General features: G+C 35.5%; 1 protein-coding gene across 1 annotated transcript; it reads left to right on the top strand.

Moving 5' to 3' along the window:
* Window positions 1-66,132: 66,132 nt before the first annotated feature.
* LOC131153760 (receptor-like protein kinase FERONIA) lies at window positions 66,133-67,707 on the top strand. Its single transcript, XM_058106207.1, has one exon. The coding sequence runs from the start codon at window positions 66,133-66,135 to the stop codon at window positions 67,705-67,707; it is 1,575 nt and encodes a 524-aa protein (XP_057962190.1).
* Window positions 67,708-72,089: the final 4,382 nt, after the last annotated feature.

Raw genomic sequence — 72,089 nt, 5'->3', positions numbered from 1 at the left:
CTTCTCTCCTGATCTGCCCACTTCTTAATCTGCTTAGAAACTTTCTCCAGATAGGCTTGGGCAAACTCTGCATTCAGTCTCCATTCTCTTGTGAAGATGCACACCTTGGGACTCTTTTGTCTGTACGGCTCGCCCACTGTGTGAGGTAACAGCGGCAGCTGGTCTGTAACAAGCTCAATAGGGCTCTTGTTGGTAATTGAGCGCCTTTGGACGGTGCCACAGAATGGAGCCACATCAAGTAGTTGCATGCCATTCTTCTGGTTGTCGTGGACACAATGGCACAAGTACTCATCTAGTAGCTCTCTGAATCTCTTCATTTGTCCGTCTGTCTGTCGGTGATAACTCGAAGAGATGTCAATGTGTGACCTGAATATCCTGAAAAACTCTGTTAAGAAGTTGTTAGTGAACATTAAATCTTGGTCACAAATAATAACTTGGGGAACACCCCAATGTTTCACAATAGTCACGAGGAACAATTGTGTCGTCCCCTCTGTTGAATAGTATTTTGGTGCAGCCATGAAAGTACCATACTTCTTCCACTCCCCCTTGTCTTGTTGGCAAGTGAGACAAATTTTGGCATAATCAACCATATCATCCCGCGTGTGCGGCCAATAATACCTCCCCAGTAGTCTTGTCCTTGGAGTCATTCTCCGCAAATACCCCTCAACGAACTTCCTGTAGTATCTAGTAAGGCCAAGAAAGGAACGCAACTCCTTCACTATTGTGGGGATCTTCCGTTCTTGAATCATCCTTACCTTCTCCATACCCCTCCGGATACGACCTTGTTCAACCACTTGACCAAGGAATTTGTTGCTCCACCGAGCGAAAGAGAAATTCTCCTTCTTCACATTCGAACTGTTTCCCCTCAGCCTGTCGAACACCTTCCGTAGATGCTCTTCATGTTTCCTCTGAAACAACACCGATGCTCCCAACGGCGTTTTGGAAGGGCGAACACATCCCGCTTCCAATTCATCAAGTTGTTTCCCCAACTCTACTATCTCTTGAGGCGCAATCCGACATGGCCCTTTAGCAGGTGGTTTCACTCCTGATAACAACTTGATCTCTTGCTCCACAGTCTGTCGTGAAGGCAAATTGTGAGGCAGCTTATTCGGCAACACCTCCTTATCCTCATCTAACACCGCTTGGATGGTCGTAGGCTTCAGCTCTTGGCCTACTTCTTTGTCTACCACCACCGTGGCTAGACGTGTCTGCTCACCCTGACCCAATTCTTCATTGAGTTGTATGGCTGAAAGAGACTTCCCGTCGTCTCCTTTCGTTGCAACGACTTGCACCATGCACGAGTGATCTCCCATCAGACACAGGGAACCAGCCGAAGGCATCAGCACTGCCCTCGTCCCCATTAGGAACTCCATTCCTAGAATGACTGGATAGTCATCTAATGGCACCGCTGTGAAATTCGCATGACCTTCACACTGTCCAAGCTTTATAGTCACTTGCTTGGCTACTCCCAGAGTAGGTTGGGCTACAGAGTTAACTGCTTTCATGCGTCTTGTATCCTTCTCTAAGGATAAGTTGAGTCTTCCTGCTTCCAACTGTGAAACAAAATTATGAGTAGCTCCCGTATCCACCATAGCGCGAGTACTCTTCCCATTTATCCTCAAGTCCACAAACATTAATCCTTTTGCTCGTGTAACTTTCGGTGTTTTTGTCTGCTTTTCCAATGCGTTCACCAACCGCACTGAACCCACCCTCGGGGCATCATCCTCTTCCCCATCGTCTTCCACTGCCTGTTCTACAATGGAAGCCTGTAAAGCATTGAGTGATGTTTTGTGAGGGCACTCAAAAACTCTATGAGGACTTCGACACAATAAACACTCAAGTTTACCTTTTCCCTTTCCATTGGGTGTGTTGAACCCTTGAGACGACGAAACTTCCTGTGAGGTTGATGATTTAGAGTCGGCTCCCCCACTCTTGGGTTTGCCATTCCTGAAAGACTTTTCACTGTTTCCCTCTCCGTCAAACCGTTTGGACGAAGCGGTCTCATCACCAGCGTAATCTGTCAAGCGTTCTCCAGCCGCTTGTACAGTTGACAAGTCTTGAATCCTTTGTCTATGAAGTTCAGCTCTTGCTCATGGTTTCATCCCCTCAAGAAAATAGAACAACCTGTCCTTCTCCGATATATCCCGAATATCCAACATTAAAGCAGAAAATTGTTTCACATATTCACTAATCGACCCTGTATGCTTGAGATCTCTCAGTTTTCTCCTTGCATTATACTCAACATTTTCAGGAAAGAATTGGGCCTTGAGCTCTCTCCTCAAGTCTGCCCAACTATCAATTACACAGTTTCCATTTTCAATTTCTCTGTACTTGGTACGCCACCACAGTTTGGCATCACCAACCAAGTACATGGTCGCAGTATCCACCTTTGCCTGTTCTGAGGCCATCCTCACAACGCGAAAGTATTGCTCCACATCAAACAAGAAGTTCTCTAACTCCTTGGCATCTCGGGCACCCCCATACGTCCTGGGTTCTGGCACCTTGGTTTTGCTAACTCCCGAAGTGTTGGAGTTCTCCATAGCAAGAACCATCACATTCATCTCTGCATCCAGATCTGCCATCCAACCTTGCAAAGTTTCCACAGTGTGGTGAAAGTCCTCTGACATGTCGCCTATCAAACCTGCTTGACGTTTTTGTGATCCCATCACTTCATCAACAAGTTCTCTCATCTAGGCCACCTCCGCAGCCATAGTGTTGGTTGTTTCCTCAACCTATGCTTCCAGCACGCTGATCCTCTCAGCATTGTTTGGTGCCATTTTTCACTTACCAAAGCTTCCCAAATCCAACAACGAAGGCAGTTGAATTCACGTAGCAACTCAACCTTGGGCTCTCACCAAGTGTCACCGACTAAGCTCTGATGCCAAATGTCACGGTTCGACTCTTTTCACACCGTTGTGAAGGGCCGTGTGGCGCTAGTTAAAGCACTCTTGCTTAACTAGCCAACCTATCGTTTACCAACATTCATCTACAAAGCACTTTCATTAACATTCATTCAGATAGCAGCGGAAATAATAATCAATTCATGAAAGCCGTGGCAACCAAGCAGTAAACATTGAAGCAAACGTAATTCATTAACAAATCCTGCGTTGACATGTTGTACTTAGCAAGGGAGGCAAGTAGGCTAAGCACGTTGACAATTGCTAGTGAGTTTACAATGACTGATGAACACTCATCCTCCCCTAAAGAGGTTTTTATGTAATTATCATCCTGACACTAGGAAACATCAAAGTGACCGAGGAGTCATACTGCCATATTTGGCTTACAAAGATTCTACTAGTTGAAAATAACCCTACACTAGTATTTACATGATGGAAACCCATCCCAAGCACACGAGATAAGCGGTCACAGGCAAGCATAATGCCTTGAACAAGCTTAGCTCGTGACACTGTTCTATGATTGGTATTTGGCTTGTTTTGCGTCCTTTGTGAAATTACAGAAGTAGCTATCATGCACATGTTTGTGTATTCCAGAGCTTTTTGACTCGTTATCTCACTCACTCAAAAAATCAATAAGAAAATTATAGCTGACTCTTCAATTTGCTATGATTTTGGATTTTTATTGTACGCCTCTACTGCTTTCTTTATACTTTATCGTTGCTGACATGCAGAACTCATTTGGTACATAATACTGTCCAGTCTACTAGTGATGCTCGGATTACCTGCCGCAGTGTGTTTTAGTATTGTTCGCTTCACTTCTATTTGTCTAGTCAATTTACAGTGAAAAATTCTTGTGCCAATCCTATTTTTTTCCTCAAATTTTCATGAAGCTGCTGTTTACCAACTTGTAATGGTGGGTCTTGAATCAACGGTAAGGTTGTTCCTTTGGGACCGGATTGGTCATGAGTTTGAGTCCAAGAAAAGAGTCTCCACATAAAAGTAAGGGTAAGGTTGCATGCACAATGATGAACATACCCCTTACCCTTGCAAAGTGGGGAACCTTGTGGCTGTTTAGCAACTTGTACTTAAAATTTGGAGAGGTAATTAATCATTGGAAGTTCTTCCTACTATTGCTTAGCAGATCTAATTTTTCTTTACCTTAGTTCCTTGATAGAGTAATGACTAGAGTTAGGAATATAGGTGATGAGTCATAGGGAATCTCCAATTGCAAAACGTATACGTCAAGGGCCTAGTTTGAGTGTTTATCTATTTGCATTAGTGATGGATGAAACTTGAGTATCCAAAATGAGGTTGTACGGTAATGTTGTTTTGAGATGATACTATTTCTTGATCAGTAAAATTAGAATGGAGTAGAATTTAGTAGTTTGAATTATAAAGGGAAGTTTGAGAATCTACATGTTTTAAGATAAGTGGAAATGAGATGGAACATCTTAACGTAATTTTAGCTATGATAGGAGGAATATTGGAGTGATAGTGAAAAGAAATTAATAGCACCAACAAATTTTGATACATTGCATCTATTGTACTAGCTAAACGAGAAATTGAAAAAGAGGTAATAGACTTAAAGTAGGTCAGGTGAAATGGGGAAGTGTTTTGGTGTATGATCATAAAATACCCTTAAAATTAAAATTAAAAACTAAGAATGCTATGCTACGTGGATCATGATTCTGGTAACTACGAAACAATGTATTCAAAAAGTATAAGTTGATGAAATGAGAATATTAAGGGGGACAAGTTTTAAAATTCTCAAAGATAAATTAAAAAATGAGCACATTTATGGGGTGTTAGGTATGATACTCGTTAAAAATAAGATATGGGGCTAAGGGGGGTGGGGGGATGAGATGGTTTGAGAACCTATACTATAAGTCAAATAATGTACTAGGGAGGTGGGCTCGTTAAATTCTAGTGACAATAAATGGGGTAGAGGTAGACATAAAATAATTTAGAATGACATGATGCCCCTGCCTTCTACCTCTCGTGATGCTTGTGATTCTCCCTTTTCCATGATGAATAGCTTGATCCTAAAATATTATTGCGAACGTCATTGAAGCATTTGTTAATCAAATCCCATACAATGTTATAAATAATAACAAAGCTATAACTTCCATTAGTGGTTAGCCAAGGTCATATCATATTAATGGCAGAGTATTTCATAATTGCATGTGGAGGAAGTAGGAGATGTAAAGACCCTTTAGTTTAAAATGTAATATTTGGTATATAAGTATGGAATAGAATGAAATTAAATTGATCGATTTATTTCTACATGTTCATGTAATTTTTATTTTATTCAACTTTTAAGTCACTCTATTCTAACATTTTTTTTTTTTTTTTTTGTGGCAAACAGAGGAGTTGAAGAATCAAATTTGTTTAAAAGAGCTTCTTAGGATACGAGAAATTATGATTTTTTAAAGATCCATTTGGATGAAAGATTTTGATAGGAAAAAGAAAAAGAACGAAAATAGATATGAAATTTATTTTTTTTTATTATTTTTTATACCAAGTAATAATAAAAATAAAAATTTGTTCTTAAATAACTAAAAATTAAGAAAAAGTAAATATTAATGATGCCTAAAATTAAAATTTTATTCATTAATTTGATATAATTTTTGTTTTTTTTTTCTTACTTGATATCTAAACATGAAAAAGTAAATTCCTCCATATTTTTCTTTCCTTTCTCTTATATTTTTCGAGTTTCAAAGGAGCCTAAGACTTAGGATGGTAAAAGAATTTTACTTTTTTCTTTCAGCTCAAAAGGAATGCTGATTAGCATTTGGAAGAGGGGAAGGCCTATTCTATCCTCAAAGCTGAAACTTTGTGCCTGGAAATATTATCTCGGTCCAGAATGGTTGGTTACTAGGAAGAGCTTATAGAGTAACTATTAGACCTATTAACCAACGAGAAAATTTTGCAGAATGCAGAGTAGAAGAGAAGGGCAGCACACTTCCATAGTACTGCCTTATCCTTTCTCCTACCAAAGTCTATGAAAGAAACAGCTAACAATTCACCAACTAAAGAAGGGCAAACCCAGGTGTCTCCTTAAATACCAAATAGCATATTCCAAATCTTCCAAGAAAGCTCACAAAAGAATATGAGGAGTTGTCTGCAAACATACATTGGGAGAGAGAGCCTTCAAATGTCTCTTTATTTACAGGAAGTTTTATGAACACAACAGACCAAGTGAAGGCCTTACTTTTTGGAGGAGTCTTAACTTTTCAAATGAAACAATAGAGGTAAAGAAAAATTAGAGTTGAGAATTCAAAGAAAGATTTACAAGAAGATACTCTCGATTGATCCAAAGACCAAGACTGAACATCCATTCCCGAAGAAGGATTACTCTCATTCAATAGAGATAACAAAGAAGACAATTCTACCGACTCCCTATCATTAAGAGGTCTCTTAAAATGGAGACTTTAGGAAATTATCAACGGGCTACTCAAATCCCCACATGCGAAAGATATAGCTCTATTTTGTTCATAGATCAATCGAAAAAGACGAGAGAATGAAGTGGATAAAGAGAGAAATCTATTCACATGAGAACAAAGATGCAGCCAAAAAAATCAAATAAATAGAAGACAACGCACGTAATTAAAAACTATTGAAATTAAAGAAAAATAAATATAAACGTAAAATTAAGGTCAAGACCCCTAGCGCGTAACATTATATGGATTCATCTGAAGCCCACACTATTCAAACCCTAGGTGATACAAAGTCTACTTTGCTAATCTATATAAATTGTATAAGCTCTCTATTCTTCCAATGTGGGATAAGAAATTAAAGACAAGGTTAGATTTACTAGATCTTCTCTCCTCTTACTCTCATGTTTGGCTTAGTGATGGAAATTTTACCAAACTTGATTTTTGAATGGTGACAAGGACCAAGAGCCCTTTATATAGAAATTCATAAGTGACTCAATTCATCAAAGAGTCATAAACATACATATGATCTTTCCCTTCCTCCAAAGTGAAGGTACCTTGATGAAATATGATACATTCCTTAATGATACATTAATTAAGGAGATTCATAATTTTGGTCAATGCATCTCCATTATTTGAATGTGTTTTGATTAGGAGAGTCTTCATTTATCATTATAGATACATGACTTTGGTCATTGTATCTATACCAATAAACAAGGTACTTGACTTTAATCAATGTACCTTTATATATGCATTAATTAGTTAAAATATAACATAATATTTAATTAATTATTTATATATAGACACAGACACTACGTAATCATGATGATCACGCAAGGACATGAGCGACCCATAATCATTGACGAAGAGGAAGGCTTAGAAATGGATCGAACATATTGAACAGTCTATTCTTTCTTCTTTCTTTCATTCATTCTATCATCAGGACAGCCGTTCCTCAGCATTCAAACTAACCGATTTCATCTTGATTGAAATCCTGGCAATTATACCAACAGCGAAGTGGTGTAATTAGAGCCTTCTTCTTCTGTTCTGCATGCGCACATATATATAATCCAATAACTCAATGAAAAAAGTGTCTTAGCCCTAGTCTTCCCTTTGCATTGTTGGCCTGGACTGCATTACCAAGTATACTGACAAGATCGCGTTGCTTCCCAATTGCCAAGACTGGTTACCGTGGTCCTATGTTCTAGCAGTGTATAATCTAGTTTAACATTAGATCTCATGAAATGCAAAAATCTATTGTCTCCTTCACTTTCAACACATTTGTATTAGAATAATAATTACAATCTGATTAGAATATGTTACTTGGATCACTAACTTTTTTCTCATATTTTATGAAGACATGATCTGTAAATTAATTTAATGAGGGGTCTATACATTTTTATAATGCAAATTTGGAAATTTGAAGCTATTTTATATATGTTTGTGTGTGTATATTTGTAACAGCTTTTGGATGTAAAAAATACATACATATATTCGAACATATATATACACACACATAATTTTGTTCCTGAAGGATAGGTTGTTGGATTCAAGCAGCTGCAGGCTTTGATCCTATGAACTTGAGACTTAATTTTTCTTCAAAAGGCACATAATACAATTTTGTTCTTGAAGGATAGGTTGTTTGATTCAAGTAGATGCAGAGGAAAATGTAACGTGAAAAGAGAAACAACACAGATGGATTACTCTAGTAATGTGTTGAAATGGGAGAAATCACAATTGTGATGTCCCTATTTTCATATTATATTTTTTATAAACAATAATCAATAAGTCAATCATCTGCCACGTCACAAACCTTGATACCATATCAACATAACTTGACCCGAAATAGGGTATTGGGTAATCACATAATCTCATACAAACATACCTAACAACGGAAGTCAAAATTTACATACCATCCAGAATACAGATACTAGAGAACTATCCATTCATATATACACATATCTATGCACATCTCCAAAATCAACAACATACCCTAGGGGATTACACAAACACATCCCCAGCACAAAACACTTATCCTGACTATCAAGGTACTAACTCTCCTCTATCTCGGAACTCTATCTCCTAATCTGTCACGGTTTCCTAAAATATTTAAATATTTGGATGAGACACCTTTCAGTAAGACGAAATAAATTATTTATAGTGTGTGACACATAAGTTTAGTTATATCATAGTACACTCATTTTAATGATTATATCTTTTAAGAAAATATACAAATATGTACTCATAATCATATAGTTATAAAACAAAATTTTATAAGCTTTGATACCATTTCTCATACTTATACATATACAACTAATATTTATCAGCGAAAGAACCCGAGGATATGAGAGATTACACTCCCATACATGTAACGCTCCTCTGCTCTGATATTGTTTGTAACCTTATTTGATTAATTCGGGTGCAGCTACAATTGATACTTATCAGGACACTCACCTTATTCGGTAAGCTCTCGGACGGAGAGTTTTACTCTGCCCCTAATTATTTTTGCCAGTAAAGTTACACTCTTTCATTTCTCATTTTCATTTCACAATCTAGTTCATGAGTGTCCACCAGTAACAAATACACATTCTATCTATAACTCATGACTGCCCTGAGGATATTCACATCATCATGCTTCCTCCCATGACCGGTTGTGCGACCCAAAGGCTGGACCTAACCGCGGTTGGCTTACCCGGTTAAATCAAAACAAGGAATCTATCTGTAGTACGATGGGCCTGCCCACTCCTAGTCCGGACGCCAGGTGGCAACACTACCCTTCTCACTGGCTCAATCGACTGTCATGCCACACTTTCGATGAGACCGTGTGGTTGTACTATCACCTCACTAGCAACGGTATCGTGCTCTCTATCCAATAATCGTCCATTAGGGTTCTCATTTCACATTTCAGTATTCACATTTCAATATTCACATTTCAGTATTCTCATTTTAGTATGTTGGTTTATTTCATTACATCAGTAATATTCTCATCATTTTCTGTTTCATTCTCATCATATCAATACACACTCCATCTCATAATAGTACATATCTCATTTCACGTATTTCAACATTTTTCAATAAAACATATCGATATTTTTCATTTCCTCGTTTATCATAAGAAACATTTCTATACATATATATATATATATATATATATATATATATATATATATATATATATCACATTCCATCACTTTCCAATAAAATATACATTGGTATATCACAATTCATAGTTCTCAATAAAACAATTATGTATTCCACTTTTCATCATTTCCAATATTTCAAATCTCATATCATGACAATTCAATATATAAAACATAACTGGGTTCTCTCTTATCTTCATTTCTGCATAAAATATTTCAATATATATATATATATATATATATATATATATATATATCACAGTCTCATTATTCTCAATGCAAATCATACAACCTAGTGTCAAATACATTTCCAATATAAATCATATGTCACACAATTTTATTTGATATTCATATTATAATAATCACTGACAAAATATCATATTCTCATTTTCACATATTTACTCAACTAGTAATTTTCCCAAAAAATGATTGCTATAATTTATTTCCCTTACCTGACTTACTGAGAGGCCTACTAAAATCCCTAATTTTGCACCCACGACATTCAGAGTTCAAACCCTAAAATCATTTTTCCCCAATTCAATCAACTTAACCTCAGAATAATAATTATTTTAATATTTCCTAGGCCCACACACTTCCAATAGCTAATTAAAATTTAAAAAATAATTAATGGATGTAATTTCCTTATTCTTACCCTAACCTTGGATTGTTGCCTAGAAAATCTAAATTAAAAATCTACTTCGATTAAAATGACGAAAATTAGAGTTAAGACCCTGTGGTAGTGTCTGGTCGTCGATTTTTCTAAAGATTGAGGAAAAATTGAGGAGAGAGTGAGAATTTACCTTATATCAGGATTGGTGCTTACGAAATTCCTATAACAAATCTACTCCGGTTAAAATGCTGGTGACGGAAAAGGGAATCCAATGGTATTTTCTGTTTTTTGATCAATAAAGTATTGGAGAAGAAATTGAAAAAAGAGAGGGAGACAGGTTGAGGAGAGAGAAAGTTGAGAGACATAGGGAGAGAGAGAGAGAGAGAGAGAGAGAGTGTGGCGTGAGAGAGTCTAAGAGAAAGGAGGTGCCTTCTTCGTACTTTATATATATATATATATATAAAATATTATATTTTTATTTAATTAATTTCATTTAATAATAAGTAATTAATTAATTAATTTTTTTATTTTATTTTTACACTCCCAAACATATTATTTGCTGGGACGTTACAACAATCATTACATTGAAAATCAAATTTGAGTAAATTTGTTCACTTATATTTTACAAAAATCATATATTTAAAAATTTCAAACAACAGTGAGTGGGTTGGGGAGAAAAGTTTATTAGAGAAAATACCATGATTTTATTTTTTTGGTTGGTTGATTACTAATTTCCATTAATCTTTCTTTTTGGTTTAACAATTTCCATGATTGATGTAGATTAGGATTTGGGTTAGAGTTTGAGTACTATTTTCATCTCTTACTCATGAAAAATTAAAAAAATTTTACCAGAAATTTAGTCTTGAGAACTTTTCATTGAGATATTACCTTGATATTTAAGTGGAGAAGGGTAGAGGGACAGGCGAATTAGCGAGTGTCCAAAAAGTTTCAGACACTATCATTTAAAAAAAAAAATCTTTGAAAAAGGATTAATTTTAATTTTCGTATATTTTGGGAAATAAGAGGTTCAATTTTTTTTATTAGCCAACTTGTAATTTTTTTTGTTATTATTTACTTTTTTTGGAGGAGTTTAGCGCATGTATTTTTTTCGATGAATTCTTTTATTCTAATTTTATTACTTTTATTCTAATTTTATTATTTTTTTGAAAAAAAAGAAGAAATACCTTGCATATTTGTACAGAGTTAAGTCAGTCTCCAAACAATTTTCGGATCTATCCAGTCCCGATGCTCAACTCCAACAGTTCAACTCGTCTAAAGACACTGCCATCCCAAGCCACTTAAAAGGAAAAATAAAAAAAAAAAGTAAACAAAAAGGCGCGGCTGCGACCCGGTGCGGAAGAGACGACCCTGCAGGCTGAGGCGGCCGCGCTGACAGCGACGGCGGCGGCGGCGGTTGGTGGTAGTGCCCTTGCCACTGATATGCGACGGTGGCCCACGTGTCCACTTGGATGCCAATGTGAATGTGAAAATTAAAGCATTAAGACTTAAGACGTCCCCTCGCTCTTCCTCCATTATTGTCATGCGCTGCTTTGCACTTGCACGCTTCTGTAAACCATTTGGCCATGAGGTCATCATTATATGACTCAGTATCTCATAAATGGCAATAAATAAATTAATAAAATATATAAATCATAAATTAACCCCCCTAATATTTTTGAGAGAAAATCTCTTCGGGTTATTTAAGATTATTTTGAGCATATATATTCATTTATATATATATATATATATCTCAAAAATATATTCAAAGATAAGAAGGGGATAAATTAGAAATCTTAAAATGATTGATCTTAAAAATAATAAGGCTCTCAAGCTTTATATATGAAGTGAGATATAAGTTCAAGTCTTACAGGAGTAATTTCAAGAATAATTCTTCAAAAATAATTTTTCAAAGGAAAAGTATGGGAGAATTTGATTTTTGAAGAATATGAAATAAATAAAATAAAAAAAGCTTTCAAGCAAGCATATATGAATTTGAATATATTGCTCAAGTCTCTTTGAATAACGCAAAAATTAATTTCTCATAACTTTCAAAATACAGGAGTAGGAGAAATTTTGATCTTTGAAAAACAATAATAAAAGAAGAGACTTTAAGCAATACATATTAACGATATAAGCTCAAGTCTCTTCAAATAAAAATCCCAAAAATATTTTCATCTTAAAAGAAATTTTCAAATGAAGAGTAGAGGATAAATTTTGGTCTTTGAAAAATATGAAAATAAAAAAGTCAATTAATCACACTATATATGAAAGATAATATATATGTTCAAGCCTTTTAAAACAAAATTACTTCAAGAAAAAGAAGCTTTTGAAGCAAAAATATATGAATGGATATGTGCTTCAAGCTTCCTTCAATAACCCACAAAATTTTCTCCCGAGAAGAATTTTCAAAATGAAAGAGTAAGAGAAATTGGACTTTGAAAATCATTTGAAGAACAAGGCAATCAAGCAAAATATATATGAAATATGATACATGTTTGAGCTTTTTCAAATAAAGCCCCCAAAAGATTTTTCCCAAAAATATTTTCAAGAAGGAGTAGGATAAATAGAAATTTAAAGCATAAACTGGGTGTAAAAATGGGTGGGAATAAAAAATATGAGCAAGTATGCTCCCAATAATTTCCCAATGTTTTTCAAGTGTATTAAGCTTGTATTTATAGACAAAATTCATTTCTAACCGTTTTATGGTTGTTGGGGAAGTAAAATATTATTTTATTTGAATTCTAACTGTTTTCTAGCTGTTGGAGTCTATTCCTGACATGACTGGTTGACTAGTGACCTGGGCTGAGAAAAGTTTTAGCTACTGCCTGAGCTAGTAGGCCAGTGCAGGGCATTGGCCGGCTAGTCCCCTTTTTTTGCGCAGACACCCTTCAGATTTTTGGACATAATTTTTTCTATACAACTCTAATTTGAACGCTATTAGTATCAACAGAACACTATAAGAAAATCCCACAACTTTCATGTTGAACACGTTTTAAGATAAGAAGTGTTTGATAGATAAAGGTACTTATCAATGTGATGGAAGAAACATAAAGGGGTTTTTTGAAAGAACTTGTTTTGGAAAAATGTTTTCATGAAGGTTGGGGGTTCCTATGGTCAATCTAAGGTCATTGAGCTTCAGCAATCCCATGGAAAACACCAATTGGTGTGCCAATTTAGGTGCTCTTTATGGCGTCCATCTTGCATTTGTCACTTGTGCTTATTGTTGACCTAACATGACTTTCAAATCTTATTTTGATGATAACAAATCAAGGTAAATTTAACACGTTGTGGTTTAAGTTATGATGTTTCAGGAAATCAAGTCTATGAAGTTCAAAAGTTCAAGTATTAAGAGTCCAAGATCGCAAGTGATTATTAAAAGTTCATACTCCAACAACAAGTGATCAAAAGGAAGCTTAAAGGATCAAAGATAGACAAATCTTATGGAAGCTCAAAGGATATTGAAGCTCAATACAAGAAGGACTCAAAGTAAAGATATACATGAAGACTTCAAATTTTAGAAAGTCTTAAAGTTTTAAGGAGGTCTTGTGTAAGTACTTCATTTAAATATCAAAATGAATGCTTTGAAGCTCATTAGGGTTAATTATGGACTTAGAGACCTTATTTTGAAAATCCTGGAAAATGTCTTTGAAAAGTATCATAACAAGTTGGCAAGAGTTTTTGGAAACAAACTTTAAAAGCAGTGTTTTTAACTATTCAAGTGACTAACCCTTGTTTGGTCAAGCGACTGACAATTTTTGTTGAATTAAATTTTGAAGACAGTATAGGATCAGACGACTGATCCCTGTGAGTTCAAGCAACTGACCCCGTTCTGACCTTGAAAATACGTTGATTTTCAAAGATCAGGCGACTGACCCTAATGGGTTCAAGCGATTGACCTTCGTAACGGCTAGTTTTAAAACAACGTTTTAAAGTTTCCAAATTGAGTTGCTTGTACCTCAAAGTTTGTAAAAACTTGGGAAACACTCTAAGTAACTTGGGCAACACAAATTTATGACTTTTAGCTCTATAAATACATGATTTTTCAAATCAAATTGCATACCAAGATTTGAAAATATGATTTCAAGCCTATAATATTGCTCATACTCTCTCAAAGCCTTCTTACACACATCTACTTGCTGAGATTTTATGAGAATTACTGAGTTATTGTTCACCGATCTCCGAGAAAAACTTCTGAATTTTGAATCAAACAAAGAAAGAATCCCGGTGATATACTCTTTGAGCTTCAATTCCATTCTTCATTGATATTTACATTAAAGTATTGATTAGTTATGCTATATTTTGTACTAATCTGCTCTATTTAAGAGTAATTCTTGTACACAAGAAATTGTTCTTGTTTTCTTGTTTTATTGACGGTTCAGGACTATTGAATCGTTGTACCAAGCATGAGGTATCGTTTGAAGAGGTGTACTCTAGCCTATTAAAGGAGGGATTGTAAGGTTGCTCCTACTCGTAAAGGAGTGTTATAGTGGAATCCTTAGGTGGTGTTGCCTAAGGCGAGGGCGTAGGCGGTTATAGTTGAACCTCATAAAAACTTGGTCTTACTCTCTTTCCCTAAACTCTCTTTAATTTTCAGCACATATATAACTGCGTGGTTGTTTATTTCAAATTTATAAACTGTGTGGATTGGATATTAAATAAACCAAAAATTAATTTAACTTTGGGATTGCGAAAATCAAATGGGAGTACATTGGTTGATTAATACTTATTGCAGAAACCATAAGGGAGTACGTTGATTGATTAACACCCAAGACTCATTAATTGAAAGTTTATTCAAATTCTGAGTTTTGGAAGAGTGTTGGAAATTTCAATTGTGCTTCATTAAATCTATCAACATAGGGCTTTTATCAAACTCTACTTTGAATTATTCAATTGTTGAATCTCAGAAGCTTTGCTGAATTCATTCTATAGTGGGAATCTTGTTTTGATTATCTTGTTGGGTGGATTGAAATATTCAAAAGCTAAAAGTATTACATTGTGAATTCATTGGTTAGGTGTTGATTGAAATTACTGCAAGATCAAGTTGACATACTCATTCATAGAGGCTTAAAGTTTGAATTCAATTTTTGGCTGGACTAAGTGATTCAAACGTAAACATTACATTTGAGATTATTGAATATAAAAAGGCTCAGAAAGAATTTATAAAAAGATTCTTAAAGAAATTTTTAAAACCCAATTCACTCCCCTTTTGGGACTACACCTTAGTTTTCACTTACAAACATATAAACTTGTTTACACTCAATACAAAAGTGAGATATTATGGTTTGTCATAATCAAAATAGGGATTTGACTCAAAAAGTCAACAAACAACAACAAAACCAAACCTTAAGTCCTAGCAGTATGGTTCCTACGTCTATGTGAGGAGATCCTTACGATGGTTCTCTCAATATATCTATTACTTTATATTGATGACATATTGATTGATGTGAAAAACATGACTAAGGTGAATCAGTTAAAGACTCTATTGGGTAAAGAGTTCGACATGAAAAACTTGGGTGTAGCCAAGAGAATTCTTGGCATAGAGATTCGTAGGTACAAATCTGTATAGAGATTGTGCTTATTTCACGACAGCCATATGGAGAAGGTGTTGGAAAGGTTTAGCAGGGCTAATGCTAAATTGGTGAGTACACCATTAGTGAGTCAATTTAGACTGTCTACTGCCTAGTACCCAAAGAAAAACGATGAGCTTTGTGACATGTCGAAGGACTCCTATGCTAGTGCAGTGAGGTGTCTGATGTATGTCATGGTGAGTACAAGGTCGAAGCTGACACATGTTGTTAGTGTGATGAGCAAGTTCTTTTTGAATCTGGGTTGACAGCATTGGGATGCAGTCAAGTGGATTCTTAGGTACTTGAAGATTACAATCGGATATGACATTATGTTTAGCCTAAAACATAGTGATCCATTAGTGGTAGGGTATATGGATGCTGACTACATACGCATGAGACTTTGATAATAGGAGGAGTACATGGTAGTGGCTGAGGCTACCAAGGAAGAGTTGTGACTTATGAGATTGGTCAAGGAGCTAAGTGTCCAATAAGGTGGAGTTCAGCTGCATTGTGATAGTCAGAGTGTCAGCTATTTGGCGAAGAATCAGGTGTATCATGCAAGGACAAAAGCATACTGATGTGGGGTTTTTACATGATTAGGGAACTCATTGATTTAGGTGAACTTCTACTTGAGAAGGTTCACACGTTTGAAAATGTAGTTGATATGTTGATAAATTTTGTCACAATGGACAAGTTCAAGCATTGCTTGGACTTGATCAACGTCTCTAGGTATTAGATGGGAAGTGGTAACAATCTACTACCCTAGGTGGAGTAGCAGGTTATGCTTTCATATTTCTCCTACGTGGTGAATATTCTCCAAGGTGGAGATTATTGGAGATGTGGCTCGTATTTGAGTGGAACACATGCTCCAAGGAAACATAGTGATGCAAATAATAAGGAAGCTAGTTGCAGGATCAAATCATTGATTGTTTGGTTGATGGTATGAGCAACGGTTTGCTCTCGGAATCAAACCGTCAACGGTTTCAGTCTGCAGTAGGAACAACTCTCTGTTTTTAATTGTTGACGGTTTCGTTTGGTGCAGGTTACGAATTTTTGGGGATTCGGAGGTTTTTCCTCTAGGATTGCTACATAAGTGTTTTAGATGTAGTTTAAGTCTTCTGTGCGTATAGGGTTGATATAAAAACTATATTTGTAACCCTTGATGTAAGCTTTACAATCTGATAGTGAAAATCAACCACTTGTTCCAGTAGACGTAGACAAATTACCAAACCACATAAATTCTTGTGTCATTGATTCCGTTGCTTTCCTTTATTCTTTCATTGTGAGTGCTTGTTTTGTATATTTATCGTTGGGTGTTTGCATTACTTGTTCTGAATTCAATTTGTGTGTGTTTCCGCTGCGCATTCGAATCAACACTCTTGAAGTAAGACCATCTTGACTTTTATAATTATAACCTATACTTTTTTAACATATACAATAATGTCTTTTAGATCATTGTCCACCATGATTCCTATCCTATTCTTTTATTTTTCTTTTCTAGCATTCCAAAGGTTAAATTTTGATTTTTAAATTCTCTATCTTTTTTTCCCTACCTCTTTTATTTCTTGAAGGCAAATTATATTAATTTTTCTTCTAATCATTGTGTAAACTCTCTCTACATTTTTACCTATAAGCGTTCTTATATTTTATGTTGCTAATCTAACCCTAATTTTCCAAACTAACTTCTTTACTCATCCACGTCTAGAATGTCGAGGGTGTGAGGCCGACTATGCGTAAACACTGAGATATTAGCGAGAAATATTGTTGGACAACATAGAAATGTTGTATGCTTAAATCAATTCAAAGTATAGAAGGAGCTTAAATAAAATTCAAAGTATAAGAGGGTTTGATTGTAAAGGTAATTGTAGATTATAGGTTTAAATTCAAATGTGTTGATGTTTGGATTGTAAGTGATTAGGGAATCTTGGATCCTACCTTGGGAGTATGCCTACTTCAAAAAGGCGCGGCTGCGGCCGGGTGCGGAAGAGACGACCCTGCAGGCTGAGGTTGCCGCGCTGGCAGCGACGGCGGTGGCGGTGGTTGGGGGTAGTGCCCTTGCCACTGATATGCGACGGTGGCCCACGTGTCCACTTGGATGCCAATGTTAATGTGAAAATTAAAGCATTAAGACTTAAGACGACCCCTCGCTCTTCCTCCATTATTGTCATGCGCTGCTTTGCACTTCCACGCTGCTTCATTTGGCCATGAGGTCATCATTATATATATGACTCAGTACTATCGTATTTATTAATTTTTTAATTTATTCGAAACTTTTTAATTAGTTTGCATGAGCATTTTCATCATTATAAAATTTAATTGCAGTTTTCATGTACAATTTTTTGACCAATCAATAGTTAATAAAACTAAAGATCTAATTGATATCAATTTTATTAAGAGTTCTTTCTCAAATGCAGGGAGAATTCAAAGATGGTAAGTGTATTTTTACCCCCAAGAAAAAAAAAAAACATACACGTTCTTTAAATTGTTTGAATAATATGAAATTACAAAGTGTATAAGGGATAATATAAAATATTTTAATATTTATTTTTAATTAGAACACGATGATAAACTGAATAGAAAGAAATTAGATTGTTATGATCTCTTCTTACAACATCTAGAACACTAGAGATTGATAAAATTTGTATTGAAATTTTAATTTCAATCTTTACTCACTTAAGCTTTTGAATTTTCACGTTTTACTTCAAACTCTTTTAGGCTAAAAATATTTTTAATGTGTGCAAAATGATAGTATCTTCATTAATGAATATTTCAAAAGTGATTTTTTTTTTCATTTACTCTTCCAAGAAAAAAACTCGATTATCAACAAAATTTTTCATTCTTGTAAATTGTATCAAATAAATAAATTTTTTTTGTTAGCTGTCTCAAAATTCATTGCAAATCAAAATAAATAAATAACATGATTTGAAACTTTTTTGTTATGTTTTATATGGTAAAAATCATGGTAATTAAAAGTATTTTAGATGCTTTAGAATCGTGGCAAATGCTCACTTGTTAGAGTTGGAAAAGTTTTTACCATGATTTGTCACTATAACTGGCACATTTTCTTGACTGAAAATTGTCACTAAAGACATACTATTAGTGACGGTTTTAAAACCGTTACAAAAAGTCATACTATTAGTAACAGTTTTCAAAACTATCAATAAAAGTCATAATATTAGTGACGATTTTAGCTTCTAAAGAGGTGTTTTTGGACACCGTCAGCTCTTGAATGTCTAACTCAATGCCACGAATGTGTCCGAACTAACTCAACGGCGACACTCTACCTCGTGTTATGATATCTCGCTTACATGCATATTCTTCGCGCTTCCACTACTGCCTTTTTTGTTTCTTCTATATTATTTATCTCTCTAAAACCTGTCTCATCCCACACTCACCTGAACCTCTCCCCATTCTCACCAAAACACTCGGTGGTTCCTTTGGTAAATGAATTCTCTCTTTATTTTCCTTTTTTTTTTTTTTTTCTTTTCTCAATCTAGTCCACTTTTTTTTTTCCTCCTGTTTCACTTTATGTTTACGTTTCTACGTGTTTTTTTTATTCGGGTTTTTTGATTCGAACTTCTGTGAGTCTTGTAGGGGAAGGTTGGGTCTTGGGGATGTATTATAGCTTGCCAATAGCGAAGATAACCAGGCTAAGAGAGGCCCTAATTTTCAAAGAATTGTACCAAAGGAGGAGGAGGAAGAAGAAGAAGATAGAGGAGGAGGAGGAGGAGGAGGAGGAGGAGGAAGAAGAAGAAGAAGAAGATAGAGGAGGAGGAGAAAGAAGAAGAGGAGGGCAATGGGGGTTCCTCTAGTAGTGGGAGTGGACTTGGGGGATCAAGTGGGGAGAGCTATAGGGGAAGTCGGTCTAAGAAACAAAGGTGTGAGAAGTTGGTTGAGTCGGAGTCCGTGGTTGCGTGTGATGTTGGTAGCGAAGAAGAGGAGGTTGTGGATATTGACAAGCGTGAGTGTAATAAAGATGGTGTTGGTTATGTAGATTCTATTAGGTCCAAGAGTTCGAGATTTAAGAATGCATCGAAATCAAGAATGGGTGTCGACAATTTTGAGAGTGTGGAGGCCATTAAGGTTGATGGCAATGATGATGATGATAAAGTGGAGGTGATCACTGAAGGATGTTGTTTTGATTCGATGCATTCAAATTGTTGGACTTTGAAGAGAAGGTCAGGGATGGGGTCAAAGATGGGGCCTCACAAGAAGGATAAGACTCAAATTCTACCCATTGATGTTGATGAGGTTGTTTCCCCTGGTAAGAGAATGAGTGACAATGCCAGGTTGAAGGTGGCGTTGGATGAGTCGAGTCCGGATCATTTTGGGTTGAGAGTTTCCAATAAGAGTACGAATGGCAATAACAACCCAGAATCGGCCATTCTTAAACCCCATTTGACTTGTTTTTAGGTCATACAATTCAAATTTTAGAACCATTGGCTTGTTTGAAGTAGGACTAGTTCCCCCTCCTAAACACACACACACACACACACACACACACACACACACACACACATAGAAATGAGTATTCATATTTATACCAACCCAAGTACATGCATACATATTTAGACACATATTTCTACAATTATAGATTAACATACATATAAACCTTCATACACATATAAATATATGCATATACATGCATACTCACATACACATACATATCGAATCGAAAACCTATGCTGATACATTTATCAAATCCTTGGACAAGATATGAGCCACCTCCTTTCATGTATCAAAATATGTGGAGTGCCCATGTTAATTTCCTTTCTTTTATGTGTCAGATTTGGATGGAACCAATTCAGGTTTCGGGCATATGTAAGTTGGTTGCTAAGCTCAAGTGGAATGTAGATGTCTTTGGTTGGGTGGACCTTACTATCAAGAATTTAGAAAATCGAATGATAGACTTGGAGGAGCAGTTACAAAGGGGATATAATCAGGAGGTAGAGACAGAGTTCTTGGTTACAAAATGTGAACTAGATTATCAGGAAAAAGGGATGAAACCCATGTTTCTCAATTTGCGAAGAAGCGATGGTTGGTGGAGAGTAATCAAAATTCCAAGTTTTTTCATGCGTTAATTAATAAAAAACGGAATTCTTAGATGATTAATTCTATGGCCTTAGAGTATGGTACGGTTTTGGCGTCCCATAAGGAGATTCAAGAAGGTGCGGTTAAGCATTTTCAACATTTTCTCTCTGAACAATCTACTAGAGCATTACCTGATTTGAGCCAGCTTATTTCTAGGGAGATATCAGGTGAAGAAAATGAGTATTTGATCAAAGAACCTTCGAAATGGAGTTGAAAGCACCTCTAAATTCTATCCCAAAAGATAGTAGTCTAGAACCCGATGGTTTTGGTTCAGGATTTTACAAATCTTATTGGGACTTTGTTAAAGCGGATATGTTGGAAGTTGCCAAGCTATTTTTAAGAGGAGCGCCTCTCCTCAGATTTTTCACTTCATCTTATTTTGTTCTTATCCCTAAGGTGAAGGATCTAAGAAGTTTTGAAAAGTTTAGACCAATTAGCCTATGTTTTGTTACCTACAAAATTACTAAATGCTACACAGTGTGTGAGGCATTGTTCAGTCTTCATCAACTCAACAATCGGAAGGTCTTTTGTGATCCGATTTTGCTAAAATTTGGAGAGTACGTTCGGGATTTGTCAACCTTTGATCTAGATAGTGGAAAGCTATTTCAGAGCTTTGGAGGACTTGATTTTGTAGTACTGACCGTAACTGCGTTCGGGTGACTTCTTTCCACTCATTCTTTTTATCACTATTCTTTTGGGAATCCTTTTTTACTCTAAGTTTGTGAGTATTTTTTGTGATTGTACTGCTATAATTTTTGCCTCCATTATAGTGAAAATTTTACTGGGTCTCATAGGCCCTGTGGTTTTTACCCTTCACATTGGAGGGGTTTTCCATGTTAAAATCGTGGTGTTCCTATTGTCGTGTGGGATTTATTATTATTATTATTAATTGGTTATTTTACTCGTCACAGATTTAACTTTTTGGGAAAGATTTATCCGCTACGCTAGTTGTTTTGTTACTTTCCTGACAAGTTGATGTATTGAAATATAATTGCTTGCTTTGATTCCAACAAGAACTCGCAAAGGATCAAAATATATTTAGGTGAAACTTATTATGCTCTTAATATTAATAAATACATTTTATTCTCTTGTGATTTAATTATATATCATTAATATTTGACCTTTTTTAAGTTTTAATTATCTTAAGACAAATTTTCATTTTCAATTGTATTTGACATAAAGATAAAATGAAATGAAAAATAAATTTAATTTCTTCATATTTTCCTTTTTTTTTTTCTAATTTTTTTATCTAAATAAACCCTAGTTATATTAAGACAATTTTTCATTTTCAGTAATTTTTTATATAGAGATAAAATAAAAAGAAAAATTAATTTAATTTCTTTTTTCCCCTTTTTTTACAAATAAAATTTTTTATCCAAATAAACCCGAGTTACATTGAGACAAATTTTTATTTTCAGTAGTACTTGATATAGAGATAAATGAAATGAAAAATAAATTTAATTTCTTCTTACTTTTCTTTTATTTTTTTAAATATTTTTTATCCATATAAACCTAGTTAAGTGTGTTTCCTAAGAACTAATAAACATCCTAGTTGTTTGTTAACTTTGGTGTATTCCCAAGAAGGGAGGGGGGGTGAATTGGGTATTTAAAAATTAATCACCTAGGTTAAACCAGATCAATAGTATTACTCAACCTAGGGTCTGTTTATGTAATAATAAACTCAATTATTCACAATAAAACATACACGCATAGTAAATAAATTACACTCAATTATTCACAATAAAACATACACGCATAGTAAATAAATTACAGAAATGTAAACAATATGCACAATATGTTATCGAGGTTCGGTCAACTATGCCTACGTTACGTTCCCGCCTCTAGCTTGTAAGCCTGATGATTCCACTAATGTTCACTTAATGGGTGGAGCGACACCTAATACAATCAGGTCAATTAGCACAGCACTGACCTCAACCTTTACAAATTTTCCTTGCGATGCGTAGAAAACCCTAACAATCCTTACGGGCTGAATTACCACCCCCTCAGGCCACGCTTGGAAATACAACAGTATTTTTCACAACATGACTAGTAGAGTGATTATGCTTTCATGTAAAGCAGACATGTACCCCAATACGCACAATATACTAAATTAATCACACATCAGCAATATAAGAAATTTAAGCTTAGTGATGTGTATTTTTGTGCAAGCTACACTCTACAAGATATGATCGCAAGAATGTTCAAGAGTGTTCTAATCAAGCTATTTCTTTGAAACAAGTTATATCAAATCTCAATAATGAATCAGAGTTTCAAAGACGCTACAACAATCTTTAAATCAACTCAAAAATATTTTTTTGAATGAAATATGCTCAAGAGTTGTTTGAAAGAATAATATAACTTGTTAAAAAAATATTTTGCACAACAAAATCAAGCTATAGGAATCTTTGCAATGACAATGTAAAGATCCTTAAACTATTGAGTTTTTCCTAACACAAGATTTGTCAAATAAAAATCTATTGGAAAACTTTTGCTTGACTCCCCAAAAATAATATCAAACAAACAACTAAACAAATGAGAGTATTAGCACTATCTAATGAATACAAGGACAATCAATAAACTCTCACACTATCAATATGTATCAAAGGAGTGAGTATTTGAGTATTTTGGGCAAAATGTGATTTTAAAATAGAGAGGATTTTTGCAAATGATTTTTGGCTAATCTCCTATTAATCTTCACAAATGAACCCATATTTATAGACAAGATAAAAAATATAACTGTTTGTGACCTATTGGGTATTATTAGAAAAGTTCCAAAATGCTTAAGCACATTTAACCCTTATTAACTCAATTTTATCTCAGTTAAATATTTTTTAACCTTGTGAGGTTCGGGTGGTTGAATCGTAGTTCGGTCGCCTGAATAGACACAAGAATAAAAGCTATTAAAATCAGTTCGGTGGCCTGAGTTCAAGTTTGGTGGCCCGAATTAAAGTCAGTAGCCTCTGTTCATAAATTTGAGTGTCTAGTCATAGGTTCGGCAGCTTGAACTTGTGTGTTCGGTCACCTAGGGCTCAATATGAATTAAAAAGTTCGGTCGCCCGAGTTGGTGGAATGTCCCTTTCAAAGGGTTTGGGCGCATATGAACAGTAAACACAAAATGGTTCGGTCACACAAGAGTCCAAGTTAACTGTTGACTTTTCAATAGTTCGGGCGCCCAAGGAGCTTTGAACTCCTAGGGTTCGGTCGTCCGAACTCTCTTAAATTCTCGAATATTATTCAATTTTGTGCATTTTTAACACTCCCATATTTTGTATGATATGTGTGTGAATATTGGGACCTAAAGTCATGTTATGGTCACTACAAAAAAATTGGTTTTTAGTGACGAAAGTATTAATGATGGTTTTAAAACCGTCACAAATAGTGTTGTATTAGTCATGATTTTTAAGAATCGTCACTAATAGTGTAAGCATTAGTGACGATTTTAGCTGTTGTCACTAATACAACACTATTAGTGACGGTTTAGAACCGTCACTAATACTTTCGTCACTAAACACTGCACGGTAAATAATTTTTGCTCGAAAATTTTCGTACTATTATTATACATTCTAATTCGTCAAGAATACCATACTAGTAGTGACGAATATCTAAGTCGTCACTAATACCCTACTATTAGTGACGAATTTGAGTTGAGTCATTCTATACTATATAGTGACGGTGTTAGGGTTTTAATGACGGATTTTATCCGTCACTAATACTCCATTATTAGTGACGAAAGTTGAATTCGTCACTAAGAGTTAATATTAATGGAACATATAGAAACTATTTTAAAATCGTCACTAATACCCTGATTTTTTGTAGTGGATCTTATTGAGACCATCTTGAGATAGTTCCAAAAATCCGGCATCGGTCGACCGAAGGGTGCCCTAATGACATTTGGTATCCTATGGTCAGACTACGGTCTTGTTGAGCTTACAATTATCTACATGCATGACTTATAGAGATTATTACAGATCGATATAGATTGTTACAGACCAAATTTAAAACATAAATGTATTTACAATAGGAATCTTCTTCTTCTTTCTTCTGCTCTTTGGATTCTCCATGGAGTATGCCAGGTGTATGATCTTTAAGTCTTTCAGGCTTCCAATAATCATTTCTCATGTGTGTGTACTGAAATAATGACCTGTTCAAGTACTAGGCACACAAATTAGTAATATACAATTTGTCATAATCAAAACCAAAGATCAGACTCAAAAAGTCAACATGGTTAATGGTAAAGAATTTAATGTTGGAAATCTCTTGTTTGAGTCTTGGAAAGAATGGGAAAGAGAAGAGGATGAAAGATAGACTAACTTATATTGTATTACACAAGATTGACATGGATTAATTAACTTATGTGGGTAAGTAGAATAAGCTAATTAATACTATTGGTAGACAAACAATGTTTACCCTTAATGAAAAGTCCTATGAAGAAAAAGTTCACCAAAAAAAAGGAAGTACTTATATTATTTTGCTTTTAAATCAAAATAAGGCCAACAATACAAGGTCATATATCTTCAAAAAAACCCTCTCAAATTTAAAGAAAGATGATTTATTATTGGTCCATTTAATTTATTTAATTCCAAAAATAATTAACCAGCTTAAACATTTACCAAGACAAATGATAAGCTTTTAAATAGTAGTCCCTATTCATAGTGTTTTAACTTTATGACCTCATTGATCAGCCTACCCTTATGGTATTAACAAACAATCTAGCTACAAGTAGTTGAATACAATGTGTTGGCCCCTTTATTCATGTACATGAAATTAAAAACACAGTACTCAATTTAACCAAGTTGGCCAATTGAGGCTTTCCTGGAAGATAGATATGGCGTGATTTAGCACCATCTCTATTTGATTATAGGTAGGGGTCATCATACCCACCTAAAAACCCATCCATAATCACTACTTCACCACCACAAATCCTCAATAACCACTCCCTGTCCCCCACCCCACCCAACCAAAACAAAAAAAAAAAAAAAAATACAATTCATCATTCATTCCCACTGCCTTCTAAGATTTAACCCCAAAAAAAGAAGAAGAGCAAAACAGCATTCTCTTTCTGGTTTCATATAGAATTCTACCATTTGTCACTCTTTCTCACTCGAGATGAGATATTGTGAGAGAGAGAGAGAGAGATGAAGCAACTTAGAATATGTTTGTGGGTTTCAGCCATGCTTGCTGGGATTCTGTCTTGTAGGGTTGATGGAGTGGCAGCTTCACGGATGATAATACGTAAGGATCAGTTCCAGTATCACTCCAATTCTTCCATGCTGGCCAATCTGCTCGCCGTTGAAGATGACGAGGAGTTCACGATGGAGTCCGAGATCAGCAGAAGGATTCTGCAGTATAACCAGACGTACATAACGTACGGGCTGCTGCAGCCAGGGAGGGCAGTCTGCAAGGGTCCCAATCCGGCGTACCGGAGTTGTTTGCCGCCGAGCAACCCCGGCCCCCACAAGCGTCCCTGTACAGCGGTCTACCGCTGCGAACGCAGCCCCGATCGCAGCCCAACGCACCGGCGGCTTTAGACACACGGTCCACCCCACTAATTGCTTTCCTTCTATATTAATTATATATCTATACTACTGTCACTCTTTTGTTTTATAATTATGTCAACTCAATTGGTATTTGATTTTGCTTTTGTTTTTCTTTGGTGCCCGACAGGCTTTTCCGGTGAATTAAATATATACGTGTAATTCCTTATAAATGGCGGTGGGCGAAAAGAAATTGAGCATTAATAATCCCTACAACGATCTCAAATATAAAAGATTTGTTTTAGGGAAGCTCAAACTCCAAGGTTTTGATGAAAGAATGATAAAAGCATATATGAGGTAGACAAACTCATCAAAAGAATGTGAATACGTCAAGATGCCAGCTAAAAATATATTTATTTTTATATATCTTTATCTTTTTGGGCAACCTTTGATTTATTCATGAATCATACCAAGTATTAATTTCTATAATATCTAATCATACAAAAAACAATACGTTAAAATAATATATTTTTTAATCATTTCATTAGGTTTGAAGAGTAGGGCAAGTACAAATTTATTGTATCTTGTGCTAAAAATTTAACTTTAAATAGAAAGGATGAGGTCGTACGAATCATAGATTATACCTTTTCATCATAGAGTTCTCAGTATAGTGTTAGATTAACATTTTACCTAAAAACTTAAACAATTAAATCTAACTCTATATAGTTTAACTATATATATATATATGTATATATATAGTTAATTAACTCTTTCCTTCAAATAAAATTAAAAAAAAAAAAGAGAGAGAATAATTGATACTCAAATTTAAAATTAATTGTCTCTCGAGCTAAGAAGACTTCTACCACTAGAAGGTTTCAAAATACTGAGTTATAAGCCCAATCACTACAAAAAGAATGTCTCAAATGAAAAGTCGTAACCCCAAGATCGGAACTCTGGTCATTTGACTAAGTAAGCGTTGAGTTTACCACGTCAGCTACCCTTGGAAGACAAAAACACAACTATAGTTTTACTTTAACATTATTAAAATTCATCCGTTACAACTCTAATGGTCATTTATAACTTAGAATATATTAGGAAAAGGAAAGAAAAATACAAAAAATTTCAATTTTTATGTTTGAATATTAAGAAGAGAGAGAGAGAGAGACCAAATCAATGAACATAAATTTAATTTATGCGTGCTTAGGATTTGATTTTTTTTTTAATTTTCAATTATATTGGAACAATTTTTTACATTTCATGGCATTTGATATAATGAGAAAAGGCAATAGAATTTAATTTCCTATTCATTTTCTTTTTGTTTCCTTTTCCAAACAAAATTGTTGATCCAAATTGTCCCCAAGAGTCCATTGAATAAAGGATTTAATTTATTTGAAGAATGTGAAAGAAAGAAAAATATGAAAGAAATTTATTTTTCATTATATTTTCTCTTTGTACTAAATAGAGTTAAAAATTTATTTTACTATAATTAAAATTTAAGAAAATGATTTGAAACATTAAATTTTTGTTCACTAATATATATATATATATATATATATATGGGTCAAAATAACACTATTTTAGTTCAGTCTTTATCTTCTTCTTCTTATTTGAGAATATTTTAAACTCAATATTTTACTGTACTCTCTCGATCGCCATCTAAATTAAAAAAGGTCGGACCAATCCGGTACAATCACACACACGGTTAAATTTGATATATCAACTACCATATAAAATTAACAAAGAGCCAAAATTTTTAACCATCCAAAGCACATGACTTTTTTTTATTATACAATATATGAGGACCATTCATACTTGTTACAAGTGGGACACATAGAGTGAGAGGTAGGGTGCTTTGTTGCCCCCAGCAATACATAATGTCCTATCTTTTTCTTTAAAATAAAGCTAAGCCAATTGCACAGATGGCGCATGATTGTACATGTGCAGTTGAACACAGTTCATGATTACATAAGAATGATGGTAGGTTATTAGTTGTTGCTTAGAAAATTGTAGATGAGAGAATACAAAGAAATAATTGCTGCATGGATAAAAGAAAGTGAATTGTGGTGTTTAAGTAATTAATATGCGTTTCAGGCTTAGGCTCTCATACTATGATCCATAGGAATGTCCTTCAAACAAGTAAAGATAAACAAAAGTGCAAGTCTAAAAGAAGGATGGCCAAATAAATTGAGGTTTCTCACCTCAAATAAATTATATAGCATTCAAAATTTTTTTTTTTAATAACTAATGGAGGGCGGCATCTCCAATTATTTATTGATATACCCTCACTTTGGTGGAGGAATACCGTGGTTACAAGACAATTATTAGGAGATTACAAATAAAAAAGACATTAAAGGTCTCCCAAAAATTACATCGACAACCAACCAAAACATGACTACAAATCCAATCAAAGTTAAATAAAAAACAAATCTAAATATGCTTAACAAAAATAAAAATAATAAAATAAACTAAAATCAAAATATCTAAACCAACCAAACAAAAATCGAGAGGATGAACTAATAACGAAGGGAAGTGAGATCCAACCAATCCATCCAAAAGATACCTTTCAGAAAACGTGATAAAAGATGTTATTCGTCGTAAATGACATTGTTTCCCATTTCTCCTACTCTAACTTAATTCTGAAGTGAATGTGGGCAAAATTAGAGGCTAGTCGATTCACTCTTCCATATGGTGGCATTCTTAACCTTCTCTTTGCTCACTTCAATGTTACTGAATTGTTCATAAAGCGTACACGACACGAACTTTTAAATTCCACAACCTTGAAACAAATAAGATATGAAAAGCATGAGCAAGGTTGGTTTTTAAAAGGAGGACGACCAGCAGCTGTACCTCCTCCTCCTCTAGAACAAGGACCTCCATCTGACACTCTTTCTTGGTTTACCCACTTCCACCATGAGTTCATTGCATTCAGCAGAGATATGCATTCAGGCCTCCAATCACTTCAGGATAACGTATCCTCACTCCACACTACGTGCTCCTCAGTTGACTAGCGCCTTACTAACATAAAGCAGTATAAGGCTAGCTCATCTCGCAATGTTGATCCCATGGATACTAGCTCTGCCCCTCATAGTGATGCTTCATCTAATGAAGAATTTGAAGAAGGCAGTGAGGAGGGTGATGAAGAAGAAGCTGAAGCTGATGATGATTGATCTTTTTACTTATTGTGTTGTATTGCCGTTATAATATCTATGGATCTATTTTTTATTTTTTATTTTTTGCTTTGTTTATCTTTTAGTTTGGCTTGTAACTATCGTGATTATGACTTTTTGTATTTTCATTGACTATATGACTATGCTTTTTATATTCTATCCTACGACTCCTTGTGACTATGCTCATTATTTCTTTTTGCTTGATGACCAAGGGGGCGAGATATTTTAAAAAGCAAACATGAGAACATGAGTTTCATATAGAGTATCTTAGAAAGCAAACATGAGAACATGAGAGCATGAATGACTTGACGCAAGCATAAGCTATAAATATTTGAGATAATACTCTAAATAATGACTTGACACATGATCTTAATACTAAGTATGCTGAAATGAGCTATAATACTATAATACATGATTATGACTTTGTTGACCTTAGTCCGATCCCTATTTGATGCTAACAAAACACATGTTTCTTATGTGTGTATTTAACATGCGAATAAGTCCATTAATTTAACACACATATAAGGAAACGGTGATGGAAGCTTGCAAGACTTAAAGCATATACGATCAAGCGCATTCTATGAAGTCATAAGAGCAAAAAGACAAAGAAGACATTTATTTCTTATTGTAATTGCATTTATTTTTATTATTTGGTTTGTAATAATGTATGCATCTTGCATGATATGTTTTAAATGCTCAGATAGGCCTTAGATTGACCATAGGGAACCAAATGACCATAGGGCACCCTTCAGTCGACCGACGTCGAATTTTTGGGATTGTTTCTCAAAGGCCTTAGATTGACCGTAGGACCCACAACTCTGCATGAAAAAGTTCTCTTTTGTCTTAGAATTGCTTATTATGTGATTAGGGACATTGCATAAGAGGAAAAGGATCGAAATGCCCAAAATTGGCATGTTTGGTCGATTGAACCCTAGTACTCAGGGCCTTTTGGTTGACTGAACCTCCCTAAGGTCAACATTTTGACCCTTCGATTGACCGAACCTAAAATGAGCTACAATGCTCTAGTCGACCAAACAGATACGTGGGAAATCCCAATGCCATGGTCGACCGAACCTTCAGTACAAAAATTGTCTGGTCGACCGAACACCAAAGTTCGATCAACCGAACCCAAAACGGTCAACCGAACCTCGGAGTTTTGGAAGTTGCCTGAAGATTGGTTGATTATCTCCTCAGTTCAAATATGCCTTGGTTGACCGAATTGAGCACTCTGGTCGACCGAACCTCTTGGGTTCCTTGAATTTTTACCAAGGATATACTGAATTATTTTTAATTAAACTCAATTAATCTTTTTTCAAAATACCCAAAGTGTCCCCAATGGTCATAATTTTTGTAAAATCTTTAAATACTCCCTCATTTGCTTTGACTAGCAACTTTGATTGACTAATTTTTCTCTCAAATCTTTTTCCTAATTAAAGTTCCTCCACATACTATTTTACTTGAAAAATAATTTTTGGGTCAAATTTTTTGCTCTCCTACTCTCTTTATTGCTATTTGGAAAATCTTTCGTAAGAGAGTATTTATTTTGTTTGGGCATCTATTTTAATTGAGTTTATCGCAAAAACAATTTTTGAGCATAACTCTTAATTTCTCCAAATACTTTTTATTGCTAATATTTGTTGGAGAAATACTTATTTTATTTTGATCTTTGAAGTATGTGCATATTTCTCTCAACATTAAAGATCACACATCATCATTTTTGCAAAAATATTAGTAAGACCAAAACCATAGGCTCTTCCATATTATTATTGAAATATATTTTTTTTGGAGAAAATCTCTTATTAGGGTTTAAATATATTTAAGCACTCTTATTCTAGCGAGCATAAATCATATCATATTGAAATGCATATATTTTAACTTTATTGTATACATTTTTGCTTGTATTTCAGAAGCACTATTATATGTACAAAAATGTTTTTATTGTAACGACTAGGTTTAGCCCAAAATTGAACTGAGGAGTCTCATCCCCGTTAGTGAGACTGGTTCGGTTTAACCCAAAAATTGAACTGGAGAGTCTTAGCCCCGTAAGTAAGACAAGTTTGGCTCAACCTTGTAATTGAACTTGGGTTTTCCTCGCCCCGTAAGGAGAGGATGTAAACGGCTTCTGCTCCGTCCGTTTAAGTGAGCAGAGATAGTTGAATCCTTGGAGGGTATGCCTAAGGTGGGGACATAGGCAATATTGGTCAAACCTCATTAACAAATCTGTGTGTCATTTTCTCTCTATCTTATTTAAATTCATGCACTTAAATTTCAGCATATGTATGAATGTTTGTTTAATATCATAATTATTTGCATACATGCATTTGATTCAAATAAGATATACTACACACGTGTATATTTACTTTCACTGTTAAAATTATTTTACATACACACGTGTACATTGAATGGGATATGATATGTGGTGAATCAGTGTAAATGTTTAATTTAACCAAAGTTTTTAAAACCCAATTCATCCCCCCCCCCTTCTCTTGGGATCACACCAATTCCAATAGACTTATTGAGCTTTGAACTTAAATTTGAATTCATCATTTTACATATTGTTAAAAGGTATGCTTTTTGTAAGGGGGAGCCTTATTAAGGTTCTCTCATCTTTACTTCTTATTTGTCATCATCAAAAAGGAGGAGATTGTTGGCCTAACATGGCTTTCGAATCTTGTTTTGATTATAAAAAATAAAGGTTAATTTAACAAGTTGTTGTTTAAGTGATGAGATTTCAGGAAACCTTGTATGACAAAGTTCAAAAGGTTCAAAGAAATGAAAATCCAATATCACAAGTACCATAAAGCTATACTTCATCAATAAGGGGATCAAAAGAAAAGCTCAAGAGGACCAAGATGTTCAAATCATGTGCAAGCTTAAAGAAGACTCAAGCTCAAGTCAAAGATGACTCAAAGCAAAGAAATACGTGACGATTTCAAGCTTAGAGAGTTTTTAAGTCTTTAGGAAGTCTTATGTAAGTACTTCATTGTAAATGTCATTTTGAATGCTTTGAAGCTCATTAGGGGTTGATATGGACTTAGAGACCTTACTTTGAAAATCCCAAAAAATGCTTTTTAAATGTATTAAAGCAAGATGGCTCAGGATTTTAGAAACAAATATCAAAAACAGGTTTTATGACTATTCAGACAACTAAGTTTCAAACCTCAGGTGACTGAAGATTTTTCTGAACAAATTTTGAACAGGTAGTGAAGGCTCAGGCGACTGACCCTTGAATCCTTAGGCACCTGACCCTATTTTAAGCTGAAATTTTACACAGTGTTCCCGAAGGGCTCAGGCAACTCACCCTCGAATGTCTAGTTTTTTAAAGCAAATTTTTAAATTCAAATTTATGTTGCCACTGCCCCAAACTTCGTATATTCTTGGGAAACATTTCAAGTAACTTAGGCAACACGAATTTAACACTTTTTGAGACTATAAATCATTGGTTTCTCAAATTAAATCAATACCAAGAATTGAAAATCAATTTTCAAGCCAAATTGCTCACATATTCTTACAGAGATTTTCTGAGATATACTGAGCCTCTGAGCCCAAACTTTTGAGTTACCGATTCATATCAAGAGAAGAATTGTGGTGATACATTCTTGAGCTTCAAATCTCATTCTCTTTGATATTTACTTTGAAGTATATTAGTGCTTTAAATTGTACTAACCAGCTCTATCTGAGAGCATCTCTTGTACAAAAGAATCTTTTCTTATTTCCTTGTTTTCTTTAACGGTTCAGGGTTATTGGATCATTGTACCGAGTGTGGGGTATCGCTTGGAAAAGGGGCTCCACCCTAAGGGAGAGATTGTAACGGTTTGTTCTGCCTGAAAAGGAACGTTCTAGTGAAATCCCTAGGTTGTCTTGCCTAAGGCAAGGACGTAGGATGGGTATAAGTTGAACCTCGTAGAAAACTCGGTCTCACTCTCTACCCTTACTCTTTAATTTTTCAGCATATATAAATTGTGTGATAGTGTTTCTAATTGTAGGTAGCTGAAGAGATTGAGAAAACTTTTAATTTAAGAGAGTACTTTGATTAATCTTTTGAGGAAACCTTAAAAGGGGTACATTGATTAATCATTTGAGGAAAACTTGGTTAAAAGGAAGTGCACCAATATATATATATAGGGCTTTATTTAAACTATAAGCTGAGTTTTGCAAACGCTAAATCAAGGAAGTACTGCAACTCATATAATTGGTTAAGTATCGTGTATTTGAATGATTGGTTGATTGATTGTTATTGTTACAGGTATTTGGTCTGTGTTGATATTGAGTGTGGATTGTTGTTGGTTTAATTAAAAATCAAATCATTGTTGTGTGTTTGCTAAATTTACAAAAGGTTATGAATCGGTAAAAAGATTTAAAAGAAATTTTTAAAAACCCAATTCACCCCTCCTCTTGGGACTATACCTTAGTTTTCACAATTAAAAATTGTACTTAGAGGCAAACTAAGTACACTTAGTTGAATTTAACCACCTAAGTGTCCAATTGGGGCATACGAAGTTTAAAATGAGTGTGGTCAGTCCCAACATGTCCATCACATTGACCTAGACATGCCGGATTTGACGGTGCCCAAAAACTCTCACCTAGGAGCTTTTTCCCCGCTTATAAGCAAACTTAGAATACAAAAAAACTCAATAATTAAATTAGTTCAATTTAAGCACCCAGGTGTCCAAGTCGCGCATATGAGGTCCAAACCTAGTGTGGTCAGTCCCGACATGTCCGTGACATTAACCTGGACATGCTGGAGTGGACGGTACCTAAAAACTCCTCTCCGAGAGCTTTTTCTCCACATGGAATCAAATATAGAATACAAACAAACTTCGTTCATTTTAAGTACTTAGCTTACAATTCGGGCATACAAGGTCCGAATAGAGTGAGGTGAATTTTGACTAATAAAAATTAGTTAGTTACAATAGTGTAATTTTTTTACACTATGTTCAAATGTCCGATCATTTTGCTATTAAATCATTTTTAAGTATACTATATACACATATATGTTCAAACATTGTATGCTAATTTCTTGTATATAGTCATTATTTTGTAGGATTTGCGACTGTCAGAACACTACGATGATGTCAGGCACTACAGTCGAGTCGGATGCGCTTAGCTTTTGACTTTTCTTGTATTTCTTGTTATCTAACAAAATTAATTTGTATCTTTTAATTTGAATTTGTATATTTGTATGTATTTGATTTTTGAACAATTTTGTATTTTATATTTTAATAATTTATGAATGTTTTAGTTATTCTGGTTTAATATTATGTATGCTAAAATGTAATTATAGATTTTTACAAGAATTTTCAAAAAAAGAATAATTATTTAAAAGTATTAGTGATGGTTTCCAAACCATCACTAAAAGTCAAACGTTGTCACTATAGAATGAACATTTTCTCGGTTCAAATTCGTCACTAAAGGTCATATATTAGTAGTGGTTTTATATCAGTTACTAATAGGACATTATTAGTGACGATTTTGAATTTCATCACTAAAATTGTAATATTCGTGATGGTTTTGTGTACCATGACTAATACTAGTACTTTAGTGATGATTTTGAACGGAGAGCATGTATCTTTTATAGTGACGGTCGTATGTTTTAGTTACGACATAAAACCATCACTAATATTGTACTTTTATTGACGATTTATAAATTCGTCACTAATAAGTATTAGTAATCACAGATATGGTAACTAATTTTAAACCGTCACTAATACTATTAGTGACAATTTTTTGATTATTAGTAACGATTTTTATCCGTCACTAATAACCTTGTTTTTTGTATTGTACGTGTGAGACTCAGGTAGGAAATTCAATAGCATCATTGTCTTGTCCTCCTCTCCTAACTTCACATCAACACGCATTAAATCACTTACAGTGTGATTGAATGCATTGATGTGTTGATTCAAATTTGAATCTTCCACCATCTTAAGCCAATACAATCTTTCTTTAAGAAATATCTTATTAGATAAAGGCTTAAACATATACCGAATTTCAAGTTTTTTCCGAACAGTCGTAGGAGATTCCTCATCCATGACATGGTACAACATGTCATTGGCCAAACAAAGTCTGATAGTTGACACAACCTTTGCTTCCAATTCATTCCAACATGTTTCATTCATGCTTTCTGGTTGAACGTCGTATAAAACCTTTACCATACCTTGCTGTACTAACAGATCCTTAACCCTTTTCTGCCATAAACCGAAGTTTCCCATTCCATGAAACTTAGCAACATCAAACTTTGCAAAAGAAGATCCAAAAGTCATTACAATAATGCACTGATACCAAGTTCTTGTGAAAATTGATTACACAATGAAATAAAACGATTTTACGATTGCAACAACCAATAGTGGAATATATAGAACAACAATCACGTAAATTATAATGAAAGCAATAACAATACAACAAATAATTACGTGATTCGACAATGCCTACATCCACAGGAGCAATCGGCAATGCAATTCTTACTATCTTAGGTTTAGAGACCATGTGTTACATAGTACAACATATATTTATAAGTTTCTTGGAGGATTTCCCTCTAAAACCCAACCTGTCCAACGTCTTAATTCAAAATTTGAAAGCAAACGCTATGTAACCAAGCCAAACCATTGATGGTTTTCAAGGATACCGTCAACAGTTTAATACTGAGAGCAAACAGTCAAACTAACAGACTCAAAAACATCGACTATTTCATTGCACTAGATCAAACCGTCGACAGTTTCCTCCTCCTACAAATCAGCATTCCTATTTTCTTCATGTTTTCTCTTTATACATGTCTTCCACTCAATCATATGAGCCACACATATTACAACATTTCCTTTTTTTTTTTTCAAACAAATTTTTATCCAAATAAACCCTAGTTATATTAAGATAAATATGCATTTTGAGTAGTTTTTGATATAGATATAAAATGAAATGAAAAATTAATTTAATTTCTTCTTTTTTTTTCTTTTTTACAAAAAAAAAAAAATTTATCCAAATAAACCCTAGTTACATGGAGACCAATTTTTATTTTCAGTAGTATTTGTTATAGAGATGAAATGAAATGAAAAATAAGTTTAATTGTTTCTTATTTTCCTTTCTTTTCCCTTTTTTCCGAACAAAATTTTGATCCAAATAAATCTAGTTAAGTGTGTTCCCTTGTAGACATCCTAGTGATTAATGGTAAAGAATTTAATGTTGGAGTGGGAAAGAGAAGAGGATGGAACATAGACTAACTTATATTGTATTACACAAGATTGACATGAATTTAATTCCATTAAAAAAGAAATTAATAGTTAAGTGTAAAAATTTAAACTCGGGTGGGTAAGTAGAATAAGTTAATTAATACCATAGATAGACATTCATAATTTACCCTTAATTAAAAGTCCAATAAAGAAAAAGTTCACCAAAAATAAGAAGCACTCATATTATTTCACTTTTAAATCAACATAAGGCCAACAATATAAGGTGGCATATCTTCAAAAAATCTCTCTCAAATTTAAAGAAAGATGATTATTGGTCCATTTGATTTATTTAATTCCAAAAAATAATTAACCAGCTTAAACATTTACCAAGACAAATGATAAGCTTTTAAAAGCAAGAGTGATAATAGTAGTCCCTATTCAGAAAGCGTTTTAACTTTATAACCAAGTTGACCAATTGAGGCTTTCCTGGAAGATAGATATGGCGTGATTTAGCACCATCTCTATTAATCTATCATACATAGATTATGCGTAGGGGTGATCATACCCACCTAAAGACCCACCCAGCATCACCGCTTCACCACCACAAATCCTCCATAACCACTCCCTCCCCCCACCCCACCTAACCAAATAAAAAAAGAAGAAGCACAATTCATCATTAATTCCCACTGCCTTAGGTGTTAACCAAAACAAAAAAAGAAGAGAAAAGCAGCGTTCTCTTTCTGACTTCATATAGAATTCTACCATCTCTCTCTCTCTCTCTCACTCACTCCAGAGGAGACAATGAAAGACTGATAGAGAGAGAGAGACAGAGAGATGAAGCAACTGAGAATTTGTTTGTGGGTTTCAGCCATGCTTGTTGGGATTCTGTCTTGTAGGGTTGATGCAGTGGCAGCTTCGCGGATGATAATACATAAGGATCAGTTCAAGTATTACTCCAATTCTTCCATGCTGGCCAATCTGCTCGCCGTTGAAGATGACGAGGAGTTCTCGATGGAGTCCGATATCAGCAGGAGGATTCTGCAGTATAACCAGAAGTACCCAACGTACGGGGCGCTGCAGGCAGAGAAGCCAGTCTGCAAGGGTCCCAATCCGGCGTACCGGAGTTGTTTACCGCCGAAAAACCCCGGCGGCGGCAAACGTCCCTGTTACGAGGTCTACCGCTGCCGCGACGGCAAGCCCAGCCCACCGCACCGGCGGCTTTAGACGCCCCCACCAATTGCTTTCCTTCTATATTAATTATAAATCTATACTACTTTCTTTCTTTTGTTTTATATGATTATATCAACTCCATTGGTATTTGACTTTGCTTTTGCTTTTGTTTTTCTTTGGTGGGGATCTGAAGCGGTATTTGTTGGAGCCGACAGGATTTCCGGAGAATAATTTATATACGTGTAATCACCGCCATATATATGGGTTACAGAGGGGAATGAAATAAAAGAAGGGTTTTTTGTTTGGATATATATGAAGCATGCACTTAGGTTAATTAATTTGTCTTATGCAATTATTTTGATAACATTTATTACTCATTTTTGTTCGTATTTACATAATTTTTTATTTTATTTTGATCTTACTTAAGCCATTGCATTCTATTAATTCCTTGTCAACCGGCTGCATGCATACACTATGTTTAGAAGCATATACTTCTAAGTTTTGAATTTAAAAGTTAAGTGAAATTAACTCAATAAAAATCAAATTTAATATTATATTCTTTTTTAGAATACACACAATTATAAAGCTAAAACTTGAAGTCAAATATTATACAGTAAATTTTACTTTCCATCCTCTCAATCCATACATTCTATGGGCCTGGACATAAAAATTGAGTCTAAAAGCTGTATACTCTTCCTCGTTGCAATTCTCATTAGCTTAGGTTTGGAGATTTTAATGTATGCTTGGTCTCTCTTAGTTAATAGCTAGAATTAATTAAGCTCGAAAATTGAAAATTGGTGCCCTCAGTAATTATTTTAGATAAATTTAAATTTTTTATCTAAATACAAACTTCAACTGTAAAGAAATTAATCACTTAGTAATTTCACAGTATATATATATATATATATATATATATATATATATATATATAATATTTATTCTATTGTATCTTTATCTTTTTTGGCAACCTTCGGTTTATTCATCAATCACAGCAAGTATTAATTTGTATAATATCTAATCTACAAAGAACAATATTTAAAATAATATGATTTTTAATCATTTCTAACACAATCCTTCTTAGGAAAAGTTCGTTGGGTTTGAAGAGTAGGGAAGTACAAGCTTATTGTACATTGTGCTAAAAATTTAACTTTAAATAGGAAGGATGATGAGATAGTACAAATCATTCATTACACCTTTTGATTTTAGAGTTTTCAGTACAATATTAGATTAACATTTTTTTATTTATATCGTGGAGTGTCCTGAACTTACGCACCAGATTAATCTCACGCCTATGCCAACTGTGTTCTCGACCAACACGTAGGAGGTAAATCACGAATGTGCGCTGTAGGCAGTAGGGTTTGAACCTCAAACTTCACCTTTGTCTAAGGCCGTCTGACGCAAGTCCTTAATATTTTACCTAAAAACTTAAGTAGTAAAGTCTAATTCTATACATATAAAGTTAATTAACTCGTTTCCTTAAAAAAAAATTGAAAAAGAAGAAGAAGAAGAAGAAGAAAGAGAATAATAGGCTTCTACTGCTAGAAGGCTTCAAAATACTAAGCTATAAAGCCAATGCCACCTTTTCCTTCTTATGTAGAAAAAGGATAATGATAACTGATCTTCACTTTGAAGACCAAATGATTATTTAAATCTTTTCTTGTGATACTCAAATTGAATAATTATTGGCAGCACCATGAGTGAATAAGAAGCAACCGGTGAAAGTACTTTAATTTCAAGGAAACTTTATAGAAATTTTTTCAACCTTACAAATTAAGTTCACACATAAAGCATTGATATATTGCCTTCTACAAAGTGAAACCCATCACTATATTTTTAAGCATTTTTTGAAAAATAAAAAAAATAAAAAACGTATTCATTAACATTTTGACAATTTTATTGCTCAACCACATAAAATGATTATGTGATGACAGTTGTAGGTAATTTGACTATTATGTCCAATTATACTAACTTATTTTTAAGATTAATTTAAATATTTTAAAATAAGAAATGCATGCGCGTGAAGTCTATAACAAAAGCTTTTGAGGAGATGATTGTATTATATTCATTTTTTCAATTAATTGTAGATAATTATAAATATATATATATATATATATATACAAAGTGAAACCCATCACTATTAATTTAAATATTTTAAAATAAGAAATACATGCGCGTGAAGTTTATAACAAAAGCTTTTGAGGAGATGATTGAATTACATTCATATTTCCAATTGGTTGTAGATAATTATATATATATATATATATATATATATATATATATAAGAGGGGCACGTGAGTAAATTAAATTATCGTAAAAATAGCATTTTAAAACTATAATTTAAAACGAGGCAAATAGGAGAAAGAAAGTCTAAAAGTCAACAAGAACATGGGTAGCAATTCATGAGATTGTTAATAATATTTGAAAATTGATTACTTAAATATAATTTTTTTTTTTTTTTTTGGTAATACTAGTAGTTTTTGCACATGTATTGCATGAGAAATAATTTGTATATGTAGGAAATGTTTAAATTTAAATAATTTTATTTTAAATTTCCAATGCATATATGATTGTGTTAGTACAGTAAGAAAAAATTAGCAAAAAACTCAATGACCTCCATGCATAAAGAAATTGAACATTAACAATCCCTACAACGATCTCAAATATAAACAAGCACAAAAGAAATGATTAAAAGATTGTTTTAGGCAAGATCAAACCCCTACAAATCAAGCACAAAACATATGACTAGTTTATATATATATATATATATATATATATATATATATATATATATATATATATATTATACCATATATATACTATATGCCGTATATCTATATGTTATATTATATGATATACTATATCATATATTATATCTATACATGCTATATATTATGTGATATATTCTATATATATATGCATATGTATTCTAGAAACCATGCATATATATTGTATTATATACTACAAGTTGTATATGCTATATTACATATTGCATGATATATCCTATATATATGTATTCTTTTTTTCTTTTTTTTTTTCCTTTTTTTTAACTAAAGAAGGACGGCACCTCCTAATTATTATTGATATACCCTCACTTTTGGTAGAAGAATATTGTGGTTACAAGACAAGCATTAGGAGATTACAAATAAAAAAAATTAAAGGTCTCTCAAAAACAACACCAACAATCAACCAAAACAGGACTACAAATCCAAACAAAATTAAATAAGAAACAAATCTAAACTGACCTATCAAAAAAATAATAATAAAATAAACTAAAATAAAAAATCTAAACCAATCAAACAAAAATCGAGAAGATGAACTAATGACGAAAGGAAGTGAGACCCAACTTATCCATCCAAAGGATACCTTTTAGAGAACGTGATAAAAGATGTTGTTTTTCGTAGATGACATTATTTCCCATTTCTCCTTCTCTAGCGAGAAAATTAGTCGCACTATTGTCTTTCCTATATTGATGGATCACCATGAAGTTCACTTATTCTAGCCCTGCAACGAGGTCCTCCCAAAAATCGCAAAGATACCACAAGGTACATCTACGTTTGTGAAACCAATCAATAACAATGTGCGAGTCACTTTCAATACTCACATTAAAATAATGAATTCTTTTGCATAAACGAAATCCTTCGAGAATTACTTTTAGTTCCGCACCATTGTTCGTACTGTTGCCAAAACAGCTTGAAAAAGTCACTTTCACCATGTCATGGTAGTCCCCAATAATTCTTCCACCTCTTGAAGTACCCGGATTGCCCCTACAGCTCCCATCACAATTAAGTTTTATCCGCTCTGGTGGGATTTAACCCACAAAATAATTTTTCTAGGCCTGACACAAACTCTCTTATGCTGAATTTGAAACTCTTTCAAAATCTTAATGTCTGATATCTTCAATTTTCGAAAAAAATTAGAGCTCTCAGCTAAAGAACTAACCCAATATCAAACACTTCTTCACGTCTAATCCGCACTTTGATAAACTCCTTCCATTTTCGCTTTGCATCTTCGATTCCAAAGGCGCCACATAATCAAACACGAATCAGACCGATTAAAATACCTATAATAGATGATTTTCGAGCATAGTGGAACCAGTTTGCAATTATATTTTTTCAGGGAAGAAACCATTGGAAAGGAATCCTCAACACCAAACTAGCCCGACGCCAAACCTCTGAAGCCACCTCGCCTAAAGAAAGAATGTGATAAGTGTTTTCCTGGTTTATCTTCACACAACAATCACAAGCCAAAGCCATCAATACTCCTTTGACCTGAATTCTATCATCTACTGCTAAGCATTTAAAATAGGCTTTCCATAAACACATTAAGATTCTTCTAGGCAATAGAGAATGCCAAAACTAGTCATTCCACTCAAAATTATCACTTCTACTTCTCATTGCCTCATATGCCATTTTTGTAGAGAAATTGCCGTCAGGGACAGGCTTCCAGATGAATATATCTTGACCACTTTTAACAGTTGGCACATTATGTAAGATTTTCTTTGTTCTGTCAACCCCATCCAATTCCTTTAATAAATCAGAGTTTCAGTTGTTATTCAGCCAGCAATCCTTAATACATAACTTTTTGATCGAAATATCCTTAGTGCACACAGCTAACGAGCCTAATGTAAGCCATCTATCGAACCAAAAAGAAGAGTTCCCACCTCTCACAAAAATTTTAACATTATCCATGACGCCCAAAATGGTGGACATTATTGATTTCCAGAACCGAGAGTTAGTTGGCTTATCATTCCTTATTAATAAATGATCATTTCGGCAATATTTAGCCCTAAAAAAACCTGACCATAGATTGTTAAAAGTCAGCAATCTGAAGGCAAATTTCATAAAGAGCGATTTTTGGACTTCTTTAAGATCTCTCAAACTCATACCCTTTTCCGAGGTAGGTTTACAAATTTTCTCTCGAGAGCACCAATGAATCTTCTTTTTACCTTTCACCTCTCCCCATAAAAAATTAGCAAAAAGAGAGTTGATGCGAGAAAATATGACTTGCTAAACATTAATAACTGACATCAAATGTATCGACATGCTGGACAATACATGCCTTAGTAAAATCAATCTTCCACCTTGCGAGAGCAACTTAAATTTTTACCCTACAATTTTCTTCCTAATCTTCTCCACAAGAGGCTCGAAGATCCTGAAAGACAATTTTACAGAAACCAAAGGCGCACCCAAATACGTAACTGGGAATTTACCTTCCAAGAAACCCAAAATTCTCAATTGTTGTGATGTCCCAGACCCGCCAGAGACCACTCTGGAAAAAAGGGGTGCGGCTGTGAACTGGGAAAAATGGATATGTCATTTTGAAAATGTGATTTCATGGAAAAATAATTTGTGGAGTCGCCACTAACCTTTTATAATGCGGTTAGAACACTTGATTGCTACCCCGTCAGGGGTAGGATTGGTCTACATTACCAAGGTTGGGCTCGGGAGTATAGTTATGCAAGAGGTAGGTATTAGCACCCCCTACGCGCCCGTTCTTACGAACGGTACCAAATTAATCAAAAATTATCCAAAAATAAATCTAAGAAGCCTTTGAAAATTACTCCCTTTCAAACATCGAATAAAATGCACAAAATAAAATACTATATAAGTATTCCCTCATAACCGGGGCAATCCAATACTCCAAAGAGTCCTTGCCCTTTGTTGCAATCATCAGGAAAGGAAAATCGATAAAATAGTTTACAAAAATACTCTCCCAGAGTTTTCAAATTTTGTAGAGTTTTTCTAAGTAGGAAAATACTATTTCGGGAAGTTTTTGGACTTATTCGGGATGAAAACAATTTTTGGACCTCAAACTTTTTTTTCTGATTTTTTTTTTGGGTGATTTTTCCATATTTTCCCAAATTTTTAAAATAATAAAAATACAATTAAGAAAAAAAAATGAAAATCAAGTCTCAAAAATATTTTTAAAATTTTCTCCTAGATTTTCTGAATTTTTTTTTATTTTTCTGAAATTTTTATGGGTTTTCAAAAGTTTAAATATAAAATAAAATAAAACAAAAGGCTAAACCGGTTTCATACCGGTTTAGAGGACCCGAGTGGTTTGGAGAGAAAACCGATCAAAGGAGATGGGTCAACATGTTTAAGGTTTGGTCAAGACCAGGTCATCATGCATTGCCTTCCGCGTGGGTTATGTGTGTTTAAGTGTATGTTAGAATGTGCAAGCGATACACGAAGTATGTGTGAGCATGAGTGAGAATGAGCATGCATGTGTGGTATGTTAATGTGCATGCATATGCATGAATGCATGGATGTGTGAATGTGCATGTATAACACATGAATGGGCATGCATATGCATGCATGCATGCATGAATGAATGATGACCTAGATGACGACATGATGCATAAACAAGTGTACGCATGGATAAGAATGAACACCCATGCATGGTGTGTGAATGAGCATGCAAATGCATGCATGCATGAATGAACAACGGCACATACGGTGTTTAAATGAGCATGCACGTGCATGCATGCAAACAACGACACTAATGCATGAATATGTGTATGCATGTAAGGCACAAATGGGCATGCATGTGCATGGTATGTGAACGGGCATGCATATGTATGCATGTATGAATGAACCATGACAAATAATGATGCAATGCATGAAAGGGCATGCATGTGCTTGGTGTGTGAACGGACATGCATATGTATGCATGTATGCATGTATGAATGAATGATGACAGATAATGATGTAATGCATGAAAGGGCATGCACATGCTTGGTATGTGAATGGACATTCATATGTATGCATATATGAATGAACGAGACACAAATTATGATGTCATGGGTGATATCGGGATGCATGAGGTGGGTTGCATGCACGCATGTGTATGAGCATGTGATTATGTGCATTACATGCATGTGCACGTGAATGTGTGTTCGAGTGTGAGTGCATCCATGCATGTGCATAAATGTGAATGTGTGGTAATGTGTGACTGCATGCCTGCATGCATGGGTATATGAATGGGTGCATATGTGCGGAATTGCATGCATGTATGTTCATGAATGTGAATGTGTGGGTATGTGCATGATTGTGTGCATGTGCTTGTATGAATGGGAATGTGTGTATGTGTGAAATTGCATGCATGTATATGCATGTGCATGTGAGTGTATATGAATGCATGCACGCATATGTATGTGTGAAATTGCATGCATGTATATGCATGTATGTGGAAGTGGGTGTATGTGTGAAATTGCATGTACATATATGCATGTATGTGGATGTGGGTGAATGTGTACGCATGTGTATGTGTGAAATTGCATGCGTGTTTGATTTATGTAAGTGTCTGGGTATGCATATGCATGAATGAATAATGAAATAATGTAATGCATGAATATATGTATGCATGGATAAGAGTGAACATGCACGTATGGCACGTGAATGGGCATGCATATGCATGCACGCATAAATGAACAATGACGTAGATAATGATGTAATGCATGAATATATGTGCGCATGGAAAAGAACGGATATGCATGCATAGCGTATGAACGGGCTTGCATATGCATGCATGCATAAATGAACAATGGCATAGGTGTAGTGCAAGAACACGTGTGTATGGATAAGGATGAACATGCATGCATGTATGATGTGTGATGGGTATGCATATGCATGAATGGATAATGTTATGGATGATGTTCTATGTGCGCATGCATGAATGTATGTATATATGCATGTGGGTATGTGAAAGTGTGCATGGCTATGAGTGTAAACGTGTGCATGAGTGTATGTAAAGACTAGGGTGTGCATGAGTGTGTGCAAGTGGTGCCAAACTCCAACCCCACAACTCAACATCCCTCTCTGGCATTTCATTAAATAGTTTGCATGCATCGGACAAATTCCCACATTATCAACACATTCTCTGAAAGCATCAACAATGCATCGTGAACTATACTACTCATCCTCAAACCAATCGAAACCAACATGCCAAAAACTTGATCCAAAAATTGTAATAAATCCAAACAAGCACAAATATCCAAAATGCCAAACACTATGGAAACCAAAGAAACATAATTAGACAAGTCTAGTTTGGGAATTTCATCAAACAAGTGGTAGGTGTTTAGCATTCAAGCACATGTATGGTCTAAAAACAACATTGATTTGGGCATTTTATCAATCACATGCTGGAGGAGCTGTGTGGTTCAATGTTCTTAGAATTAATTCATAAACTTAACATAATAATTGAAACACACTCAACTAGAATTAATTCATGAAAATAGTTCTGAGTTCAAAATGCGGAGAGTTCAACATTCAAATTAGAATTTGATACCTCAGATTCGCCTCCAACCCTTCTTCCAGAAACCCCAAGATCAAAATTGAGTAAATATCCTATAGTTGAAGCTTCCAACAGCCCCAAGAATTGGCATCTTTTTGAGTCATTTTCTCAAACACCCTTCCTGCAAGTCAAATTTCACAATAATCATAATGGAGAGGGAGAGATGTAGAAGTATACGAAAATTTTTGCATGGCCATGAGGAGCTACTGACCGTGGGGCTTGTTCGAAACAGATTCAACAACGTTGGGTTCTCCAACGTCCTCCGGTGGAATCTCACTAGGTAATCCACAGTTTTCCATATCCACGCGAGCTAACCTCATCAGTCTTAAAACCTACCATAGCCATCTTCCTACGATGCCGTGAGCCGTCAAGCCATTACCACCTCGCGAGCACTAGTTGGCACCGTCATCACATGTAAGAATGGAGGTTGCTGGGTTAGTCGCCAGAGCTATGGCCAGTTGTGTGCAGGGCGACAGTGGTGCCATGGATGGCCAAAAATGCAGCTGGGAGGATGGCAGTTGTGTTGTAAAGGGGGAATAGTAGTGCGGCTGCTTTGGTGGTTGTGAATGGAGAGGTCAAAGCTAGACGTGCTGCTAATTGGTGCTATGCCATGAGCGTACTCACGACTATTTGAGGATGTGGGAGAAAGGGGGAGCTACGCGAGAGATCGTTTGTGACGACCTGCTTAATTTTCCCATTTTTTTTCCATATCATAGCATAATAAAAACCAATATCACAAACAATGCAGATCATAATCAACCTAAACCTTTGGGTACCAAGGATACATTAGAAGTACTGTACAGAAGTCTAAGCAGTAGGAAACATAAAATCATAAACATCTCAGGATACCATAGACACAATACTATCCATCACACGATGAGAGTTACTACATCCATTGTAATCATATTTATATACAACCCAAAAGAGACCTAGGGTCACTTTCCACAAAATCCATCTAACCCTATTAAAATACTTACCCTTTGGAAAGGGCAGATTAGCTGTATCTATCTCAGCGGAGCTTTATCCGCTTTCTTGACAATGGCTGGTCGACCACTGCCAAGTCAAAAGTATAGTCTATAAGTACGATGGGTATGCCAGACCTAGTTTGTGCACCAGGGGCTCCAATACTTCAATAAACCACATCAACTATCCATCTCACGCTACCTCGTACGACAGCGATAACACAATATCATGATGATCATGAACACATAACTACGGTACCGTGCAAGTGTTAGCCTAAACCAAGTCAACCAGGTTCTGATAACATATAACATATATTCAAATTGTGATACAAGGATATTTCATACTACTAGTTGCCAAGTTAATATCATCACATCATATTTCATATGTATATATATCATGAAAATCATCGGCACGTACACCGGCATTTCATATTTTACCATTCACGGCTCGTATGCCGTCTTATCATATTCATAACTCTGCCCGTACACTGGCAAAGCATATCCATAGCTCGGCCTGTACATCGGAAAATCATATTCATAGCTTGGCTCGTACGCTAAAAAATCATATTCATAGCTCAGCCTGTACGTTGGCAAATCATATTCATAGCTCAGCTCGTACGCTGGCAAATCATATCCATAGCTCGGCTCGTATGCTGGCAAATCATATTCATAGCTTAGCCCGTACGCCAGAAAATCATATTCATAGCTCGGCCCATACGCCGGAAAATCATATTTAAAACTCTGTATCATTATCATGTTTCCAAAAAACAATAATTCAAAATAAATTCCACTCATGCCATACAGATTGAGTTTTACGCATATTTAAACATATCGTCATTTACAACAGTATTGCTCAAACATATTGCACATATAAATATATTTATTTTCCTGAAATCAAATGCTGTAAGATTATATATATTTATTTTCATAAAACAACTAACTCAGTTTATCCCCTAACCAATTTCCTGAAAAAGCCCCTAAAATAATCAACTCAACACCTACAGGGTTCCTTGTTCAACACCCTGAAAACAACATCTTCCAGAACTAAACTTCAATATCTCTCCATGAGTAACATTTCTTATAACTATGGAAAGACCATATTTGCATTAAAAAAAAAAAAAAAAAACCTTACCTTAAACCAGGGATGAATTCCAAAGTAGCTCCTCCACTGACGATCCACTCCGGTAGGTTTGCAGAGAACTTTCTCAGGAGCGTCGTGGTGGCTTAAGATCGTCGAACCAACGAGAATTCAACCTGAGATCTTAGAGAGAAGGAAGGAGAGACGAAATGAGGAGAGAGAGAGAGAGAGAGAGAGAGAGAGAGAGAGAGAAATTCTCACAGGATTTTCAGCCATAAAATGAAGGTTAGGCCTATTTATACACTGGCCTTCGTCGACCAGCCACGTCACCTTGTCGACGAGGTCAAGAGGCAATTCGTCGACGAACTCTCCCCTTCGTCGATGAAATTCAGAGTTGCCTAAAACACCCTCTCGGTATCCTCTCGTCAACGATACACATCCTAGTCGACAAGTCCCTCATGTGCTCTCGTCGATGAATTCCCTGCCTTTGTCGACGAGGCCTTGTTAATTATTCTTTAATTCTTCTTTTCCCTCCTTTTTCCATTATTTAAATACTATAGTTTCTCTAGGCCACTACATCGTTGGTGATGGCGGACGACTCTAAGCACTCAACCGTCGTGAGGGTGGCCTGAGAGAGCGAAGTGAGAGAAACTGTGGGAGAATGGGCAATGGGAGGCCAAGTGAGTCTAATGGGAGAGCCGAGGGTGAGCATGAGGATTGTGGCGACTCTGGAAGATGAATGGTAGCAGTTAGCACCAAGTGAACCAAGACTAAGGGTAGAGGATGGAGGTTGGTTACTGGACGAAGATGAGGTGAGTGAGAGTTGTGAAGCGTGGGAGGTGGTTGGTTGTGTGAGATTTGCTGGTGAAACAGAGAGGTGGAGAAGGAGTGGTTTGGGGAGCAGCTGGTGTTCGAGGTTGTGGCTGTGGAATGGCTGGATTTGCAAAGGTATAGAACCGTGGCCAAAGCTATTCTCGCAAGGAAGAAGCCGATGAGGTCACTAGAGGGATGAGGGCGGTGACGTAGTGAACAAAGACGGGAAGGGATCTGAGAGTGTGGAGGTTGGTGTGGCATGCGGGTGTTCAAAGAGAGGCGAAAGGTGATGATGCTGGTGCTGGGGGAGTTTTGCCAGGAGAGATGCAGAGTGTCTTCTGTGAGAGAGACTGGAGAGTAGTGGAGGGAGAGCATATGGAGAATGGCAGAATCTCTGCCTGGGGTGACGAGTGAGCACTGAAGATGCGCCCCCGCCCCCCCCCCCCCCCCCCTCCTTTTCAGATTTACACTGGGACTCCCTTTATGGGAGTCTGCAGTTTATGCCAAAAATTAGTTCCAATAGAAGGATAATTTCCCCGTACGCGCACGGTTCTATTTGGGAGAGAAAATATCTCTCTCACACGTGCTGCCCTTTTTTATTTATTTTATTTATTTATTATTATTATTTTTTGCCCCATTTTGTTTTCCACAAATGAGAAGCCCAATTTAATAACACTCAATTCACGAAAATTAGAAGGACCTAGACTTGGAAACACAACTCGATAAAATACTCAATTTTAAAATCAACAGACCCAATTTAAAAATAAAAAACTTAATTCAACAATTTGAAAGACTCAGTTTAAAAATTCACTCAATTAAAAATTGAAGGACTCAATCTAAAATTAAAAACTTGATTAAAAATATGGAGACTCTATTTACAAATATTGGGACTCAACTTTAAATAAAGGGACTCAATTTAAAACATTGGGACTCGACGAAAAACATTACGACTTGGTAAAAAAAACACCGAGGCTTAATTAAAATACCGGAACTCAAACAAGGTCCCCCAATTTTCGGGATTCGAAGTCAACTTTTATTACACCGGATCTTCCCAAATTGGCCTGGTTAAAATTAGAGTGTCGACAGCTACCCCTCTTTGTAGGCTTTGTTGTTCCAATGTAACAGTAGGAACTCTCCTACGTTATTTGTAGCAACAAGCCTGCAAAGATAAAAGACACATATTTTAATCAGGCTGCACAACCATTCAGTGCCCTTGGGTTGATCAGGGATGCTTGCCTATTAGGGATGGGGGAATGAATGCGTCGCACAGCTCTCTGGAAAGTCTATAGTTAGAAGTTAGTGGAGTTGAGTAGTCAGTGGTCAATGTGGAATCAAAAGGGATTGGAGATGACTTGCATTAAGGATGACTCGTACAAGGTATAGGGATGATCAATTGAGTGCAAGTCTCGAGATCTTTTGAAAAATGTCCTCAAGTGTAGGGTTCTAAGTCCTTGAAAAAAAAATTGCTCCACTGGGGATGGTCAATCGGGTATTGTTTCTACCAATCTAGGGAAGGGAGAAGAGCAACCAGTGCAAAATAGGAATGGCGTACAATTCTATAAGAAGTTTTTTATTTGTTTTTGGTTGGCTAATCAACGAGGGCTAGTGGCTAGCGTGAAATCACATGGGGATGAGAGTATGACCACCTGGATTTGGGAACAAAGCCACATGCCTCCAAGGCAGTTACAGTGAGTTTCCTTGAAAGATGACTATTCGGATTTGGGAACAACGCCACATGCCTCCAAGATAGTCCGAGTAATTCTAATGGGAAGATGACCACTTGGATTTGGGAACAAAGCCACGTGCCTCCAAGACAGTAGGGGTGATTTTTCTTAAGGAATGACTATTCAAATTTGGGAACAAAGCCACATGCCTCCAAGATAGTCCGAGTGATTTTTTTGATTGGAAAAATGATTTGGCTGGAAAAATGATTTGATTGAAAAAGTGGTTTGATTGGAAAAATGACTAGCCACATGCCTTTAAAATAGCCAGAGGATTTTCTAACTAGAGTTTTTGTTTTTTTTTTTTTGTTTTGCTTTTTTTTTTTTGGAATGATTTGGTCACGACCATGAAGGATTAGCTTAATCGAGATAGGTGAAAACTAACATCAACTGCCCCAGTTTCAAGAAGGACAATACAAATTTGGACTAGGGTCAAGGTTCCAGCTTCCCAGTAGATGATACGGGTTTGGGTTGGCTGCCCTAGTTTCAGAGAAAATGAATCAATTTAGGACTAGGTCAGTGCCCTAGTTTTAGAGAGGATGATTGGATTCATATTGGGTTAACTACCCCAGTTTCAAAGCTGATGAATCAATTAAAGCCTGAGAAAGCTGCCCCGGTGTTAACAAGGATTCCTTAAACCAGGATGGAGAATGGAAGCACAAAAGTCTATCCAAACAAGTACAAACAGATGATGCAATGCGATGTATGCATGCGACTACTTATAATGCAAGGATGCAAGGGTGTATGCCTATTGCTATGTGTATGAGAATATGTATGTTTTTTTTTTTTTAAATGCATGGAATGCATGTGATGTGCAAGCTTTCTTTCCCCAATATGCCCATAATCGACAAAACCAACTTTGAATTTCAATCAAGTATGGATGCTCTTGAATTAGTTTCTCCAAAATTCATCGTGGAATTTGCCCCAGTTACATTCATTTGTGACTGATCCTACCCATCTTGCATTCCACCTAAAATGACCTTCTTTGAATCACATCTTTAATGTTTTAAAATGAATATGCGATCACATAAACCAATCTCAGAAAGAGATGCTTAAACTTAACCTTCTGTGCTTGCTTAACAGGAAACAATTTTACCAGTACTTTGGCATGGATGTATCTTTGATGCAAACTCAGGGAACCACATTATTGGGCAAACATCTTTTTCTTTTTTCTTTTCTTTTTCATTGACCCCATAACCAGAGATTCTTTCTTGCTCATATCAAACTCTTGGCCTAGTGTCTTATTAAGTAATCTAATCAAAATCTCGATCTCGAGGTGGACTTTGAGACACGGGATGAAATATATGCTAGGGATTCAGGTTTTAACAAGAATAAGGAAACCAAGGCTTAAAAATCCCATCCCATAACACAAAAATATGCATCCAAGACATCTTTTTTAACAATGTCCCGACAAGAAATATAAAATTCATAGCCACACCCATCTGGTCTCGGACTGCTTTCTTTGGAAATAAAGAACATCGCTCTTTTAACTTCTTCTTTCGTCGGATTGGCAGAGAGAAAATTATTATCAGCATCTGAAATTTTCCTTTGACTTAACTCGAAGTGATCACAAGGTTCAATCACTGAAGCCTCTAAGAGAAAATTCTGAAAGAAAGCAGCAGCTTTATTATGAATTCTTTCCGCACCATCCAATGTCCTCCCATTGTTCATAACCATAGGGTCTATATGACCCTCATTCCACCTCTAATTAATAACTAAATTGAAGAATTTAGAGTTTTGATCCCCCTCAATCAATCATTTTTTTTCGCAATTTTTCCTAGGCGAGATGCTTCCCTATTCTCCCACACCTAAATCTCCAACTTAGTAGTCAAGTAATCGGCTGGCTTTGACCTCCTCAATAAAACCTAATTGCAGTTGATTTTCTAGAGATTCCATCCTTTCCTCGAGAGCTTGTAGGTTTTCTCCCACTCTCCCAAAGACATTTTTATTCCATCCACGTAAAGCAACTTTAGCTCTCCTAAGATGAATAGCAAGTTTCAAAAGACTCGAGGCCAAGTCATTCCTGATCTAGGCATCTTTAACACACGACAAAAAAAAATCATGCAAACTCCACATATTAAGGAACGGAAATGGGGTAGGGTCATGCAAAGAGAATGTCGTATTTGAATAAACCACCATAGGACTATGATATGAGGACTTCCAACTCAGATATTTGAATTTAGCCGAACCATATAGGTTGGAAAAAGCAGTATTAATAAGAACTCGATCAAGCTTAGCCCAACTACGAGCCACCCTTTCATGGCCATTGCACTATAACAGACGAGGGCCTATGTTTGATAAATCAAAGAGACCAAAATGATGTAGACAGTCATTAAACTCCATTATAGGTAAGAGTGGTCTTGGATTTCCACCAATTCTTTCTGCATCCATTCGAATAATATTAAAATCACCCAAGACCAACCAAGGGAAATCCAATTGGCACGTTGTAGGTATACTAAGTGTATTATATATTATATGCTACATATTCCATGTACATGTCATATTCTATATCATATATATACCTCTACACACTACATGTGAACTATATATGTGTGTGTGTGTATATATATATTGTGTGTATATATATTATATGTATGAACTATATATTATACATTATGTTCATGCCATGTATCATTTGTATTTGTATATATATATATATATATATATATATATATATATATATATAATGTCACTACAAAAAAATTGGTTTTTAGTAACAAAAGTATTAGTGATAGTTTTAATTTCGTTGCTAAAAGTGCCTTATTAGTAACGGTTTTTAAAAACTATTACTACTAGTGTAAGTATTAGTGATGGTTTGGATTAGTGATGAAATTAAAATTGTCACTATTACTTTCATCACTAAAACTCAATTTCCCTGCTCAAACCATCAAGAAAAACCACATTTCGTGCGAAAACTATCTCGGAAAAATATTAGCGACGTTTCTTAGGATATTAGTGACGAATTCAAAGCGTCATTAAAAGGAACTTATTAGTGATGATTATTTAACCATCACTAATAGTATTATATTAGTAATGGTTCAATAAGCCGTTAGTAATAATGCATGTTGTCTGTGAAAAGGTCAACAATATTAATGACGGCTCCTAAAAATCGTCACTAATAATGCTTAATAGTAATGGTTGTTAGCTTTACCGTGATCCCAAGAGGGGGGTGAATTGGTATTTTTAAACTTTAAACCCATAGGTCAATCTCCTAACACCAGTATATTCACAACCCTATGGTCAATCTAGTGCAAGTAAAGTAAATGTATACCAAAATGTAAATAAAGCAATTTAATCAATCACATAAGCACCAGAAAGCAATAAAGAAAGAGTGACACGCAGAGATGTTATCGAGGTTCGGCTAATTGCCTACGTCCCCGCCTTGGCTAACAAGCACAAGGATTACCACAATAACTTGCTCACTTAAACGGGTGGAGCGGCACCTGTACAAGTCAGGTCAATTAGCACAGGGCTGACCTCAACCTTTACAACAACTCTTATCGGGTTGGATTACCCCCCCACCTCAGGCCACGCCTGAAATCACTCATATTTTAAAATCAATTGGTATAATGAAATAGTACTTTCACATAAAGCAGATTTGTACCCAAACAATACGCTCAATCACGTACGCATCAAAAGCAAGGTATAGTGTAAGCTCAGTGATGCAAGATTTTTTATATCAATACACAACACAATATAGTCAATATGAAGCTCAAGAGTATTCAACACAATACGATTAGTATGATGCTCAAGAATATTCAACACAATACGATCCGTATGATGCTCAAGAATAATCAACACAAGCAATGCCTTGGAATCTAAACAAAATATTTCAATCAACACATAAATGTTCCAAGTATACTAGATAGATAATTAAACTAGTTTCTTCAATGGAATAAGCACAAAGCTAGTTTGAAAAGACTGCTTGCTTGTTTGAAAAATTCTTTGCACACCAAAAACAAAGATCTTGGACACTTGCAATGAAATGCAAATATCCTAAACTTTCTTGGTTTAATCCCACACAAGATTTATATTGAGCAAATCTACGAGACAACCTAAGCTATGCTCCCAAAAAATTAAATATCTGGTAAACATAAAAAAGGGAGTATTAACTCTAAACAACAATCCTACAAGCACAAATGAGACTCTCACAATCTCGGATTTTATCAAGAGGATGCGAGTTTGAAAGTATTTGGGTGAAAAATGGATTTTCAAGAGAGAGAGAATTTTTACTAATCACTTGTCTAATTCTTATTCTAATCTTACAAATGAAAGTATATTTATAGTCAGGTGAAAAATTATAACCGTTTGGGATATAATGGGTATTATAAAAAAAGGTCCCAAAAGATTAAAATCCAATTAGCCCAAAATAACCCTATTTTACAGCTGTTAATTTATTTTAACTGACCGGAGTTTGGGTGGCTGAACCTAAGTTCGGTCGCCCGAGAAGACACAACAACCAAAAGTGTTCTAGGCTAGCTCGGTCACCTGTGTCTTGGTTTAGAAACCTAAATCAAAGTCAGTAGCAAAGCTACGTTATTTCGGGTGCTCGGTCTTGGGCTCGAGTGGCTGAACTCATGTGTTTGGTCACCCGAGTATGATTTTGAACTAAAAGCCTTGGTCGCCCTAGTTGGTGGGATTTCCCTTTCGAAGGGTTCGGGCACTTGAGGGAAATACGCTCATATTTGGTTCGGTCACTCGAGGACAGGTCAACTTGTTGACCTTTAAGCTTCGGGCGCCCGAGGAGTTTTGTACTCCAAAGGTTCGGTCGCCCGACTCCTCTTAGATTGCTTAGATATGATCAATTTTAGCACAGTTATTTCACACTCATATTTTATGCAATGTGTGTGTGAGTGTTGGAGCCTAGGGTCTTGCTAAGGTCTTAGTTGAGCTTACACAATATCATATGTGCATGATGTGTAGGTAATAGGCATACAACCACATGCCTAAGTTACTATTACAGACCCTCATTATTACAGACCGATATGAATTACAATACAAAGTATAAAACTTCACGGTCTTCTTGTTTCCTCAAGTGTCCTCCCCTGAGATATTAATTTAAACCTGCACAAGCATTTAACAAACATCAAATATCAGTATTTGTCATTATCAAAGCCGGGCAAGACCTATAAGGTCAACATTCTCCCCCTTTTTGATGATGACAAATACATTCTGCAAAAATTTGATATTTGCTTAAATAGGCTTCCCCTAACAATATGCATCATGTATTACAACCTTACCCTAACAATATGCATCATGTATTACAACCTTACCCAATTATTTTATTTTTGTCTCTCCATTTCCCCATTTTGGCAATAGCAAAAAGGGCTATAAGAGTGAAAGCAATGGGTAAATGTTACATTTATACTATGAGAAATTTTGGAAAGATTTAGAAAAATTTCGGCAGAGTGTCGTTTGTAAGTCGAACTTTCCAAAATGAATCTTGTATAAGCTGTAACCTGTTTGAGGTTATATTCCTTAACAGTTTATTCACAACTACTTGAACAGTCCAATATGATCCAATCAGTCAAATAAAATTTCAATATAATTATGAAGTGGACAAAAAGAAGATGGTATATCATAAGTAAAAAAAAAATTAATACTCATTAAGTCCAATATGACCATGCAAGAGGTATATATTTGACATGTGCACGCAATCAATAATCAACTTTCACAAAGTCTAAAGCAAGAAGATAAGTCAACAATAGTATTAGTTGTTAAGACTTGGAAAGTTCCCATGATAGAGCTCCCCCTAAATCTATGCAGGTTATGAAACATTTAAGATTAGGAAGCTTCTTTACTATGCATTAAGCCTACCTCACGTCTAATTTGTATGAACCTATCCTCGGGTAGTGGTTTAGTGAATATGTCAGCCCATTGTTCATTGGTGCATATAAACTCAAGTGCAACATCTCATTTTTGCACATGATCACGAAGGAAATGATGTCTAATCTCAATGTGTTTAGTTCGTGAATGTGAGATAGGATTTTTAGAGATGTTGATTGTACTAGTATTATCACATTTAATAGTTATTGTATCATAGTGCAATCCATAATTCATAAGTTGTTGTTTCATATAAAGAGTTTGGGCACAACAACTTCCAACTGCAATATATTCAGCTTCGGCTGTGAATAAGGCAACTGAGTTTTGTTTCTTAGAGAACCAATAAACAAGAGATTGTCCTAAGTAATGACAAGTGCCGCTAGTGCTTTTTCTATCAACCTTACTACCGGCAAAGTCAGCATCAGTGTAACTAATAATCTCAAAGGTAGTATGCTTAGGGTACCACAATCCTAATTCAGTAGTCCTAACTAGATACATGAGGATTCGTTTAACAGCTTTTAGATGAGATTCCTTAGGGGCAGCCTGAAATCTAGCACATATACACACACTAAACATAATATCAGACCTACTAGCAGTGAGATATAGGAGACTCCCAATCATGCCATGACACAATTTTACGTCAACAGGGATTCCTTGCTCATCTTTATCAAGCTTAATGGAAGAGTTCATAGGTGTACCAAGAATTTTGCAATCTTCCATATTAAATTTCTTTAGCAAGTCTCTGATATATTTAGATTGGCATATGAAAGTTCCATGATTAGTTTGCTTAATTTGTAGCCCTAAGAAGAAACTAAGTTCACCCATCATGCTCATTTCAAATTCACTTTACATGCATTTGGCAAACTCATTACACAACTCATCATTAGTTACCCCAAAAATGATATCGTCCACATAAATTTGAACAAGGAGCATATCATCATTTTTGGATTTGATGAAAAGTGTAGTGTCAATCTTGCCACGGGTAAACCCATTCTCTAGTAGAAAACCACTAAGCCTTTCATACCAATCTCTAAGAGCTTGTTTCAATCCATACAAGACTTTAGACAACCGGTAAACATGATCAGGATATTTATGATTTTCAAAATCGGGTGGTTGTTCTACATATACCTCCTCACTAATGTAACCATTTAGAAAAGCACTTTTAACATCCATTTGAAACAGTTTAAAGTTTTTAAAAGCGGCAAAGGCAAGTAGCATACGAATGTCTAACCTAGCAACAGGAGCATATGTTTCATCAAAGTCAATCCCTTCCTGTTGATTATACCCTTAGGCAACTAGTCTAACTTTATTCCTAGTTACTACCCCATTCTCATCTTTCTTGTTTCTATATACCCATTTAGTTCCAATGATGGTGTGCTCATTAGGCCTAGGAACTAAGGTTCACACTTTGCTTCTTTCAAATTTGGTTAAGTTCTTTTTGCATGGACATCACTCAGGACTCATCCTCTATGGCTTCTTTAATATTCTTAGGTTCTTCTTGGGATAAGAAAGCGTAATGATTCACTAGATTTCTAAGGGAGGATCTTATGGCTACACCATGGGATGGTTCACCTATGATTTGATCTACAGGGTGATTTCTAATGAATTTCCAATCTCTAGGCAACTCCTGTTTTCCATTTTCATTATCTTCAAGTAATTTTTGATTTGCTTCTTGATTTTCACTTGCATTGTTTTCAATAGACATTTTCTCTAAGTATTTTCTAATATCAATATCATCTTCATTATCTTTATTAAAAAATGGATTAGACTCATCAAACATAACATGAATAGATTCAATGACAGTTAAAGTTCTTTTATTGAAAACCTTATATGCTTTGCTATTTAATGCATATCCTAGGAAAATACCTTCATCAGATTTAGAATCAAATTTTCCTAAGTGTTCATTATCCCTACGCACAAAGCATTTACAACCAAACACATGAAAATAGGAAATATTGGGTTTACTGTTGTTCCATAATTCATAAGAGGTTTTATTTATTGACGGTCTAATCAACACCCTATTCATAACATAGCATGCAGTATTTATGGCCTCGACCCAAAAATATTTAGGTAAGTTATGCTCATTCAACAAAGTTCTACCCATTTCTTACAGTGACCTATTCTTTCTTTCTACTACACCATTTTGTTGAGGCGTCCTACGTGCAGAAAAGTTATGTGATATGCCCTCTAAGTCACAATATTTTTCTATGCCTTCATTTTTGAATTCAGTGCCTCTATCACTTCTTATATGAGTTATCTTATATCCTTTCTCATTTTGAATTCTTCTACAAACCTTGGTAAATTGTTCACATGATTCATTTTTGTGTGCAAGAAAAAATACCCATGTGAATCTAGAAAAGTCATCCACAATTACAAAAGCATAAGATTTACCACCAAGACTTTGCACAGGATTAGGTCCAAACAAATCTAAGTGAAGCATCTCAAGTGGTCTAGTAGTAGATATGAATTTCTTTTTCCTAAAACTAGATTTGGTTTGCTTACCCATTTGACATGCATCACAAATTTTATCCTTATATCTTAGGCAAGCTTTTAACTAATTCTTTTCTAACAAGTTTAGACAATAAATCCATACTAGCATATCCTAAGCGCCTATGCCATAACCAACTAGCTTCATTTACAGCAGAAAAACATGTCACTTGTTGAGAAGCTAAGTTGTCAAGAGAAGTAGTATAAACATTTTCATGTCAACCAGCAGTAAAAAAAACTTTGTGATCTGTTTTATCTTCTACTATGCATTTATCATTCTCAAAAGATACTTTATATCCTATTTCACACAAATGACTTATGCTAAGTAGATTATGCTTCAACCCATCAACCAACAAAACATTGTCAATAGTAAGAGATGAACTCTTACCAACCTTACCTACCCCAATGATGCATCCTTTTGCATTGTCGCCAAAAGTCACGTAGCCTCCATCCTTGGTAACAATTGAAGTAAATTTTCCCTTGTCACCAGTCATGTGCCGTGAGCACCCACTGTCCAAGTACCACTAGTCCTTGGAGGAGGATGATCTTAGGCATACCTACAAAATAAGCTAAGTAACTGATGCAGGTCCCCAAATTTTGTTGGGTCCACGGGGGTTACTAGCAGGATCTCCCTTAACTATCCATACCTTCCTAATTCTAACATGTTTATTCCTAAGTGGACAATCAAATTGAATGTAACCAATGTGTTTACATTTAAAGCATCTTAATCTACACTTAGGTTCTTTAGGAGGAATATGGGACTTTGACTCATGTGTAAAGTGTCCTAAGTAAATATTAGACTGTCTAACATTTTCAATACCATTAAAACCAAGACCCTCTTTACTTAAGGATTTTCTTTGAGCGCCAAGCAATTTTTTAAAATTTTCTTTGACCTTAGTGAATTTAAAAATAATTTTGGAGCTATCCTCCAATTTCTTCTCAAGCTCGACAACAGTAGCATCTCTTTGTTTTAAAATAGAAGCATGAGAGGTTTTTGCCATATTGAACAATTTTGACCAATTTTTATATTTCTTTTTCAAATCATTATTTTCTTTGGTCATTTTGTCTAACAATTTAGAAACACGAATATATTCAAACTGTAACTCTCTAAATGTAGGCATGCAATCGGAATCACAATCATCAGATGAACAATATGAAGATAAAGAACTAGAAGACATTACCTCATCCTCGTGTGCCATTAAGCACAGATTAGCAACCTTTGAGTCGCTGCGATCTGATTTTGAGTAGCTGCTACTAAGTTTGTCCCATGAAATCCCAGCCTTCATGGCTTTCTTCTTTTTCTTAGCCTCTTTTTTCAGCAGTGGGCAGTCAGGTTTGATGTGGCCCACCTTGTTGCAATTATAGCATGTATGAGCATTTGATTTTTCTTTTCTTTTGCTAGACTCTCCTTTCTCATTAGTAGACTCTCTATATTTTTTTATAGGGCTTCCTATTCTTCCTAAAAAATCAGCTAAATTTTCTGGTTAGCATGGTCATTTCATCATCAGTGTCAGACTCACTACACTCACTGATGTGTTATTAGATGCTCTCAATGTAGTCACTTTCTTGGCCCTATTATGCTCATTAAGTCTCTCATTTATGGACAATTCATAAGTAATCAAGAAACCTATCAATTCATCTAAGGTCATGACATTAAGGTCTCTACCCTCAGCAATTGTTGTAGCCTTGGCTTCCTAAATAGGAGGTAAGCCTCTAAGGATTTTCCTAATCATTTCATATGTGGAATAGGTCTTTCCTAATGACTGCAGTGAGTTTATGATGTGTGTGAATCTAGTGTACATGCTCTGAATGTACTCACCTACATTCATCCTAAATGCCTCATACTCACTCGTCAACATATCTATCCTACTGTCCTTTACATCCCTAGTACCCTCATATGTGACCTCTAACTTATCACATATTTCTTTTGCAGTAGAACATGCCATGATCCTGTTAAATTCATTTACATCTAGACTACAGTATAAAATATTCATGGCAGTGGCATTAAGACTAACAGCTTTCATATCATCATCATTATATTCATCCTCATTCTCAAGAACCCTAGCTACACCCTCAGCTTTCATAGGGACATAGTTTCCCTTAGAGACAATCCTCCACACCTTCCAATCAGTATTCTGAAGGTAGATGCACATCCTCTGTTTCCAGAAGGTGTAGTTAACACCACTAAAAACAGGAGGTCGTGCGGAAGATGATCCCTTAGGGAAAGGGGTCACGAAGCTATGAGCCATAAGTAATCTTTTCGAAAAATAACAGTTAGTCTATGCAACCTACGCTCTGATACCAATTGTTAGCTTTACTGTGATCCCAAGAGGAGGGGGGGTGAATTGGTATTTTTAAACTTTAAACCCTAGGTCAACCTCCTAACTCCAGTATATTCACAACCCTATGATCAATCTAGTGCAAGTAAAGTAAATGTATACCAGAATGTAAATAAAGCAATTTAATCAATCACATAAGCACTAGAAAGCAGTAAAGAAAGAGTGACACGCAGAGATGTTATCGAGGTTCGGCCCATTGCCTACGTCCCCTCCTTGGCTAACAAGCACAAGGATTACCACAATAACTTGCTCACTTAAATGGGTGGAGCGACACCTATACAAGCCAGGTCAATTAGCACAGGGCTGATCTCAACCTTTACAATAATCCTTACTGGGCTGGATTACTGCCCTCTCAGGCCACGCCTGGAATCACTCATATTTTAAAATCAATTGGTACAATGAAATAGAGCTTTCACATAAAGCAGATTTTTATCCAAACAATACGCTCAATCACATACGCATCAAAAGCAAGGATATAGTGTAAGCTCAGTGATGCAAGATTTGTTATATCAATACACAACACAGTATAGTCAATATGAAGCTCAAGAGTATTCAACACAATACGATCAGTATGATGCTCAAGAATATTCAACACAATATGATCCGTATGATGCTCAAGAATAATCAACACAAGCAAAGACTTGGAATCTAAACAAAATATTTCAATCAACACATAAATGTTCCAAGTATACTAGATAGATAATTAAACTAGTTTCTTCAATGGAATAAGCACAAAGCTAGTTTGAAAAGATTGCTTGCTTGTTTGAAAAATTCTTTGCACACCAAAAGCAAAGCTCTTGGACACTTGCAACAAAATGCAAATATCCTAAGCTTTCTTGGTTTAATCCCACACAAGATTTATATTGAGCAAATCTACGGGACAAACCTAAGCTATGCTCCCAAAAAATTAAATTTCAGGTAAACACAACAAATGGAGTATTAGCTCTAAACAAAAATCCTACAAGCATGAATGACACTCTCACAATCTCGGATTTTATCAAGAGGATGCGAGTTTGAGAGTATTTGGGCAAAAAATGGGTTTTCAAGAGAGAGAGAATTTTTACTAATCACTTGTCTAATTCTTATTCTAATCTTGCAAATGAAAGTATATTTATAGTCAGGTGAAAAATTATAACCGTTTGGGATATAATGGGTATTATAAAAAAAGGTCCCAAAAGATTAAAATCCAATTAGCCCAAAATAACCCTATTTTAGAGCGGTTAATTTATTTTAACCGACCGAAGTTCGGGTGGCTAAACCTAAGTTCGGTTGCCCGAGAAGACACAGCAACAAAAAAGTGTTCTAGGCTAGCTCGGTCGCCTGTGTCTTGGTTTAGCATCCCGAATCAAAGTCAGTAGCAAATCTACGTAATTTCGGGTGCCTGGTCCTGGACTTAGGTGGCTGAACTCATCTGTTCGGTCGCCCAAGTACGATTTTGAACTAAAAGCCTCGGTTGCCCTAGTTGTTGGATGTCCCTTTCGAAGGGTTTGGACGCCTTAGGGAAATACACTCATATTTGGTTCGGTCACCTGTGAACAGGTCAACTTGTTGACCTTCACGCTTTGGGCGCCCGAGGAGTTTTGTACTCCAAAGGTTCGGTCGACCGACTCCTCTTAGATTGCTTATATATGATCAATTTTAGCACAGTTATTTCACACTCATATTTTATGCAATGTGTGTGTGAGTGTTGGAGCCTAGGGTCTTGCTAAGGTCTTAGTTGAGCTTACACAATATCATGTGCATGATGTGTAGGCGATAAGCATACAACCAAATGCCTAAGTTACTATTACAGACCAATATGAATTACAATACAAAGTACAAAACTTCACGGTCTTATTGTTTCCTCAAGTGTCCTCCCTTGGGATATTAATTTAAACCTACACAAACACTTAACAAACATCAAATATCAGTATTTGTCATTATCAAAATCGGGCACGACCTATAAGGTCAGCAATGATTATTCTAAGCTGTCACTAATAGTCGTGTATTAGTGATGATATAAATCGATTTATAGAACCGTCACTAATAATACCATTGTTGACTGGGAAAAGTCAATAATATTAATAGTGACGGTTTATTAGAACCATTACTAATATCCCATTATTAGTGACGAATTTGCTAAATTATCACTAATAGTATTTTTTATTTTAAAAATATAAAAATTATTTATTTAACTAGATTAGTGACGATTTATGGAAATTGTTACTAAACGTTTTCTAATAGTAACGGTTTGTGGAATCGTGACTAATAATGCATTTGTTGACTTAGAAAAGTCAACTATATTAGTGACCATTTATTAGAACCATTATTAACCAACACTAATAGTATTTTTATTTAAAAAATATAAGATAAATTTATTTAAATATATTAGTGACAGCTTATCAAAACTGTCACTAATAGTCTTGTATTACTAGTAATGGTTTATGGAACCGTCACTAATATTTAAATCAAGTAGTTTAGCTTACAGATAATCCAAACCTAAAGGCGGTTAGGCATTCCCACAAAGATAGAGATGACCAAGGAATCACCTTACTGTGCCAGATAAGCATGCCAGCCCCATTAGTGTTCTAGGTCACCTAAGTGCCCAAGATGCATACACAACAAAACCAATGCTACCCAAAAACATGTACATTTTAAATAAGCAATTTAGGACAAATTTTCATCATCCGTGGAAGATTTTTCCAATTTCTTTGAGACAGACTTTGTAGTATTGTGCAAAGGCTTCATGGAATATTAATATCATTAATTTTTAGCATCTTGAATGAATCAGGTCCTGAATATCTTTTCCCATTTTTCCTAACAGAAGCAACCTTTTAATTTAAAATCTGAAAGAAAGATCAATACGTCTAGCCATGGACTGGGATTGTTATTAACATAGTGGACGAAAAAAAAAATGGAAGAGCTGTCATTGATAGTGAAAATGACCCACGCAAGATTCTCTAAATTTAAAACTTTTCAAGTGCATACCTAAAGGAATGACCATGTACAGACCAGGGTAGGCCAGTGTGGTGAAGTTCTGTAATGATTGGACTGATTTTTTTTTTTTAATGCAATAGAGTTTGAGAGATCTTTTGAAGTTGTTCATCACGTGCAGTAAAAAAGAATGAGATGCGTTGGAATTGGTGTATTCCCAAGAGGGGGTGCATTGGGTATTTAAAAGTTTCTACCTAGGTTAGATCCTGATTCCACAAACAGTATTACACAAACCTAGGGTCTTTCTATATAATCATAAACCCAATCAAATATTCAAACAATTAACCACATGTACTGCATATAATAAATCAAACATAAAACATACATGTGCTGAAATTGAAAGTGTGGAAATAAAATAGAGAGCCAACATAAAATATGACATCGGGATTCAACCAATACTGCCTACATCCTCGCCTCAAGCTCACAAGTAAGAGGATTCCACTATGACTCACTTAATGGATGGAGTGACACCTAATACAACACCTTACCAAGATGGTGCACCTAGTTCTCTTAACCAGGTCTGAACCAGTCTGGTGCTTTCCTAACTAGGTCTGAGTAAGAAGATTCCACTATGGCTCACTTAATGGGTGGAGCAGCACCTAATATAACACCTTACCAAGATGGTTCACCACCATATGGCTGACCGAAGATTACTAGTGATTCCGGCTTCATGTAGGTGAGTTGCATCCGGCAATCCAAACTGAGGACGAATTTAGTAGCTCACAAAGTCAGGAAATTGGCAAGGTCGGGAATGCCCAGTTTGTGAGCCGGTAACTGCACATTGGACAGAGATAAAAAAGTGCTCAACAGGTTCCAAATAGTTAGGTGAGTCAATGGTATCTTGATGGGGCAAAGGTGGAGGCATCATGGTTGAAATTTGAATATAAGATGAGGCAGGTGAAACATATGGACCAAATGACGCATGTGGCTCGGGTGATACATCTGGAGCATACACGGAATGCATATTTGTTATGAGAGGACCTGCTTAAGAGTCTTTCTGATGGAAAGGTGATGCACAAAAAAAATTAGGAGAAATTGAAATTTGAATTGTAGAATAGGACGTATTAGTAGGGATCACGACACTAGAAGGAAAGTGATTCGGGATCCTTATTTTAGCTGGAAAATATTTTTTATCAAACACAACACTACGAGAGATGTAAACACACTCGCTTACGAGATCAAGGCACCTATAACCCTTTTGACTTGATAAATAACCAATGAAAATGCATGGGATACTATGATATGACAACTTGTTTTCCGCATAAGGATGTAACAAAGGATAGCATTGACATCCAAAATTGTGTAGAAAAGGGTAATCAGGTACAACTTTGTAAAGTTTTAAAAAAGGAGTATCATTATTTAAAACGGGCATAGGTAACCTACTGATTAAATATACGACAATTAAAAATGATTCAACCCAAAATTTCTTAGCGAGTCCAAATTGCGCAAGTAAAGTGAGTCTCGTATCAATAATATGACGATATTAATGTTCTGCATTACCATTTTGTTGAGAAGAATGCATACATATTCGCCTATGTAAAATACTATTTTCTATGAGGTACCAAGAAAAAAGCGAGGAGATGTATTCTCCACCATTATTAGTTTGCAAACGTTTAATAGGAGAAGAAAATTGGTTTTCCACAAGCAGTCTAAACTTAACAAAAGAATTGAAAACATCATATTTATTTGCGGGATATACACCAACATAATACAAATAGCCTAGTTTGTAGGGAGCATGGCATTGATATCCTTGATTGATATCATGTTACAATAACAATCAAATTACATGTGGGATGTGCACCAACATAATACAAAGTTTGAAAATCAAATAACTTAGTTTGTAGGAAGCCCAGGATTGATGTTTGATATCCTTAATAGTAGACTTTGATTGTTCCACCCAAAAAAAAAAAAAATTCACCACCATAAACACAATGCATCTGCACTTTCACACCACCACCACCTCCATCACCATAGCTGCCACCACCATGAACAACCTCCTACCTCCTCCCCTGCTCTGCCTTCTCTACCTTTCCACCCATTTCCAAATCTCCCGCTCCTACACTCCCGCGGAGAATATTGCCATAAATTGTGGTAGCCCGACCGGCGCCGTCGCACCAGATGGCCGAAGCTGGACCGGAGATAACCCTTCAAAATTCCTAACCCCAGAACATCTCAACTCTTCTTCCACCTCCAAAGCCTTCTCCCAAGACTCTGCTCCCCCAATTCCCTACATCACTGCTCGCATCTCCTATTCCAAATTCTCCTACACTTTTCCGGTCACCGCCGGCCTCAAATTCCTCCGCCTCCATTTCCACTCTTCTTCTTACTCCGCCCTCAATATTTCCGAATCCTTCTTCTCTGTTACCGTCAACCATCGCTACACCCTCCTCCACAACTTCAGTGCCCTGTTCGCCGCTCGTTTTCTCAACAAAACTTACTTTTTCAAAGAGTTCTGTGTTAATATAGAAACAGGGTCGAGACTAAACTTAACCTTTTCTCCATCTTCGCCGGGACATTTTGCATTTATAAACGGCATCGAGGTCGTCTCCATGCCAGAGAGGCTCTACTTATTTGATCGAGGAATTCACGTCGCCGGGCAAATTCAAGATTTTTCAATCGAAAACTCGACAGCCCTCGAAATGGTTTACCGGTTAAACGTCAAAGGGCAGGCCATTCCGCCGGCGGACGACAGCGGCATGTTTCGCGCTTGGTCAGAAGACGACCCCTACGTGTTAGATGCAGGAGCAACCCAAGAGCTTTTAAACATGATGATCGATATCAAATTCGGCGAAGTCCCAAATTACACAGCGCCGGAGATCCTGTACCGCACGGCGCGATCAATCAAACAGAGCAATAATCTCACTTGGGTTTTCCCCGTCGATTCGGGGTTCTACTACTTAATTAGGCTCCATTTCTGCGAGATTGTGGATGAAATTATGGGAATTAATCAAAGAGTGTTTAAGATTTTGCTCAACAATCAAACTGCCGACGAGCACATGGACATCATGGGTCATGAACAATGGTCGGGAAGAGGATTTCCAATTTACAGAGAGTTCGTCGTGATGGTTCCCGAATCGGAGAAGCAAGATCTCTGGCTTGCGCTCCGTCCCGTCATCGGAATCGAAACAGAGTCTTATGGCGCTCTGTTAAACGGGTTGGAGATATTTAAAATCAACAACAGCAAGGGGAGTTTCACGGGTCCGAGTCCTTCGGAACAATTCGGGACACATATTCGGATACCGGAGCATCCGAAGAAGATCCGAATGGTGCTGGTGGTTGGAGCGGCGGTGCTGGGAGGAGCTATTGCGATCTTGACTCTGTTTTACTTCGTTTTCCAGCGAAGGAAGGCGAAGAGCTCACTTTCCCGGGAAAAGTTGGCGAAAACGCGGTCTCAGCCTCGGGTCTCCGTCGACACTTCTCACTGGCCGAGATTGAGCGGCGCCGGCACGGTGGTTGAATCTGCTTCGTGGTCCGAACGGGAGGCTGTCACGAGTTTTGCACCCTAATTGGATTGCTCCGGCAGCTACACCAGTGCAGGGCTCGTGATCCCGCCGGTAAACTCGTAATACCATTGCTTTTGGCGCCTAGAACCCAAATTTGAGATTGCGCGGTTGAGTTTAGCAAAATAGAAAATTGCAAAGCGCATCATTAAAAAAATTAATATAAGTCTCTTATTTTTCACAAGACTTTTTAATAACAATATTTTTTAAATATAAATATATATGACTAATTTGACAAGTTAATTTTAAGAGGAGTAAGAGCACAACATCACTTCATCTTCTTTTTTTTTTTTTTTCTAAAAAAATAACTATTTTTAAAAAAAATTTATTTGAATGTGTTGATAACTATTTATTTTCTTTGTGAAAAAAAAAATTGCAGATAATGAAACTAGTATTGAATAAATGGTACTTTAAAAAAAAAAAAAATGATTCATTTCTTGAATCTTCATTTTGAATTATCTTTTAAGGACTTGACAACCATAGTAAGAAAATTAAATGCTAAATCATATGAGTAAATTTTAAGCTCGTTATAAATATAAAATGAAATATTTGAATATGATTTTTTAACTAGGTTTTCTGATTTTGTTTTTCTTTTTTCTTTTTTAACTAGGTGCAATATGTAAAATATTGGACTCGTTTAGTACGGAAAATAGTTTTATCGACACCGTACTTTTTATTTTTCTAAAATTTTTATCAAAAGTTTTAAAAATATCCTTTTTTTATTTTATAAATTTTTATGAAAATTTGGAAAATAAAGTAAAAATTCTTTAAAAACTAAAATCAGTAATAAAAATGGTTTTTCTTATACCCTTAAAATTTTGAGAATTTATTATTAGATAATGTCGGCACTTGACAATATTCAAGGAAGAATTGGAGGTTAAAGTTTTAAGTGCCAATATAATTAAATATAAAATGAAATAAGTTGAATTATGATTACAGTAAATGTACTTGAGGTAATAATATGAACGCAAGTTTGTTTGGTCATGGCATGTACACTTAATATAGGATAATTGGCTAATGGTGATGAACGAAGTTAGAAATCATGAATAGCAATTAAATATTTTTAGTTTTATGTTTTAAGTGTTCTTTCTTTAATTATAAACTTGTCATTATATTTTATGCAACCACCTTACCATTATAAATAGGAGGCGTAATTTTTTTACTTCATATAACATTTTTAATCTTTTTCTTCTTCTTTTTCTTCTTCTTAGGTGGATCTACTGTAAAAAAAAAAAAAAAAAAAAAAAAAAAAAAAAAAAAATTACAGTTGATTGAATTTGGGCTCCTTTGTTTTGGGCATGGATGTTCGGTTTATCTTTGCGCACTTGGGTACTTTCTTAACTAGCTTGCTTATGTATAGGCTATACAAAACTCTCTTAGATGATTATGTATTGTGTATATACATGTTATTTCTATGCCTTTCAAACCTTGAATATTGATAAGTTGGACAGATATTAGACTTTGGAGCTTGAAGATGCTTGATTCTTTGGATTTTAAATTTCTTATTTTATTGTTATAAGTGTTTTCCTCTTCTTGATCATCTAGCATTATTTTATGTTTGATTATTTAAAAGAAAGACATTAAAAAAATTGAAGAGTAGAAAAAGGTTGGCTTAGTGGGAGTTTGCCCTATGCTTTAAGGCTTAGTGGGAGTTTGCACTATACTTTCCTTCTCTAAAGTAATTGATCAAGCACTAGACAAGTAGTTTGGTTCTAGTAAAAACAAATGCCACTTTTAGCATTAATTAATTGTAAGAACCTGAATCGTGATATATGGATCAATTATGTAAAAGAGGGGTAAATTGGTAAATTGAGCAGTATTCGTTGACGAGATCAGGGTTCGTCAACGAAGTCCTTTCTGTTCTCGTCAACGAAATTCAGAGGTTCGTCGATGAGGAGAAATTAAGAGATTTCGGGAAATTGGGAATCTCAAGTTCGTCAACGAGGCCACCGCTTTGTTGACGAAGGTAATGACAGACTCATCAACGAGAACTCCAATTCGTCTACGAATCCAGCCGATTCAAGGGCTATAAATATCAGTTGTCATTGCTTCTAAGTTAAGTAATCTTAAAATATCCTCTCCCTCTCTCTCTAGAACTTGAAGAACTCTCTCTCTCTCTTGATTTCTTCACCGTTGATCGCCTGATTCGTAAATCCAACGTTATTGCGAGGATTAGGGAAGGATTCTCTATGTTTCTAGCAGATCGGAATCTCATTTTGAGCGTTTTCAGGTTTCAGGCTAAAATCGAGATAAGACTCGGTTTTCGTTTCTAATTCAGAATATGTGTAGTAGTACGAATTGTAAGCATGTATTGTACTGTGGTTTGTAGGTTTTGGAATCTCGGTTCGTAGTTTTGGGGACCATAGAGTTCGTAGTTGGAATTCGGGTTAAGATAAGGGGATTCTGTTTATATCAGTGTATTTTTGAAATCAGGATCCGTAAGCTTGTAGGCTACGATCGTATGTATGTTTTGGTATCTTATTTGAGGAAATCTATCAGGTAAAAATACGGGATTTTTGGGTTACAGTTTCGAGAAAATTTGGGGATTTCGGATATCATCTCTACTTTGTTTGGAAAACTGTTCATTTTGTGTAAACTGTATTATTGAGATGACTATTAACTATATTTGCATAAACTGTATACTTGAAATGGAAAATGATATGATTTGTTGTAAACCAAATAAGTGTGGTATGTATGGTTGAATGTAATTGTTCCAGGTATGTTGTAAAACAGTTATGTGGCGGCTTATTACCGTACGCTGATATGTATGGAGTATGAGCTCCAAAATGATTCCAGGTTTGTGAAATCGGCTAGTGGCGGCTAATTACTGTACGTTGTGCCATGTACCGATGTGAAAACCGTGGGCGAGAGAGTCCGGCTCTATATTCGAGGGTGTGAAATATCACTACGTATCTCGGCTGGTCACCGAGGGATGTAAGCTACACGGTATTGGCAATGTAATCACTGTGAAGTTCGGGTTTCATGGAGTAGTTGCGTGTTGGCAATGTAATTGCTGTGGAACTTTGAATTCAGGGAGTAGTTGCGTACTATTGTGAGCTACATCGTATTGACAATGTAATCGCTTGAAGCTTTGGGTTTCATAGGGTAGTTGCGTATTAGTGTGACGACACTGACCGTATGTTTTGGTATCGTATGTATTAGAATGCATTTGTGAAAATACTGGAACTGTATGAAATTGTATGGAACTGTATGAAAATGTTTTCGAACTGTATCATATGGTATAGTGTTATGTTTTGCGTAAAATAACACTGGTATGCCACACACTAATATAACCTGCTTTCTTCCTTACTGAGAGGTGTCTCACCTCGAATGTACGTACATGTTTTTAGGTCCATCAGGTAGCCGTAACTAGCACTCTAGCAATCGGAAGCGAGGGTGTCGTAGTAGCTGTTAGTGCCTGATTAGGTACGAGTTTTTTGTAACCGGGTTGTCATGATGGTTTTGTGGACACCCAGAGTATGTATGGTATTTATGGGAATGTAAACCTTAGTATTGTTTGGGTATGTGTATCCTAACTTTGTACAAACTCTAGTATGGTATGTTATAAAGATAGATGAAGCATTTTCCGCTGCGTAACTGATGAGTATGAATGCATAAGTGTATGTGTACAGGGCATCCGTGTACCCCATAGGGTCAGACCCTCTTACTGTTTTGTATCATCTATGTTTGAATTGATACAGAGACAGGTTAGGTTACTATATTCACACCTGGGACCCATCTACGGGTTCGAGGCATGACAGCTTGGTATCAGAGTTAATCGGGTTGTTAGGTCTTGTAGACTTGGTTAGGTGTATTGTTGTGTACATACCAGAGTATAGGATGTAGGAATTGGGTAGTGTTGGTCATGGGTTGTTCTGTAGCTAGTGACTCACTCGAAAAATGAGCAGCTCGGAAGCTATCCCAAGTATAGGAGTTATGTTGTGTAATATTAAGCCCAAGAGTTAGATCGTTTCCTGAGGGAATGCGTTTTAATCTCAATTTCATGTTCTCCCAATCGAAAATAAAAATGTACTGAACTCAGTTCAAATTCGGGATTTTTCAAAATTTTGGAGACTTAAACAAAAACTTAAATTAAAGTCCTAAAACTAGCATGCTTCAATTTAAAGAGTACGAATGAAAATTCTAATCTACCTAAGGAGACATCAAAACACGCACTAATTAAAAATGGTAACATTGATCATGGAATTAAAGCACGTAATGGAAACACAGACAAAATTCAAACACAGATTAAAAGATTAAAACTTTAATACAAACCAAGAACTTGAACCAAAGTTTAACTATCAATTGACTTAAATGAGAATAAAACACAATAGAAACATAAATAAAAGGAACTAAAGGAATGATAAATAAATAAAAGGAGTTAAATT

This window comes from Malania oleifera, chromosome 4, assembly GCF_029873635.1.
Source record: "Malania oleifera isolate guangnan ecotype guangnan chromosome 4, ASM2987363v1, whole genome shotgun sequence".
Classification (NCBI taxonomy): domain Eukaryota; kingdom Viridiplantae; phylum Streptophyta; class Magnoliopsida; order Santalales; family Ximeniaceae; genus Malania; species Malania oleifera.
Note: the sequence above shows the minus strand (reverse complement) of the source record. Positions and strands in the feature narration are given on the sequence as shown.

Coding starts and splice junctions, on each gene's coding strand:
- LOC131153760 (XM_058106207.1), top strand. CDS start 66,133: ATGCATCTGCACTTTCACACCACCACCACCTCCATCACCATAGCTGCC.